The 72,089-nt window shown below is 36.7% G+C and overlaps 3 protein-coding genes across 3 annotated transcripts in view; all 3 read left to right on the forward strand.

Annotated features, from left to right (window-relative positions):
- The window catches only part of LOC140877110 (phosphoinositide phosphatase SAC2-like), a 10,053-nt gene extending 4,521 nt beyond the window's left edge, over positions 1 to 5,532 (forward strand). Inside the window, exons 6-16 of the mRNA XM_073280633.1 lie at positions 4 to 191; positions 271 to 368; positions 486 to 619; positions 708 to 803; positions 1,293 to 1,671; positions 2,569 to 2,690; positions 2,894 to 3,007; positions 3,659 to 3,850; positions 4,062 to 4,238; positions 4,623 to 4,716; positions 5,081 to 5,532. Of these exons, the coding sequence (XP_073136734.1) occupies positions 4 to 191; positions 271 to 368; positions 486 to 619; positions 708 to 803; positions 1,293 to 1,671; positions 2,569 to 2,690; positions 2,894 to 3,007; positions 3,659 to 3,850; positions 4,062 to 4,238; positions 4,623 to 4,716; positions 5,081 to 5,182 (1,696 nt within the window). The 3' untranslated portion in view covers positions 5,183 to 5,532. The remainder of the gene's footprint in view (positions 1 to 3; positions 192 to 270; positions 369 to 485; positions 620 to 707; positions 804 to 1,292; positions 1,672 to 2,568; positions 2,691 to 2,893; positions 3,008 to 3,658; positions 3,851 to 4,061; positions 4,239 to 4,622; positions 4,717 to 5,080) is intronic.
- Positions 5,533 to 39,740: 34,208 nt separating this feature from the next.
- Positions 39,741 to 43,634, forward strand: LOC140881511 (uncharacterized). The gene is made up of 6 exons (XM_073286883.1): positions 39,741 to 40,102; positions 40,463 to 40,556; positions 41,733 to 41,806; positions 42,150 to 42,209; positions 42,823 to 43,071; positions 43,251 to 43,634. Exons 1-6 carry the CDS (start codon positions 39,998 to 40,000, stop codon positions 43,371 to 43,373), a joined length of 705 nt encoding a protein of 234 aa, XP_073142984.1. The 5' UTR covers positions 39,741 to 39,997; the 3' UTR covers positions 43,374 to 43,634.
- Positions 43,635 to 50,623: 6,989 nt separating this feature from the next.
- On the forward strand, positions 50,624 to 51,412 carry LOC140878722 (uncharacterized). The gene is made up of 3 exons (XM_073282335.1): positions 50,624 to 50,906; positions 51,045 to 51,193; positions 51,323 to 51,412. Exons 1-3 carry the CDS (start codon positions 50,624 to 50,626, stop codon positions 51,410 to 51,412), a joined length of 522 nt encoding a protein of 173 aa, XP_073138436.1.
- The last annotated feature ends 20,677 nt before the right edge of the window (positions 51,413 to 72,089 follow it).

The raw sequence follows: 72,089 nt of genomic DNA on the forward strand, positions 1-72,089 counted from the left end.
CAGATATTTGAAACGGGGGGTTAATGAGAAGGGACGCGTGGCAAATGACGTTGAGACCGAACAAATTGTGCTCGAGGAGGCTCTTCAAGGAAGTCCCCTACAGATGTCTTCTATTGTACAGAACCGGGGATCAATACCCCTTTTTTGGTCACAAGAGACATCACGGTTAAATATCAAACCAGATATTATACGTATGGCTCATAAAACTTAAAGGCTGTTTCAAATCGTTTCTTTTTGTCATTCTAATGGTGATTCCACATCTTCTTCCAGTATCAAGAAAGGACCCCATGTTTGAAGCCACTAAACTTCACTTTGAGAATCTTGTCAAGAGATATGGGAATCCTATCATTGTATTAAATCTAATTAAGGTAATTTTGGTGTGGACTGGTGTTCCAAACATCTCTATGCTTTCTAAGCATTCAGTTCCCTGACTTTATTTTTGGTTCATGTCTGATTTTCCATTTCCTTTAATTCTTGATTTTCAGACTCGTGAGAAGAAGCCTAGAGAATCTATTCTCCGTGCAGAGTTTGCTTATGCTATTGAGGTTATTAATAAAGATCTTACACCTGAAAATCGCTTAAAGTTCCTTCACTGGGATTTGAATAAATACTCGAGAAGGTATGGTTGCGCTTGATTTCTTTTGGCTCCAATGCATTTTGTGAGTTACAAGTGATTGACTCAATTGTTTTTTTGTCTATTTTTTCAGCAAAGGAACGAGTGTGTTGGCATATTTAGTCCAAGTAGCTGTTAATGCATTGGAGTTGACCGGATTCTTCTGCTGTCGGGTATACCCATCTTCATGGTAAGAGAAGTTTATTAGTGGATCGAGTTTGACTTGAGTAATTCCAATACTAGAAACACATTTTTTCGTTCTTATTCCACTTAGTATTTCTTGGGAAATTGTCAGTGCGAGACGTGAGGTTGATTTAGGCTTGAATTATGTTACTTTGGTGGTGCAATCGCCTGCTACAAGTTCTAGTTCTTCAGAAAATCGATGTGCCATTGGACAGTTTGTCAAAGTTACTCACAATGACTTGTAATAGAGGCACAAACTCTTATAATTTCAGATGTGTTGCTTATCTTGGCGTTACTGGATTTGTGCTCCTTTGGCTCATCTGATAACCCCCACATATGTTTTTTTGTCATTCTCAATAGAATATGCAATTATCCTCCCAAAGATGATGTATTTCATGTCTGGGGATATTGGTGCAGTCACAGATTATTGAGCTCCTGGGAGCGAAATATTTCTGTGTGTTTCTCCATATCTGACCATCTGTGGAAACTTTTTCAGTGAACTTCAATGCAGTAATAACTGTAATGTTAATTGCGCCAATGAGGATCTATGCGATTTGATAAAGGATTCCAACAGCTTGGATGAAGAGGACGAAATTATGGAAAATGGTTCCGTGGATGGAAGTCATTTCGTCAAACCTCCTGCATTTCAAAAAGGAGTTTTAAGGACAAATTGCATTGACTGTCTGGATCGCACAAATGTTGCTCAGTATGTGTATGGGCTGGTTGCTCTTGGTCGTCAGCTGCATGCTTTTGGGTACACTGATGTTCCCATCATCAACCTAGACTCCCCCTTGGCAAATGATTTAATGAAGATTTATGAGGCTATGGGTGACACCCTTGCTCTACAATATGGTGGATCTGCAGCACACAATAAGGTAAATGATGTGGCTCAGAAGTTATGTGGTTATGATTGCACTAGAACGAGTCGGTGGAAAATTTCACTTAACCACTTTATATATATGTGTTCCCAAAGCTGGGGAAATTTAAAATAATATATTTTCAAAGGCTGAAAATATATGAGTCGTTTATGGATGAAATTTCTGCTTAATGAATGTAAGGTGACGCAAATGACATATGTCAACATTTAACCTTCGCTTAGAATATTTACGACTACTCGTGACTGTCAGGATGAGCCACAATGGAGTTGATTAATGTGAGATCCATATTTTTCACCTTTACGAGAGCAATGGGGATCTTTTTCATCTGACTAGATGATTACATATTTTAAACTAAGAAACTTCTGTATGCTACTTCAAAATTATTTTACTTTTTGTTATTTAACAATAGTTAAAACTTAGTCTGCTCGCCTTGATCAAATATAGGAACCAGTAGCTTGGTTATGTTTGATCATTATCTTCCTGCTGAAGAGCCAAAAGTGGATTCTTCTGTTTGCATAAAGGCATTGTCTCATCAAAATTGGGTATTTCAAGTTTTAGATTATTGAGTGCTGACAACGTGATATTTAGTCTATTTGCACTACCTGGGAGATAGGTCATTTTATCAGTTCGATGATATCAACAATTATCAAGCATTGTCGCAGTTATGATGCTTTGAATTAACTCTATTCATTGCATGAGTGTGTCAACCATGCCTCTGAGGAAAAGCTGTAATCTGTGATAAGATGTAGATCTGTGTAGTCCTTCCCTTCATTTATCTTCTGCTTGATTATTCAATTGAAGCCTATGGTTTTCTTATCTATACCAGTGCATTAAATGTTATTGCCTCAGAATCATGACACAGGATAAGCACTCCACATTTGCTATGTTAAACAGATATTTTCGGAAAGAAGAGGTCAATGGAAAGCGGCAACTCAATCCCAGGAGTTTTTGAGAACTCTTCAACGCTATTACAGTAATACTTACATGGATGCGGAGAAACAAGATGCTATTAATGTGTAAGCCAATTGGTTCTCCCAAATTTTTAATGAAAGATATTAGAGTTAACTTGGTTCATTTTCTAATTTATCTATCTCGTCAAATAAGTTCTCAGGCACATTTTGGGTGTAGTCCATTTATATTTTATAGTATCACAACTATCAAGATTACCACATTTCCAGCTTAATGTGTAGTGCTTACTTCTGCTTCTTACCATGTGCAGGTTTTTGGGATATTTTCAGCCACAACAGGGTAAAGCAGCTCTGTGGGAACTTGATTCTGATCAGCATTACGATGTTGGAAGGCGTGGTTCTGATTTCACTGAAGAAAATGCCAGGTGATTTTTAAAATTTAAGTGTTTGTGTACTTGAAGAGAGCTTATTGTTAGTCTAATGTTCGATAATCAGACGTTCCTATGTCTTGTTTAGTTCCATTTCCTAACAGTATTCATCTCTAAAGTACTTCACTTAAGCCAAAGCGAAAAGATATTTGTAGATTTTTGCCTTTTCAATCTTCATCTAAAACACCCAATTAATACAAGATGGCAGTTAAAAATAGGGTAGGCATTGTAATTTTATTTGTACTGTTTTAGAATATTGTAATCTAACTCATACTCAAAATCCTACTTCATGAAGTTTCATTTTCTTAGTATTGTGGGTATCTTCATTTGCATTTTCTCCGATTTCCTTGATGTGAAATTAGAATCTTACATATCACTCATTCCCTTCTTTGGCAGCAATATCCTTGTTGCCCAACTGGAAGAACCTGACAGGAAATATATTGACATAAGCATCTGATAAATGCTTTAACTCTTTATTTGTATTTCAACTGATAATTATTTCTGGAAATAGAATTCATTTGGACAAAATTGTTGGGCATCCCCTGGTTGAAGTATTTGTGAAGAGGCTATACATCTTCAAGGCTTATTTGCGGTCGAACAAGTAGGGTCCTTGAAAATTCCTTGATTCTCGTTTATTTGAGTGTATAGGTCAATTATCAAAAGGTCACTCTCCGATGGAAACATTCTGTGCGATACCAACTCACCTATTGATGATGCAAATGCTGAAAATGTGGATAATTCTAACAAACCACTATCTGGAAAGACTCAAAGCTGTGACATTGGTCTTTCTGAGTCAACTCCAGAAATCTCAACTTGCGGAAGTGAAGTATCTTTTTCCAGGCGAGTTTTCTTAATGATATATCTTATATCTGGTAATTTTTGGAGTATGAATGGATGATCAGATTTTTGGACAACTAAATAGGAAATTATAGTTTAGCTGTTCACTTTGTAAAAAATAATTAGTTTATCTTTTTGACATGACGTTAGCAGTTGCTGTTTGGCTGTACTGTTTATGTTGTTCACTCTTTCTAATGAAGACTGTGTCATGCAGGTATACCCCCTCAATGTCCCGCAGACAGCTTTTTCCAGATATGCAACCAGATCTGTATCTCGAAACTGAGGACATGTACTTATATAAACGTGGAGATTCATTCAATTGCTCAAATTTTTTTGACATTGATTGGCTTTCTTCATCTGGAAATTCATGTGAAGAGGAAACATATGAAAGGTAATAATTGTTTAGATAAGAACTCTCCATTTTGCTCTCATGTTCTATTCAATTTAAGAGAATATGAGGGAGGGTGGAGTTTAGTGAAGGAAGAGATTTTTGGGGAAAATTTCTAGTACATTTCGTTGCTGGAATGTGGTCCAGCGAAAGCAAAATACAATCTTTTTGTTTATGTTTAATCCCAGCCACGAAGCTGCTAACTATGATTCCAGGCCTTAAATTCTGACCATTAATTAATTACTAACTTGAATTATTATCATTACTAATTCTACTTACGTAATTGATACTAATATCTTTGATACTACTTTCCCTTCATTTGTTCAACTATGTATTTTCTGGAGTTATATCAGTTTGACAGACAATTCAATGTCTTGACATTTTCAGATCTACACTAATTGGCTCGTTGTCTACTGGTTTGTCTTCGGGTGAAGTTAAACCGGAGAGCAGCTCCGCCAATGGGTCTGGGTCCCTCTTGGAGGTTAGTTCACTTGCATCTAATTTATTGTTTGGCTGGATGATTAACGTCTCACATCTATCTCACCATACATGATACAAATAATCCGTCCGTCTCCCGCATATTCTTGTTAAGACCCACAATACAAATCTTTAGCTTGACTTGGTGTTGCATGCTCTGTCCAAACGAGCGAGTGATTTGATGGATATCCAGTCCGCATACATGTCGACAATACTGAACCAAATGTTGACTGTAGCTAAAAAAATGAAAGAGACTATGGGGATACAAGCTATAATGTACAACATTAAAGGACTTTATTAAGTTTTCATCTTGTTGATCGAGTGTTTCTGGAGTTTTCATTTTGTTGATTGAGTGTCTCATCATGCAGGGTAAGGAACCCGCTGCAGAAGATGTGGGCTCTGGTACATTGACTGGATTCTCTCAAAGATTCGTACATTGGGTTATGCATGGAGATCTACTTTTTCCTTGAAATTCAACATTTTTTAATCTGGAATTGAATCCATCCGAAGGATGTGCATCAGTTACTGGAAATAAATATGGCAAAAAATGATACTAGAGAAATGGACAGGTCAAGAATTTTGGTACAGAAGATGGAAGATTTCACCGAAAATAACTACAAATTGTAAATTTGCAGGCATTAATTTGCGTTGAGAGTATCATTTAACCCCAAAGCAGAGTACAATTAGACCCTTTTAGATCCTTATATTCGGTCCTTCTAAATTCCTATAAATTTTTCTGTCTTGTAAATATTAGTAAGGAGTTATTTTTTTAGGATTTTACATCTATTATATTATATTGCTGAAATAATTTTTCTCTGTCCATTACATTTTGTTCCCCTGCTATCTTGTTCATCGTTTTCTCTAATTATTATTATTATATTATTATTATTATTATTATTATTATGGTGGAAAAATAATCATGTGATATAAATATATGAGCCTCCTCAGTGATGTTAATGTTGAGGTGTTATAACACCCATATATTTTTTTTATGACGTGAGAACCTGCAGCTGCTATTTTTCGGTGCGCACTGGGTAAATCCTCGGATTAACACAATAGTTTGTAAATTACATTAGCCAGGTAAATAATATTTGACAAGCTCTGTGTGATAGGCTAGTTCAAGAAGATGTTGGTAGGAAAAATTGATTTCCTGACCTTTGGATAAGAGTTTAGCTATTTCATCAACTTTGACACACCCCTAGCAAGTTATAACACTCATATTAATTACAACCAATGTGGAAGTATGATATAGCACACAAGCTACTATTCCATGTACTTATTTGAACGCCATTCAAAGTTTTTTTTTGTTTTTTTTTTAAAAATTTTTATTGTGTTGAAAAACACTTACTCACGTGTGCATGCATCAGACTCAAACATATAGACGCGAGCTTGCATGCACCATGGGAAATTGTTGGAGTGGCTGGTCGACATTCACATGGGGCTCCCCACTAATTTTCAGCTTTCCTTTCTTATTTTAATTTATTTTAATTTAAAATAAATTTATTTTAAATAAAAAATTCATAAATCGGATTGTAAGTTAGAAAAATATTTAAAATTAATACTATCATTTATTTTTATAGCTGACGTGGGTGACAAAGGATTGCCTGAATTAGCAGAATTCGGGTGGTCCACTAAATCAGGAGTCCAGAACTCCAACAATCTTCTGCTCCAATGAATCAACTAACAGAGTCGAGATCCAATGTTTGATCTCTTCGTGGCTGTCACCTGCTTCACGAACATTAGAAACGTAAGAAAAACCCTCAAACGCTCAAGTCAGAACACGAGGTAATAAGGTTTGACTGAAAAGTAATAACACAAAAGTTGTTTCTAGATTTTCGGAGACTGAAACTTCTACATCACCACTTCTTCCACTTGAAAGGTTTATACCAGAAGATTTTGAGAAATACAACACCTTGTACAACCCAAATTCAGCAATGACTTAACACTGTCTTAAGCTAAAACTCCTAGATTCAATACAATCTTCGATTGATATTACAAAAGTGTGTGAAACAATTAAATGTTCTAGCACAAATATGATCCTCAATGATTAGATATCTAACTTGAATACGTGTGATTTTGAATTGTGTAGACTATGAAACTTTGAAAATTCGACTGAAATTTTGATCACAGTAATAGCTTTTTGAGTGCAAAGTGTTCGAGCGCTTCCCTCAACTGATCTCTATCCCTATTTATAAGCACGATTTGCAACAGTCAAAATTACATACAAATTTATCCGTTCTTCATATTAATTTCTCGTTGCTTGAGCTGTAAGTCTTAGAGACAATTTTTGAGGAATAATACAACCCACGCACCGACGCTGTTGCAGAGTCTGTTATGGTTTTGTCTCTTTCCCAAAATGATAGCAATTCAAATTTAACCTGACTTTGAAAAACTTGGGAATGTCGTATTGACTGCAACTGATTTTTGAAAAAACTAGGGAATGTCGTATTGGTTGCAACTGATTTTTTTGATTATTCTTCGATACTTATCAATTGCCTAGTCTTCAGTTGAGTACTCTTGACTGACTTGAGATAATCATCCAGTCGTGGTTCAATCAAGGTATTAAGTTCAGTCATCGTCATCAAAAATATTCTTCTCTCGTTTATTTGGAAATCTTTAGATTAGTTGTATAAAAATATACAATGAGCTCAGGATAGAACCAATTGTAACCTCATTAAGTTGTCTGTCTGTCTGTCTAGTTGAGTTTCTCTTATCAGTGATCTATTTTACCTTTATTTGTTAAACACAAAAAATCTTAGATTTATTCTCCAACAACCTCCTCAAAGAAAAAAAAAGCAGAGAGCTTTTTATAATCCAAACGTCACTTACCAAGAAGAGTTCATGATATTTGTAGGCAAAGTAAAATGGATCTAAACTGCAAATATATCTTTCTCCTTAGGTTTAACTATTAATATCTAATCCTATTAGAGGATCAATTTTACAAATTGATTTGCCTTTTTCTTTTATATATTTTACCTTTATTAGGATCACGATCTATTTCCATTTAATTAGAATTATAATAGAATAATCAAAATACCTTATACCCATCAATAATATTATTTATTTTAAATAATAATTAAATATTATAAATAAAACTGAAAGATACTTGTTTAATATTAAAAAGAATAAAGATAATGAGTGGACATTGAAACTCATAAATCACGGAAGTCAATGTTAAAATGAATGTTAGTGAAAAAGAGTCAATATAATGAGTGATGTCACCTGGAAAAATTGGGTATGCTAGGGTAAGAAATCTCTCGGGTAGAATATGTGTCTTTCCTGGCTGAATTCCAGAACTGGTACAATAAGCCCTGACCAGGTGGTATTTGTACACACTCGAACAAGAAAGTTAGTGGGGCGCTGGAAAGATTTTTGCCGTGGCCACTCCAATGCTCAAGTAAGTGAATTATTCACACAAGAAAAAGAAAATACTTACAAGAATAAGTATATAAAGTGTTTAGAGAATTTAAAATGAACTCCCTGATTTTACCTTTACTGGGGTTATTTAGAGGGTATTTAGATCGGTGACCATTTTCGAGATTTTCAGGTAATGACCACGATGTAGGGATGTTGGCCACGTCCAGGTCTGGCGACGACTCATAGACATGGGAGAGAATGTGTCTCTTGATTATTGGTGGATGTGATCCATGATAGATTGACTTGGTTCCCCTGTTTTGCCTGGCCAGGGAAGACTCCAATGTGTTGTAAGTGTCTGAAATGCCAAGGCCTCCCTGTTTGGCCAGACACCCTTTCCAGCCAGGCCAATCTTCCACTCGGGTGTCCTGGGCTCTTCCTTCCCGGCTAGGGTCCAAGGATGGTCAGGAAATTTTTCGGGATATCACCACTCCTTTCTCAAATAGCCGGGTTAGGTTCACACTTGCTATCCCGAGTAATCAGACTTGGACCTGGGTGAGAAATCGAGTTCTGAATTTTTAAGTGGTCTAGGGCTGACGATAGAATGAGGTAAGCCCTAGAAGTTGAGACGACATGTGTCTATCAGACGTTGCTTCATGTTCTCGCATCGTCATTTTACCTTCTTGAGTGACCCGGTACAACTTCCAAGGCACATCCTACCCGTTCATTCAACTCGAGAGCAACTGTTCAGATTGCTTTGAATTATTTTATAAATGCTGATCCTCCACATTCATTCCACACTTTTCTCCTCCCAGCTTCTCCGCTTCTCCGTGCCGTGTACTTTCGATGAGACTCTCTGTAACCTTGCTCATTTTCATGCTCTTCTATTTAATTTCCTTGTGTCTTTTTATTTCTTTACATATGTCACACTCCACTTTTTCTAATCCCGGGGTGAATTCTCATGGCTCATCGGAGTACGAGTCTATGGGACGGAGCTCCGATAATACCCCTTGCCCCAATCCTATTCTAATGTCTATTTCTTCATCTACGAATCCTACTGCCCTTGCCCCCTTCCGTATTCGGGAACCAACTCCTAAGACTAACCATAAGCCTAAATTATCCAACCCGATTGCCGAGTCATCTAGTACCCAGGAGAAGGGAAAGGGAAAACTGACCCTTCATCCCAAGAAAAAAAAATCCCAAACTTCTCATTCTAGCCTTCTTGAGGGGACTGAGTCCCAGTGTCCCATGGTTCTCCACCATGGACTGCACCCTTCCTATCGGGGCTGCGTCCATCCCTTCCAGCTACTCTGTCTTCCTTTAGCTAGGTCCCTCAGACCAACCGACCATCCCCTCGAGGGCCACTATACTTTTTTGCGAGATCAAGTCCACAGTGTTCTTCGGTTCCCAATCCCTTCTTTTTATACTGAGGTATCTCGTTTCATCGGGATCTCGGTAAACCAATTCAAACTCAACTCCTCCCGAATAATGATTTCCAATTACATCCTATTAAAAACGAACAATTTTCTCATCAATCCCTTTATCCTCCAATATTACTTTGCTTGTCGTTTCAACTACGGGGCATTCTCTTTAACTTCCCAGTTTAACAGCCAGTTCTTGGAAGAAATCCATCCTCCTTGAAAGGGTGGAAGGAAAAATACTTTTTTCATTCAAACCCCTTCCCCTCTAGGGTGCTTGATTGGATTTTTTCCCAATCTACCCCCAACCTGAACTTGCTGGAGAGTTCAGGACTCGGGAGCCCTATGTCCGGAGCCAAGAGCTTGTGGAGAGCCAATAATTTTCCTCTTCTACTATGATATCCGAGGAGAACCTAGTAGCTTATGGGCTGAGTTTCCGAGTGGAGGACCTGCGGGATTGGGTAATTTATGAGTACGACATCTTGGGCTCTCAACCTGATAAGTTTCTCTCAAGATTTTTACCTTACTTTTCTCATTCCTAGTTGGTCATACTTGACCATTTTCCTTGAATTTTTTTAGGTCACTCAAAAATGACAAAACAAGCATTTGCCCAGCAATGGGCCGAGGAGATGAGAAAGGCCACCGAGAAGATCTAGGACGAGAAGAAAGCTGCAAGAGAACGGTTTGCTTTATAGACTAGGATCAAGACAGAGACTACTGGGAAAAAGACCCCTACCGCTCTGGCTGCTGAGACGAAAAGGTCCCTTGTTACTTTCAAATACCCTGGGCTCGAGGTGTTGAGTCAGGGCTCCCGACCTTCCCCATGATGTCGAGGACTCAGTGGATTATATGCCCATCCTCCAGCAGTAACGAAAAGCCACCTCTGTTCCGGAGTCCATACTGCTCAGTGACATTGAGGATGCCGGTACCTCTTCCTCCCCTATTTGAGCAATGGATCCTAGCTATCCCAAGAAAAAAATCCCCAACCGTTTGAGTCCAGCCCTCAAGATATCAAGGTAAAACTTTTCTTGGACGGGGTTTCCTCCATGGGTGTAAGACTATTGAAAATCCTAACCTCCCCTACCGAGTTGTCCCATCTATCTGGATATGTCCACGGTTTTATGGTATGAGAACCACCTCCTAATGCGACAGCCCGGCATGCTACATATCATGGCGCCATTGACTGAGAAGTGTTCATTATAGGTTCCCAGTACCTTTCACTTGCATATGCACATAGAACTTGTATACTCATGATTTCGTATTGAGATTTTTATGCTCACGTCCTCGGTTTTTGTTCTAGACACCCCATTACACGGGGCATGACTCAGGTTGGACGGACCCGGTAGTAGCGGTCGTTGAGCTACAGCAGGGTGGATTTGTACTGTACCAGGTTTTCGTTGTAATTAGGATTTTAGATTTACCTTCGATGGGGTTGTATAACATTATTGGTTGTTATAGTATTCGTTTGGACCGGTTGTATACCGCCAGTAGGTTTTAATTGTTTTAATTACGTTTTGCTAAATTTTCAAATATCGTTTTTAAGTTGATTTGCATGCTTTAAGCTTTGGTTAATCAGTGATTCTGGGTTGGGTCGCTTACACATGTATTTGATGAGTCTTCTGTATGTACAACACCAGAAAATATAAACATGAACAATCTTAAGTCACAGACTGAAAAACACTATGATAGATGTGTGTGAAGATGAAGACTGCTCAAATCAATTATATAAAGATATTATTATTCCAACAGTTGAAGTTGAAACAGTCGAAGAAATACCACAAAAACATATTGTTGAACCAGTTACTGTTGAAGAAGAAGAAGTAGTTTAAACTGTGGAACCTGTTGTAAATAATCCCATTGAACCAAATATTCGGTGGAATAGATATCATCCACCTGAGTTGGTTATAGGTGACCCTACTGCTCCTATTAGAACAAGAAGACAAAATTTTAATGAATTTTTGCATGCAGCTTTCATTTCTCAAATAGAACCTAATAAGGTTGATGAAGCTCTAGCTGATGCAAGTTGGATTGATGCAATGCAAGAAGAGCTCAACCAGTTTGAACGTAGTAAAGTATGACATTTAGTTCCTAGACCTGCAAAGCAAAATGTCATAGGTACTAGATGGGTTTTTAGAAAGAAACTGGATGAAAATGGAATGGTGGTTAGGAACGAAGCTCGAATTTTTTCCCAAGGTTATAGGCAGGAAAAAGGCATCGACTTTGATGAATCATTCGCACAAGTTGCAAAACTAGAAGCCTTAAGAATATTTCTTGTCTATGCTGCCTTGAAGGACTTCAAAGTTTATCAAATGAAAGTCAAGTCAGCATTCCTGAATGGTCTTCTTCAAGAAGAAGTATATGTTGAACAACCATCAGGTTTTATCAATCCAACTTATCCTCATTTTGTTTTTCAACTAGATAAAACCTTATATGGTCTCAAACAAGCTCCTAGAGCTTGGCATGACACCCTCCTTCAATTTATTCTTGATCATAACTTTGTGATTGGTACCGTTGTTAAGACACTTTTTAAATATACTAAAGGAGATCACACTTTGCTTGTTCAAATATACTTTTACGACATCATATTTGGGTCAATTAACCCCAAACTATGTGAAAGGTTTTCCAAACTCATGAAAGATAAATTTGAGATGAGTATGATGAGAGAATTAATATTTTTTTAGGACTGCAAGTAAAACAACTCGACAAAGAAATATCCATCAACCAGTCTAAATACTCCAAAGAGCTTATCAAACGTTTTGGCATGGAAAACTAGTCACCTGCTACTACTCCCATGAGTGTATTTATTAAATTAGATAAAGATGAAGGGGGAACACCAGTTGATGTCACAATGTATCAAGGAATCATAGGCTCATTACTGTATCTAACTGCCAGTCGTACAAACATTATGTTTGCAGTTTGCCTATGTGCTCATTTTCAAGCTGCTCCAAAATAGTCCCATTAAATTGAAGCTAAGTGTATCCTAAGATACTTAAAAGGAACAATTAATGTGGGTCTTTGATATCCCAAAGGCTCAAGTTTTAATTTAATTGGTTATACTGATGCAGATTATTCAGGTTATAGAATTGATCGAAAAAGCACAAGTGTCTTTTGTCAATTTCTCGAAGATAGAATAATTTCTTGGTTTAGCAAGAAGCAAACTTCTATCGCAACATCAACTGCTGAAGCCGAATATGTAGCAACTGGCAGTTTTTGTGCTCAAATTCTATGGATTCAACAGCAGTTGAGAAACTATGGAATCTAGTCTGAAGAAGCTCCAATCTTGTGTGACAACACTAGTGCCATTGTTATCACATACAATCCAGTGTTACACTCAAGAACCAAGCATATTGATATCAGACATCATTTCATTCGAGATCATGTCATGAAAAGGAGATCAAACTAGAACACATATCCACAGAGCTTCAGACCGCTGATATCTTCAAAAAACCTCTACCAGACGCTAAGTTTTCTTTCTTTAGAAATGATCTTGAATTAATTGATTTATCTTAATATGCATAAACTTTGGGGCAATATCTTTATTCATGATTTGAATCTTGATTAATTCATATTAAGTTTTAGGTTCTTTAAAGATATTTGTTTTCCTTGCACAAAACAAATAACACAAATAGTAAACCTTAAAGGAAATTTTATTATTTAAATAGAAATTCTAGAGATCTCTCTCTCCACATTTCATTTTCACATGTTCATCTAGACTGGAAGACCATCGAGCAACCTGGGCATTTTCATTAGAGGTTCATATCTTATTGAGCTCCCTGTGCTCTCATAAGAGCATCAGGAGCAAAACACCAGTTGGCTGGTAGATGTCTTCAGCATTGGTGGTCTTCAACAGTCTCTTGAACCTCCTCTCTCTTGCCACCAGTTTTCTGGTGACAGTTTGGGACAACAGAGGAAGAGACATCTCTCTGAATCTTTGAAGCCTCTAAATTTGACATCATGTTCGCATCGTCTTCCTAAAGACGATTGCTTCATATCTAGCCTTCCGACTCTCCAAAACAACATGGTTAAAGGAAGCAACCAGATCACCTGATGAAGAACTTGCACCATTCATCCTTAAGAGTTTATGTGTTTATAAGAGTTTTGTGGTTTTAAAACTAAGGTAGTTGCTTCTCTTTTATACACCAAAATTCTGGAATTTGAACAGTTTTCCGACTGTCTATTCCCCATTGTCCCAATTCATAGACAGCAAAATTCTATGTTTCTTGAAAAATGATATGCCGAGCAACATTTCTTAAAATCTTGTTCTCAACCAATTATTAAAGGACACTTGTGATTTTCTCGATAAAACAAAAATTGTGTCATCAAGTACATTGATTTACTTCAACGGAAAATCTTAGGAAAAGTTATGATTTTATCAAAATGGAAAATCATAAAATCTTATCATTATTAAAATTAAGGGATTTATTTTGGGCATTTGTTTTATAAACAATTTTTTTTACAGTCCAAAATTTTGTTTAGCTCCTTTTTGTCTTTTGAAATTTTGGAATTTTTAATGACACTACAGTTGTCAAAACGAGTCGGGCCCGTCGCGCCATTAAAAATTGACGGGTTGGGTTGGGTTTTTATTGGCCCGTTTGGATTCGGGCCTAAAAGGGCCAACCCAAACGGGCCACGGGTTGAAGCGGGGCAGGGGGCAGGCCGGCCCACCTGTTTTTTTTTATAAAATAAAAATTTTAAATTTTTTTGAATTATGGGTATAAAAATACTTATTTTTAAATAATGTGATTTTAAAATTTTAAACTAGTATTTGATATATTTTTAATATCTTACATTATTATTTTTTATGGTTACATATTTATTTATATTATTCATACTATTTGAAAATGTGACTTTTTATTCAAAATATAATAGTTAACATCAAAATTTTATATAATTTGTTTAATTGTGATATTTATTATTTGTTATTATTTAACATTGTTGATATATATTTTTCAATCTCAAATACTAATTTTGTTTTTTTAATTTTTAATATTTTTTAAAAATTTTGGCGGGTTGGCCCGCCTAACCCGCAACCCACGGCGGAGCGGGTTTGGATTTTTATGGCCCATTGGAGACGGGCCTAAACGGGCCGCGGGTTATGGCGGGGTGGCTCGGCCCGTCTGACAGCTCTAGACACAAGCACACATCATTGAGTGGCCCATCCAATCCTATATATCAAAAACAAACATTCACTTCTCATTTACGTTGACTTATTTTCCTTGCAATCTTATTTTCAGATATTACATATTATCAAATACTTTTGTGTGCATTTCTTCATATCTCTTTGCAGGACTTTAACTATGGATTTTAATTCAAATGATATATCTTTTGATTTGAAAGCATCCGGACTATCAGAATGACAACATCAATAATATTTATGAGATTCTTAAAGCCTCTGGACTACGAAAATTTTTGACTTGTGAATCCAACTATTCCACTGACGTGGTTATTGAGTTCTTCACAAATGATTAAGTGAAGCATGGATAAGTGTGTAGCACTGTATTGGGAACAAATTACTCCATCTCTCAAAAATTCTTTGGAGATTCTCTTGAATTAACCACCGTCGGAGCACAGAAATTCTCTGATGTGCTCGATGAAAATATGGATATCTGGTCACGACAATTTTATCTTACAGGTGCTCCTTTCAGCTCCAGGTTACAAAATGGACTTCAAAATAGAATACAGATGGATAGCTAACATTGTAGCTACAGTTTGTTGGCAAAAGCTGGAACTTTCGAGAAAATTACGTTGGAAAAACTTTTAGCTATGGTATTAATTGCCTCCAAGATCCAAGTCAATTGGTCAAAAATTTTGTTTCACATCTTCAACGAAATGGTGCGAGGTAAGAACCAATATCAAGGTTTTGCTATTTATATTTGTTATATGTTGAAATTTTTGGGTGCAAATGTGGTTATGAATGAACCATGGGCTCATGCCAAAACAATGAATGATGCATTCACTGCCAGCTTTATCAAGAAAAATACTTTGAGCACTAAAGAACTGCTTCAAGTTAAAATCGAAGAAGGAAAAAATAGACTGCACAGTCCAAGGTTCTAACTGGACAATCAAAAATCACCAAAAAGCAGAAAGGACCAGTCAAAAGAAAACTTGCCTTAATTGTATCAGATGAAGAAGAAAATTCAGAGGACACTCCTCTCATCAATGTTTTCTCCAAGAAAAAGACACCTAAAAAGATTGTTGCAACTACTGATGTGATTACCAAGGCTGCAAGTGTTGATTCTCAAAAGCCAACTGGTGCCAAACCAGTCCACAAGAAAAAAGAGAAAGTTGAAGCTAATCCAATCAAAACCTCAACAGTTCAAAGAGTTATTGATCTTAGTATCTCTTTAAATATAGGTCTGTTGGAAAGATAATGACTCTATTTGATGCATGGATAGATAACAGAAATAACACTCTCTACTCAACCATTTTAGAAGAAAAGTTACTAGGACGTCTAAGTAAGCTGGAAGACCTGATACTCAAATGGGCCGAAACTCAGAAAGTAACAAAGGCTGTACTACAACGAGATTTCATTTATCAAGAACTCCGAGAAAGTCTTCTTCGAATGGTGATTCAAAGAGAAAGAGAAAATTTTGTACCTACAGCTCGAACAATCGCAGATGATGCTGCTGTAATTTCTCAACTTGAAATGGATAGCCGTCATATATCCAAAGTTATCCAGATGATGAGAAATGATCTTAAACTACCAAAAATTAAGCTTAGCGAACATCTTGAAGTTGTGAATGATGAAGGCGAATAATTGATAAAAGAGATTGAGGAAGGAATCTCTGATTCCGATGAAACTGAATCAGAAGAAGATGAACAAAAAAGACTGGTGATATTCTTAAGTCACCATCTCCATCCCAGTCTTCTCAAATTGTTCCACCATCTTCTGATGCTCAAGTACACATTTTACTTGAAATTCCTGTTGTCTTACCTACAAGGGAAAGCTCTTCAACAAGTGAAATTCCAAATATTGCTATTTCATTTGCCTGTACATCCATCATACCAGTTGGAATACCAATTCGAGAAGTATCCATGACTTTTGTGGTTTTTCTATATTTGACTGAATTAGAGATTCTTGAGAAACAGGCTGATCAAATGGACATAGATAAAGGGCCAGAATTTCTCATCTCTACTGAAAAACAAACAGAAACTTCTCCATCTAGTCCAACCAAGTTGATAAATGACTCGATGATCATTCAGTTAGCAATAATCGAACCAGAAAGAGATCCTTCTCCAGAAAATGAATTGACAAGGGATCTGATAAGTATGTTATTAAGCGTTATTTTGTGCTATTTTCGAGTTTAGTTTGCATGCATTCATTGTGTTTTGTTTGTTTTTGTTTTATTTATTTATTATTTCATGCACGCAGTCTACATTTCACTTTCTCGGGTTTATTTGCAGGAACAATGAAAAAGCAACAAATTTCGGGCAGAGCACATCGTGCTCGAGTGGGATTTTTTGACCGCTCGAGCGCGCCAGGGGATTGTTAAATTTCAAGGAATAAACATCGCGCTTGAGCGAGATCTTTTTACCGCTCGAACGCATCCGTGAGGAAATTAAATGTGCAGGCAGAATAGCGTGTGCTCGAGCGGGTACTTTATACCGCTCGAGCGTGATCTTCGGAAATAGAAATCCTATTTTTGGCGGACTCTCGGTTTGAAAGGAAAATATCTCTTGTACTCGGGGTATAAATAGAAAACTCTTCATCAGATTAAGGGTTCCAGAACGTGATTGAAGGATGGCGACTAGCTTGGAGAGATTTGAAGAACACTATACTTCTTCTCCTTTTATTTTCTTTTGATTTTTTTGTTGAATGATTAAACTTTTGATTTGAATAATGTTTATAATTATGGAGTAGACTTTTATTATCGATTGAGGCCGCGAGATTGGGCCGAGAAAAGTTTATGTTGAACACGTGGATGGTTATTTAGGATTTTTGATTTATGTGTCAAATTATTGACTGTTGGATTTATCTTTTTCTTCTTGTGAATGATTTGGCCAGTTATTTACTTGATTGTTGATTGATTCTGAGTCGAAAGATTAAGGATTGATTGTGTTCACTCCAATAATTGACACAAGATTTAATCGACTAGAAATAGTAATCGATTCATTGTGCGGTTTTTAGGTAAAAACTGAATTCTCATAGATTTTAATGCGTTTGAGTTTGATTAGAATTAATTAGAAATAATTAATCCGTCCAACTTGAATAAGTTTGGAAAATTCTAGAAATAGACTGTTGAACAGAATAGGAGAATTCACCGTGATTTATATTAAATTTGAATCCAAAATTTTGCCACGTTTTTGCATGATCTGCTCGGTACCTTCATGTGTCTTGATCAATTTATTTTTAATTGAATTCATAAACCAAGTTCTAGTTGCAAGTTTGTTTCAATTTTTAATTTATTTGTTAGTTTAAAATTTACTTGAATTCACTCAATCACTTTTATTTCTTAGTCTAAATTAAGTACATTAAATATATTTTGGTAATTGTCATTCAGTCCCTGTGAGATCGATATCTGGACTCTTTGTCCGTATACTACTACTTGACCTAGTGCGCTTGCAATATTTATTAAACACCGAATTTTATGGTCAAGTTTTTGGCGCCGTTGCTGGGGAATGATAGTGATATCAAGATTTTTTATTCACTTGAGATTAGACATTTATTTTGCGTATTTATTTGCTGAATTCTGAACCTTTCTCTTTGTTTCTGAATTTCAGGTACAATCTTTTCTTGTATGCACCGCACTCGACTCTCCAAAGATCTTGTACCACTTGATTTGGAAATCGAAGAAAGCTCAGAAGAACATAAACTTAGTGATTGAATCCGAATCGGAGAAAGAGATGGCAAACAACGGGAATGAAAATCGTACGGTGCTGGATCTCATTAGACCTCCAGTCGAAGGATATGAATCCAGTATTGTTCGCCCCGCTGTTGAGGAAAACAATTTTGAGCTTAAACCAGCCATCATTCAAATGATAAAACTTCAAGCTCGATTTTTAGGAACTGCAATTGAAGACCCTTACGCTCATCTGGAGCGATTTCTAGCTATCTGCGACACATTTAAGTTTAATGGAGTCACAGCTGATGCACTGAGACTGCGTTTATTCCCATTCTCTTTGCAAGGAGACGCAACTGAATGACTTACAGAGTTGCCTTCTGGATCTATTACGACATGGACAGGACTTGTTCAAGCCTTTTTGAACAAGTATTTTCTACCTAACAAGATGGCACAACTATTCTCTGACATTATATCATTCAGACAGAATGATGGAGAGTCTCTTAATTTAGCCTGGACCCGATTTAAGAAGATGTTTAGGATGTGTCCTCAGCATAATTTGACTCAAAGCCAGTAGACCCAAACATTCTATAATGGTGCCGACCCTTCAGTGCGATCTATGCTGGATGCAGCAGCAAATGGAAGTTTATTCCGGAAAATGCCAACAGATGCATGGGAAATAATTGGGAATATGACAGAAAGTAATGTTGGTGTCCAGATCTGAAGAAGGAAATAAAGCAGGAGTCTTGGAGGTTGATGTTTTAACAGCACAGACTGCAAAGATTGACTCTATTACTCATCAAATGTCGCAGATGCAGTCAGCCCCTATTAATCAAGTGCAGACAAATATGCCAGAGGAACCGCAGGTGTTTGAAGTTGATGCAGCAAATTTTGCTGGAAACCAAGGGAGGTAGCAGTATAAACACTACAACAATACATATAATCCGGGATGGAAAAATCATTCTAATTTTTCATGGAAGCCCTCATAAATTACTTGTAACACTTCCAAACCAGAGGAGAAAAAGCCAAGTTTCGAGGAGATTATGATGAAATATGTTGCTGGAACCGAAAAAAGGCTGCAAAATCAAGAAGCAATGTTGCAAAAATTGGAAATACGGATGAGCTAGATAGCCACCCAACTTTCAACCAGAGCACCGGGAACGTTGCCTAGCAACATTGAAAAGAACCCGAGAGATATGAATGCTATCATGGTGGTTACAAGATCACAAGATGAAGGACTTGAAAAGAGTTTTGAGGGAGAGGAGACCATGAGGCCTAGCACCGATGAGAAAAAGGAGAACAAGAAAATTTCTACAGATTCGTCTCCTATAGATAAGAGAGGTAAGTCTACTAATTCTGATGTTAATGTGAATATAGATTTAAGTAATCTTCCTTTTCCCCAACGAGTAAAACAACTGCAATTGGATAATCAATTTTTGAAATTCTTGGAAATTTTCAAAAAGCTTCATATGAATATTCCGTTTGCAGATGCTTTGTCTCAAATGCCCAGTTATGCTAAGTTTTTAAAATAAATTTGGTCAAATAAGAGAAAACTTGTTGAGTTTGAGACAGTTAAGTTGTTGGAGGAATGTTAAGCTATTTTACAAATACACTCATCCGAATCTTAAAGATCCAAGTTGTTTTTAAATTCCTTGCACTATACGAAATTCTTTCTTTAGTAAGGCGTTATGTGATCTTGGAGCTAGTATAAATCTGATGTCTTATTCATGTTTTAAAAAACTTGGGATTGGTGAATTTAGACCAACCACAATTTTCCTACAGCTGGCTGATAGATCTATTAAATATTCTAGGGGAGTTGTAGAAGATGTATTGGTGAAAGTTGACAAGTTTATTTTTCCAATAGACTTTGTTGCACTTGATATGGAAGAGGATTGTGAGATACCTCTTATTTTAGAGAGACCATTTTTAGCCACTGGAAAATCTCTTATTGATGTGCATAAAGGAAAATTGATTTGCGAATGAATGATAAGAGTGTGGTTTTTAATGTATTTCATAGTATTAAATATCTTGTGGACAATTTTGATTGTTTCAGAATTGATGTTACAGAAGAGTTGGTTGAGTGTACTTTTCAGGAACAGTTGTCTAGAGACCTACTCGAGATTTGCATGACAAGAGCAGCACATGATGAGATTGAATGTGAAGAAGTGGAAGAGTGTGCGCGATACTTGGATGGAACTAAGCCACTTGTTAGATCGGTAAGTTCAAAAATAAGGGAACTTGGGCACATCCCAAAGCCATTGAAGTCATCTACTGAAGAACCCCCTATTCTCGAACTCAAAACTCTTCCTTCGATCATTTGAAATATTTATATCTGCTTAATAATGATAAGCTTTGAATAATTTGTTCATCTTCTCTGATAGGAAGCAGAGGAAGAGAAATTACGGAGAGTAATTAGAGAGCACGTTCGAGCAATAGGATGGAGCATTGCCGACATCAAGGGAATCAGCACATCCATGTGTATGCACAAGATCCTGATGGAAACGAAGCACAAGACCTTAACTCAGCCACAGAGATGCCTCAATCCAGCAATGCACGAGGTGGTGAAGAAAGAGGTGATTAAACTACTAGATGCAGGTATTATCTACACTATCTCTGATAGTGAATGGGTAAGTCCAATACATGTAGTACCAAAAAATGGAGGGATAACCGTGGTTAAAAATGAAAAAAAATAAACTAATACCTACAAAGACTGTTACTGGGTGGCGCGTTTGGATTGATTATAGAAAACTTAATGACGCCACCCGTAATGACCATTTCCCCCTCCCCTTTATTGATCAAATGGTTTAGAGGTTGTCCGGGCATGCTTTTTTATTATTTTTTAGATGGTTATTCCGGTTATATGCAAATACCCATAGCAACAGAGGACCATCACAAAACTACTTTTACATGTCCTTATGGTACATTTTCATATAAACAAATGCCATTTGAGTTATGTAATACGCCGACAACTTTTTGAAGATGCATGTTAGTTATATTCCATGATATGGTAGAAAAATTCATTGAAGTGTGCATGGATGATTTTTTTGTGGTGGGTTCTTCATTTGATGATTGCTTATGTAATTTATCAAAAGTGTTGAAAAGATGTGAAGAGTGTAATCTTGTGCTAAACTGGGAGATATGTAACTTTATGGTGAGAGAGAGGATCGGTTTAGGACATAAGGTGTCTGAGAGAAAAGTGGAGGTGGATCGAGCGAAAATTGAAGTTTTTGAAAAACTTCCACCTCCAACGAACTTAAAAGAAATAAGAATCTTTTTTGGGCATGCTGGTTTTTTATAGGCGTTTTATTAAAGATTTTTTTTCAATTCCTAAGCCCCTAACCAATTTGTTGATGAAGGTGATGCCCTTTAATTTTTCTGATGATTGTTTGTTGGCATTCCAAATACTAACGCAAAAGCTAGTCACTGCACCTATCATTGTGGCCCCAGATTGGAAATTACCCTTTGAGTTAATGTGCGATGCTAATGACACGACGTTGGGAGCCGTCCTGGGGAAAAAGAGAGATAAAGTCCTGCATATGATTTACTACGTCAGTATCACACTGTCTGTCGCTCAGCTGAACTAAGCCACCACAGAAAAAGATTTATTTGCAGTCGTGCTTGTGGTGGACAAGTTTAGATCGTATTTGGTGGTGAGCAAGGTCATAGTACATACTCACCATTTGACATTGAAGTAATTGATGAGAAAGAAGGATGCAAAGCCAAGGTTGATTCGTTGGGTGCTGTTGCTGCAAGAATTTGACATGGAAATCGTTGACAAAAAATGGATTGTAAACAAAGTGGCAGATCATTTATCACATCTAGAGAATCAAGGAATCGAGAATCAGGTAATTCATGATGAATTCCCAGATGAGAAATTGTTTGAGGTAACCGCTTTACCATGGTATGCGGACATTGTGAACTATCTATCAAGTAAGTTTCTTTCCCCTCACTTGAATTATCAACAGAAAAAGAATTTTTTCTCGGATTTGAATATTTTTTTATGGGAGGATCCTTTACTCTTTAAGATTTGTGCAGATGGTGCTATACATAGATGTATACAAGTAGAGAAGGTAAGTTCTATACTCACACACTGTCACACAGTACCGATTGGAGGCCACTTTGGAGCGGGTAGAACTGCCACTAAGTTCTCCAATTGGGGTTCTATTGGTGTTTGCTATTTAAGGATGCTTATGTGGTTGCATGTGATGAATGTCAGCGAGTAGAAAATATTTCTAGGAAACATGAGATGCCCCTGAATAATATTCTTGTATGTAAAATTTTTGATGTATGGGATATTGATTTTATGTGACCATTTCCTATTTCTGATGGGCACAATTATATTCTGGTAGCGGTTGATTACGTGTCTAAGTAGGTTGAAGCACTTGCTTGTAAAACTAATGACTCTAGGGTGGTTGTAAAATTTCTGAAGAAATATGTGTTTTCAAGATATGGTACACCTAGGACCATAATTAGTGATGGAGGGACTCACTTTTGTAATCACCAATTTGACACTTTGTTGAGTAAATATGGGGTTACTCATAAGATGGCAACACCTTATCACCCCCAAACCAGTGAACATGTCGAAGTTTCAAACATGGAAATTAAAAGAATTTTTAAAAAAACAGTGAGCTCAAATCGAAAAGAGTGGTCTAGCAAATTAGATGACGCTTTATGGGCCTATCGCACTGCATTTAAAACACCTATAGGAATGTCTTATTTTAGGTTGTTATATGGAAAAACATGTCATCTGCCTGTTGAACTTGAACATAAAGCTTTATGGGCCACTAAATTTCTAAATTTTGATGTCCATGAAACAGGCGAGGAGCTGATTCTGCAGTTGAATGAACTAGATGAGCTCAAATTGAATGCTTATGAGAATGCAAGATTATATAAGGAGAATACAAAAAGACGGCATGATCAGAAAATTGTCACCCGTGACTTCGAACCGAGCCAACATGTATTATTATTTAAATCAAGTTTGAAACTCATGTCAGGTAAACTGCGCTCGAGATGGTCAGGGCCTTACACAATCATGCAAGTTCTACCATATGGCACTGTGGAGATCACTAGTCCTACCACGGGAGAATTCAAAGTCAATGGCCAAAGGCAAAAAATCTATATTGGTGGAAGCGTGGATAAAACTCAGACCACAATGGATCTGCAAGACCCGGGAAAATAAAAGGGAAGTACAATCGGGCTATAGACTATAAATTTAGCGCTGATTGGGAGGCAACGCAGTGCTTTTTTCCCTTTCTTCCTTTATTATTTGTTTATTTTTCGCTATTTTTGAAAAAAAATTTAAATCGCAAAAACATTTTTTGCGCTCGAGCGGGATGTTTCTACCGCTCGAGCGCACGATCCTCTGATTTGAACAAATTTTTTTAAGTCCTCGTGCTCGAGCGGTTACTTTATACCGCTTGAGCGTGTGATTTTCTATCTCCAAGAAACTTTTTTTGAAGTAATCATGCTCGAGCGGGATATTTTGACCGCTCGAGCGCGATTTCCTCTTCGTCAATATTAGACAGAGATTTCTTCTCCCCCACTTTCATTCTATTCTCTCCTATTTCGAAACCTTATCTCCTTTCTCCTTCAAATCGGTGCCTCTCACCCATATATCTTCTCAAATTTTCAGGTTAAATCTTGTTCACACGCCGGCCGCCTGATCTCACGCCTCTTTCCTGCCGCCGCGACCCTCTCCTTCACTCTGTCGGCCTGCCTTTCGTGCACCGCAGCGAGCCACCACTGCACCACCATCCTTTATCAACAGCCACCGTGCCGTCTGTTTTGTGTTACTCGCTGCACCTATGGCACCAAAGAGAGCCCGCACTTCCAGCCAAGCCGCTTCCACTTCTTCTTATTCATCGTCCGCACTCGCTGGAAAATTCATCTCGTTGGAGGCGAAGAAAAGGTATGATCATTCTAAACTTCATCGTAACCCGATTCCTGAGCGTGGAATAGATTTGAATGCGAGGGCAAGTGATATTTGGGAGGATGTCCAACACCGGGATTGGATTACTTATTGCACCCAACCGAAAGCCGCAATCATATTCGTGGTTAGGGATTTTTATGCAAACGCACTTGAGCGAGATGATACTAAAGCGTTTGTGCGAGGGAGACTTGTACCCTATGATGTGGATACTTTGAATCGTCTTTTAGAGACACCGCCGATGGACGACTCTCAATACCAACAATTTAAGGCCAACCCAGATTTTAATCTTATTATCGAGCATCTTTGTTATCCGGGGGCTGCATGGTAGGATTTTGTGAAGTTTTTACACTTTCTAGAAAAATTTTTTGAAGATGGGGCCGACAATGTGGTATGCCTTTGTAGCCAAGAGGATGATGCTCGTGTCTCATACTAGCGACGTTTACTCGGATCGCTCTATTATGTTGTATGATCTAGAGATGGACTGGCCGATCAATGTTGGGTGAGTTATTTTCTCAGAACTTTGCTACTCCATCCACACTACACATGTCGGGTTGTTATTTCCATCGATTGTATCTGAGTTATGTATTCAAACTGGTGTTGTGCCTCGTAAAGATGAAGAGTGGCTGCAGTCAGGAAAGCCATTAGATGACGCCACCTGGGCCGTCAAAGAAAAGAGTCGTTGTATAGTTTCCCCACCTGCGAGGGGAGAGAGTTCCGCCGGACCAAGCCATTTGCCACCACCACCGCCCCATCGTCGTTCTGTCATAGACACCATTCAGGAATTATCTGCATTTGCTCATTATCATAATGATTACCTGAACACGACTACTGCTCACCTTCATAATGTGGAGACCATGATCTGATGGTTGACCACTCAATTGGGTTTAGACCCATTCAATTATCCAACAACGCCACAGTATCTGATCCCATTCCAGTTCCAGTTTGCTGCACCACCTCGCGCCGCTCCCGCTAGTGTTCCACCCCCTGAGCTTGAATAAGACGAGGGGGAGAATGTCGATTGACCCGAGGGGAGTTTCGTTTTTCTTTCTTTTTCTTGTTTCTCTTTTCGTTGTTAATTGCATCTTGTTTATTTTTATTTTTTATGCATTGTGTGTTGTGGCCACATTTGGGACAATGTTGGATTTAAATATTGGTGGGGTGGGGGAGGGGGGGGGTTTGCATGTTGTTGGGAGCATTTAGATTGTTCGCATCTTAGTTGCATTTCATATTGATACTTGTGCTTTGCATATGCATGTGTTTCATTTTAATTGTGTTTGTGTCGAGTTAGGATACTAAATAGGAGCCGATGATGATTGTGAAGTTAGAAAATTGATTTTTGTTGAAAATGCTTGCCCTTGACTTGACATGAGAAGCCTTAGATTGTACCGTGAATATTTTTATGCACAATTGTTAAACCAGTGAATTGTAGCGAAAGAATTGATGAAGTTTTTTCTGATTGACCATTTCACGGTACTAGGTGTTTAGCGATCTCAAATGTGTATTGTGAATTTTGGTGATCCTCTAATATTGCACTTATCATCTCGTTTGCACACCATTTTTTTTACAAATTTGGAAAATAATAAAAATCTTTATTTTTGAAAAAAAAAAAATAACAACAACTCCATCCGAGTCATGGACAAGGGATTGAAATCCTAATCACCTAGTCCAAGGCTAAGTATGCGGATAAAATGGGGTTGATGCTCCATCCGGGCTATAGACGAGGGGATTGAAATTTGAATCCTATGAAAGTGTTAGCTAAGTTTGCGGGTAATTTATGGGGCCAAAAAAAAAGTCAAGTGAAAAATCCGACTGTTCGTATATATAAAAAAGACAAGAGAAATCGAGAGAGGTGTGATTGTAAGAGGTATCTGAAATGAATGTATGCATGAGAGTGATACTTGCACTGATGTGTTATTAGGTCGGTAAGCATTCGTATAAACGGATTCTATATAAGTTGTATGTAACTGGAATAACATCGTACACACGCACCTTCACGCAAAATTGAAGGTGTATTGTGAAGAGTTGAGAGTATTTTTGAACTTGGAATGTACTTAGACTTCACTGAGTGATTACTTTCCCATGAAAATATCCTAATTTCATTTTGGGTCATTGTGTTTGTTTTTGTCACTTGTCTTGCTCGAGGGCGAGCAAGAGTCAAGTATGGGGGAGTTGATAAGTACGTTATTGTGCGTTATTTTGTGCTATTTTCGAGTTTAGTTTGCATGCATTCATTGTGTCTTTTGTTTGTTTTTGTTTTATTTATTTATTATTTCATGCATGCGATCTACATTTCACTTTTCCGGGTTTATTTGCAGGAAAAATGAAAAAGCAAAAAAATTTCGGGCAGAGCACATCGCGCTCGAGTAAGATCTTTTGACCGCTCGAGTGCACCAGGGGATTGTTAAATTTCAAGGAATAAACATCGCGCTCGAGCAGGATCTTTTGACCACTCGAACGTGTCCGCGAGGAAATTAAATGTGCAAGCAGAACAGCGTGCGCTCGAGCGGGTACTTTATATCGCTCGAGCGCGATCGCGGGGAAAAGAAATCCTATTTTTGGTGGACTCTGGGCTTGAAAGGAAAAGATCTCTTGGACTTGGGGTATAAATAAAAAACTCTTCATCAGATTAAGGGTTCCAGAACGTGATTGAAGGACGTCAGCTAGCTTGGAGAGATTTGAAGAACACTCTACTTCTTCTCTTTCTATTTTCTTTTGATTTATCGTTGAATGATTAAAATTTTGATTTGAATCATGTTATTTATTATGGAGTAGACTTTTATTATCGATTGAGACCGCGAGATTGGGCCGAGACAAGTTTATGTTGAAAACGTGGATGGTTATTTAGGATTTTTTATTTATGTCAAATTATTGACTGTTGGATTTATCTTTTTCTTCTTGTGAATGATTTGGCCAGTTATTTACTTGATTGTTGATTGATTCTGAGTCGAAAGATTAGGGATTTATTGTGTTCACTCCAAAAATAGACACAAGGTTAAATCGACTAAAAATAGTAATCGATTTCATTGTGCGGTTTTTAGGTGAAAACTGAACTCTCATAGATTTTAATGTGTTTGAGATTGATTATAATTAATTAAAAATGATTAATCCGTCCAACTTGAATAGGTTTGAAAAATTCTAGAAATAGACTGTTGAACAGAATAGGAGAATTCGCTGTGATTTAGATTAAATTTGAATCCAAAATTTTGCCACGTGTTTGCATGATTTGATCGGTACCTTCGTGTTTCTTGATCGATTTATTTTTAATTGAATTCATAAACAAAGTTCTAGTTGCAAGTTTGTTTCAATTTTTAATTTGTTTGTTAGTTTAAAATTTACTTGAATTCACTCAATCACTTTTATTGTTTAGTACAAATTAAGTAGATTAAATATATTTGGTAATCGTCCATCATACCCTGTGGGATCGATATTTGGACTCTTTGTCTGTATACTACTACTCGACCTAGTGCGCTTGCTAGATTTATTAAACACCAAATTTTACGGTCAGGATCCTTATCCAATTCTATATTTTCCTCCTAAAACTCAACATCCAGAAAGTCCAGGGCCGTCAGAGAAATAGGGTAAGGTGCTTCAGTTAAAGGATAAGAGTCACTAGTTGATCTCTCACAATCTTTTCACAGAAACTGGTTCTAAATCTCCACTCGATGATCATCCAATCTCAAGTGCTACTGTGTATTCTCAATTGGAAGCAATCGGGGTCCTAGTTAAGGATACAAAAACTAGGAATGCCTCTGATTCTTATGCTATGGACAATTTTCGACGCACAATTATGAGAGATTGACCAAACTAGTAATTGAGAGTAAAGATAAGCTTGAAACAGTTACCCATCAAATGGCTATAAATGCTACTGATCTATCTGCACAAATTCACCAATCAAAGAAAAGGACTGAGGCCAAAATAAATCAAATGGAAGATAAGTTTGGCGCCCAGTTGCATGAAATCATATTACATTTGCAAAAAGGTGATGTCAAAAAGGGGGAATAAGAATCAAGGAAAAAGGCTGAAGAAGAGGACGAAAAAAGAAAAGATAAGAAAAATGAAGGAGATAAAAAGAACCCCAAAACAGAAAGTAGCTCTGGAGGCAGTGGAGCATCATGGTTTCGAAAATAGTTAATTATTTACACCTTGTTTAGTAGGTGTAATTATATTACAAATTGCTTGATGTTAGATAACTGCTTTCTTATGTTATTATTTTGAATTTTTGAACTGTTATTTATCTCTTAATTTTTAGAATGAGTTCATAGGTTTTGTCATCACCAAAAAGGAGAAAATTATTGGACCCTTAGTTTTGGTTATTACAAACTGAACTGCCAAACATTGTAAAACAGGTAGAAGATTTCTGACTACTCTGCAAAATTCTCAGAACTTCTCAAAAAACTCAAGAGAAACTTTGGACTACTTGAGGATCTTCAACGGCTCTACATAGAAGAAACTTCGAACTACGTGAAGATCTCCAAAAAGATTCCAGGACAAACTCTTTATGGCTATTAAATCGAGACTGATCTGAAGAAATAAGCTCAAAGAACAATGAAAAAAAAGCCGTCAAATGCATTAAAGAGCCACAAGAATTAATCTTATTCATTTTGGGAAAAGATCTTGTCTCACATTTATGAAGACATTTCTTGGAAGACTAACAGATAGTTTGAAGAACACTTATTAAGTCATCAAAGATGAATGTTACAAAAATATGGCTATATATAGAGAGATATGAAGCTTTCAAAGAAAAAATAGAATATAACAAGATACAACAATGAAAAATCTCGAAAGCTATCAGAATACGCTTTCAGCACTTTGCATATACTCATCCCAACTGCTCACTAAGCCCACATATACAATCTACATATCAGATCATTCTAAGGATCAACAAGGGAGAAGAGTCAACTCCCAACTACTCATTCCAAAATTGTTGAAGAGGAGTTGCTCATCAGTTTGAATCTAAGGATTCATTCAAGCTAAGATTATTTCACTTGTTGCTATTGAGACTATTTGTCTTAACTTGTGCATGTTAAGAACTAGGAGTTTAGATCTAGGCAAAAGATGAGTTCTACGATTGAAGTGAGTTGTATATAAAGGAGTGTATAAACCAAAATTTTTTAGTGAATTCCTTCCTTCGTGGAAGAAGGGGAGACGTAGAAGCAGTTTTCTTCGAAATTTCATATATCCTGCCTTATTTACTTCAACTGCTCATTTATTTTATTATCTATACTTACTTAAATATATAAAGATATCACAAAGACATTTGGACTATTTATCCGCACTACTTTAGTAGTTCGAACTGATTTTGAGAATAAAGAAAATAGTCTTAATAATTAACTCTATTAAGACTGCTCGCAAAAAGTTTGAAAAATATTGTGAAATATTATAAAAGTGTATTCACCCCCCCCCCCCCCTTTTTACACACATATTTGATCCTAACAGGCAGCTTGGGCAAGGAAATATCGAGGTGGACATAAAAAAGAACCTTCAAACATACTACAAGCGGTTGCATCAAAAGATTTATGGATTTGACATGCATATTTCGGCGTATCAAGATGAAACATCGACATCAACGTACAAGAGATGTCCAACTTGTTCTTAAATCTTGCAAAGGGAGAAGCCCCTCTAGTGCAATTTGAGGTGAACGGGAATGAGTACAACACGGGATACTGTCTCGCCAATGGTATTTATCTATCTTGGGTTTTCTTTGTCAAAACTATCCCTCGACCCCTCTCGCAAAAACATAGGATTTTTGCACGATATCAAGAGGGGGTGAGAAAAGATGTTGAACGAGCCTTTGGTGTACTCCAAGCACGCTGACATATAGTGAGAGGTTCATCTCACTTGTGGTATCCAATTGATTTAGATTATATAGTGAAAACATGTATCATTCTATATAACATGATTGTGGAGGGCGACAGAGAGGATAAACTCAAAGATCATGATTTCCCAGCTAGAGACGATGAATATGTGCCACCAAACGTTGTCCCTTCGAGAGATCATACTTTAGAGTTCAACGCCTTTCTAGAACGACGTGTCGGCATTCGAAACCGAGAATTGCACAACAGGTTTCAAAAGGACCTGATCGAATATATTAGGAATTTACATGGGGATGAATAGTGGAACTCATCCACTTTCATTTACTTGTGTCAATTTTAATTCGTGTATATTTTTTTTTCATGTGTGTTTTTAATTTTGAAATATTATGTAATGTTTTTAAAATTATGTGTATTTTTATTATGTTTTTAAAAAATTATTTTTAATTTTTTATATTTATGTGGATTTTTATTTTGTAATTTTTAAATTTAATTATGTTTATTTTAAATTTTTTATATTTATGTCCATTTTTATTATGTTTAAAAAAAATTATTTAATGGAATAAAAAAATATTATTTCAATATCACCAAACCACTGTAGGAACATACAATGAACTTATCAACGCTAACATCATCATGCAATCAAGTTATCAACTTTAAATTGATAAGTGTGTTTTTATTCATTATTTTGTGTTAGTTTTTGAGTCCATTTTGCATGTATTCGTGTTGTGTTAGTGTCATTTAAGTTTAATTTTATTCTTATTCATGCATGCTGTCTACATTTCACTTTCCCCGGTTTGAATGAAGATATAATGAATAAATCAAGATTTTGGAGCAAAAGAAGAGCCATAAGAAGGAATTACGATGCAGTAATTGTCCAAAAATTATTTATGATACTAGAGAGATTCACATCTGATCTCCACCATTCAAAATTTAGTACAAGATGTTTTGAAGCTGCTGTCCAAATTTCGGCTCAATCCGATGGCTAGAACTCAGGATATGAATTTTTCAAATGTTTTGTGCTGGACCAAAAATTGGGCGCTCGAGCGGGGCTTTTATGCGCTCGAGCGCGAAACGAATAATTTTTAAGAGTCGGGCAGAAATTTTGTTGCTCGAGCGGAGATTTTATGCGCTCGACGTGATCGCAGAAAGAGAAAAATTCAATTTCCGAAATTTTAAAGTTTTGACTTGCCGGGCTTTGTTTGATGGTCTTTCTAAAACGTATATAAGGAATTTTCAGACGCAACAGAAAGGGGATTCAGATTTTTACAAGGAGGAAGGCGGCTAGGGCTGAGGATTGAAGACATGTAAGAACGCTCCAATCTAGTTTCTTCTCTGTTCTTCTTATTTTGATTTTAATTAAGTTCTTCATTATTGAGTAGTTTCTTTTCAACCAAGACCACGAGATTGGGTCGAAATTAATTTATATTTGATACGTGGTTGCATGTTTGGTTATATGTTGGATATTTTCAATTATTGATTGATGTTGGTTTAATATTTCTTGTGAATAGTTTGCGCACCTAGTCACATGTTTGTTGATTAATCACGAATCGAAAGAGGATTGATTAAAGATAGCTTCAAAAATATCAATCAACATATGGTTAAATCGACTAGAAATAGTAATCGGTTTCAGTCTGCGGTTTTAGGTGAAAACTAAATTTTCATAAATATTGAATGCGTTTGAGTTTGATTAGAATTGATTACAAATAATTGATCCGTCCAACTTGAATAGGTTTAGCAAGTCCAGAAATAGATTATTGAATAAGATAGGAAAATTTACCGTGATTGGAATAAACATGATTTTCAGTATGTGTCACTTTTATGCATAAATTAGTTCGATACCTTCGTGTATCTTGGTTGTCTCGATTTAATTGAATTTATAATCCAAGTTATAGTTCTGTTCGTTTTCTATTTATTTATTGTCAATTTATTTTGTTAATTAAATTTTCTTTGAACAAAACAAATCCCTCTTTATTATTTTTGTCTAGATTAAGTAAAATAATTAAATCTTGAGAACTGACTACAGTCTCTGTGGGATTGATACTAGGACTCGTTGTTCATTTACTATAACTTGACCTAGTCCCATGCTAGATTTATTAATCACCGAATTTTACGGTCAAGTTTCTGGCGCCTCTGCCGGGGACTGTTTAGTTAATATTAGGATAGATTATTTACTTGAGACTCGACATTTATTTATTTTTATTATTGTTATTTGCCTTTCCTTTGTTTAATTTATTTTATTTTTCTTGTGAAGTGCTTCTAGATGGATCATCGACAAGTATTCACGAGGTTTGCCCAATAGTACTCTGAACCATTCTATGTCACATGGGGGACATTCAATTATTTGGTTAACAAATTTCGATAACACAAATTTTCAAATTGGTGCTTACTCGATTTTTTCTATAGTGGATTGGATGAGACATCAAGAAGTTAGGTGGATTATGGAGCTTTGGCAATTGGCAGTCACTTGTTTCACATAGATTACGATAGTGCGATGCACTTGTTGTAGCATCTAAAATTTAATTTACTAAATCGCATACATTAGATTTAATAAAAATAAGTATAAGAATTATTATTTTTAAGTTTAATTGATTTAAATTCTTTATTTAAATTATGTGCTAATAAAATATTAATTATTAATTCAAATGATTTTATTTTACTAACTATTTAATTAATGCTTTTAATTGTTTAAGTTTATTTGTCAAAATTTTTTTTATTTTTTAAAATGATTTTTATTGTGCAACTTAATTATTCTAAACATTTTAAAAGTTAAGCTTGCTTAATTAAATGATGTTAATTATTTAGTTTATTCATTTAAATGATCTTAACTGTTCCATTTACTTATTTAAAATTACTTGAGCTTATTTGATAGCTATTTAAATAATTTTTAATTGCTCAACCTATTTATTCTAAATAATTTAAGTTTAGGGGTTAATTATTTTAAATTATTTAAATTCTAGCTTATTTATTTAAATTTTTTTAACTGTCCAAGTCGTTTTGAAGGTTTATATTCCGTTTGTGTATTTATTTAAATTACTTTTAAACGTCCATCTAGTTTGTTTAAATTATTTTAATCGCTCTGTTTATTATTTAAAAATATTATTTATCTCTGCAACATCAAAATATTTAAAGTTTTGATTTTAATTCCTAAGTTAGTGCTTAAATTCCTTCAGATGTTATTTGTTTAATTATTAAGTTAATTATGCTCGAGATTCTTGAGTTCGGTGACTTCCAGTTCCGGCATACGGCAATGGTGGATTTCGGCGATAAATTCCTAGATTTTATTTCAAGAATTTTAAGTTGGGAGAAATGAGGAAAATAGATGAAAGTTTATTTTTAGAATTTTTCGGGTTTGAAAAATCATTTTTATTGCATTCTTGAGCTTATTCTTTAAATTTTTCAAAAGTTAGAATTTTCTTAAACCCGGACAGTAAAATCCAATTTAATAATTTAATTTGGGATTTTTAAACTTAGCTATATTATAGGTGCAAGTTAGTGAGGCAAAAGTTGTAGCATATTGAGTAGTACTTTTAAATCACACAACACACCTTCCTTTGCATACTTACACCTATACATACACACACATGTACACCTAACACTTAATTTATAACACAAAATAAAACTCAAAACCCTAACACAACACACACATTTGAGCCGCCTCTTCTCTTTTCTTTTTCCCCCCCATTTCTCTCCAAGGATCGGCCGCCCCATTTCCTTGCTCCTCTGGCTGCCGCCGTCCTCCTCCCACCGCTGCCGTCGCCGAAAGTCCGACATGGAAGGTCACCTCTAGCTGCTGGACGAGTTCAACCTTTGTTCCATCTCATTTCATTAGGTTTTTGGTGTAGCAAGGCAAGTATAGGCTTCTTTTGGCCCCAAGCTAGCTATTTAATCTCTTGTGCTATTGTTCTTGTTAAATTTCGAAATGTTCATGATTTTTGCAAGCTATGTTCCGTTTTTGACAAATTTTCAGCAAGGTTTAAGTTTAAATTTCGAAAGTTGCATGTGGTTTGAAGTTTAATGGGTTGTATGATGAAATGTGACATGAGACATAAGGAGTTCTTAATGCATTCGAATTTTCAGAAGTGATTTATGCTTAAATTCGAGAATTTCATTGTGTTTTGATGGAATTTGAAGTTTTTTTATGAGGATTTTATTGAATGTCATTGATCTCTTTGATTGTCCAAGTGTTTGATGCATTTTGGTGTATGATTCTTGCCATTTTTGAAAAATTGGATTGTGGTGTGGTTGAGGGCTGCCAAGTGTTTTTTATAAGTCCTAAAGGATGGTATTAGAATAGTGTTATAGGCTGAAAAGGGTTAGAGTTAAGGCAAAAGGGGCATGAAGTTGGAATTGGAAGTGTAGGTGAAATTGATTGGTCAAACGGTTGTGCAAGGGCTTCTGGTTTTATATGCAGGGCAGTAGACTCGTCAAGTCTGGTCGGGGTGTGGCTTAGGCCTAGATCTAGTTTAAGATTTCTTGGTCGTGTCAGTTCAAATTGGGCTCGATTCGGTTAAGTTTTGGAAAGGATAAGAGCCATTTAAGTCAAAGGGTTGAAGCAGAATTTTTAGAGCAATGTGTGAGTGGTTGGATTATTTGCTTAAACTCAAGGGTTGGGCAACTTTGGATAGGCGAGGCTGGTCCTAAGTCAATTTTAGGATGTTGTGGTCATGTCGGTTCGATTTGGGAGCGAATCGAGTTAGTTTTGGTCAATTTAGGAATTTCTCAAGTCGGGGTGACTAGTGCAGAATTTTGACAAGTTTGAGGGCTGCTCGGAAATTCGTTTTGATCGGGTTGCTTGAGTGGTCTTTGGAGGTCATGATCTAGTCCTTGGGTTAGTTTGTAGTGTGAAGAGTGTCGGTTCAAGCGGGATCAAAATTTGGTTAAGGTAAGATCGAGTTAAGGGCTTTTCGGTTTGATGGCTCGGGTTAAGACATGTTTGAGGAGAAATAGAGTCTAAGTTGGGTAACCAACCTAGGGGAAGCCACTCACTCACCTAGAATTCTTATTTTGAGTTGGATTTTCATTTCCTAAAGTTGCATATTCGTGTGTGTGAGTTCTCGTCTTCGAGTTGAGTAAAGTTTAAGCAAGTTGAAACATTTCTTTTGCATCTCAAGTAAAGTTAAAGTTCAAAGTCTAGGAAAGTAAAAAATTTTGAATGAAGTGAGTTGATTTGTTACATAGACGGGTTTGGACGAGTTGGGAGAAATCCCGGCTTCCTTTACCAACAGACGGGTTTGGACGGGCTGGGAGAAATCTTGGCTTTCCTTACCAACAGACGGGTTTGGACGGGCTGGAAGAAATTTTGGCTTCCCTTACCAACAGAGGGGCAATGTGGGGTCAGGAGAAATCTTGACTTCCTTGCCAGCATAGTATACTGCAGCCATGATCGATCAAAAAACATAAGAGATGGTCACAATCAATGATCTAAATTCATAGAAAAGAAAAGTTAAGTTAAGAAAGTTTCAAGCAAGTTCAAGTAAAGTTTCAAGTAAAGTCTAAGAAAGTTCAAGTTTTGAAGTGTGAGTTTGTGTGAGTTCATTGCATACAGTTAGACTCATTCTCTTTTATCATATAACTTTTCAGTGCAAGTTTCAAAGTATTATATGTACAGTACTTTAAGTATTCCTGCAGGTATTTTAACCCTTGTTATTACACAGTTTATACTTGTTGAGTCTTTAGACTCACTACGCTTTTTTGATGCAGGTTAGATTATTGTTGAGATCAAGGGGAAAGACTATCGATTGGACTGCGATGCGGGCACGACACATCCCTCCGACCTATGCTAGACGTCCGCAAAAGTTTACTTTAATGCTTTAAAGTCTTTTATTTTTGTTGATTGGATAAATGTAAGCTTAAGAATTTATAAAATTGTTTGTGGGCATATAAAAGTCAGAATGTTGAACTTTTGGATGTTGTATTTTTTGGAAGATTGTGATTATCGTATTTGCTTTCCTTTTTAGCGTCTATTCTATTTTTGAACCACTGAGTTGAGATAGGTGGGATTTTGTATTTTCAAACAGGTCATGGCAAAATTTTTAAAAATCCGTATTTTCTTTATTAATTAATTTAAAGTAGAGGTTAGAGTCGTTTCACTTGTTAAATGATATGATAGATTTCGACTACCATTGACATTGTGATCCTTCATTTCATGGTAGGAGTCACCAATATCCTTCAGAATTCAACTCCACCAATTTTGCGAACCAACAACTTGAGTATCAAGAAGAGTGTATCACGCGTTGTGAGGATAATGTGGCTCAGTTGGAGAACATTGTGAAAAAACAGACAGAGATAAATAAAAAATTCTTAAAAAGACACATCAACTATTTGAGTCTTTTGGATGAATAGATTGAGCTTCTTATAGTACCATTTTCTGATATTTGCCAAGAGAATGAAGTAATCCATGAAGATAAATTTGTGATCAATCATGTGTGGCTGGATGATGACAACTCAAAAAACCATGGTTTGGAGAGTGATTCAACTCATGTTGAAACTTCATGGGAATGTGATCCTGCAACAGTAATTGAGCCAGATCAAAAGGAAATATTATTTGAGGAATTTGCATGCGAAGATGAGCCAAAGGTGACATTGGAGGATGAAGAGATCATTTCATATACACCATTAGCAGATCCATTCTTTCCATTGACTCCAACTCCACAATATTACATCCTCTATGAGCTTCAGCCTAGATTCGGAGTCTCCTCCCAAAATAATCAGTTCATGCCGAGTGTTGTTGGAGCGACGAGCTTACAATGTCAATATCATGCTAAGCTTGAGGGCGTACATGCAAAATCAAGACTCATACGTAGAGTTGTATGATTCTTACTGTGGGCAACAACCGCCCTTTGATGGTTGCTTTGGGAAAGTCGGGCTATAGACTATAAATTTAGCGCTGATTGGGAGGCAACACAGTGTTTTCTTTCCCTTACTTAATTTCGTTCCTTTTGTTTCTATATTATTTTGTTAATCCACCGCCTTACCTGTCGCTTTCCATGTTCATTAGGTTGCCCCATTCATTGAAGTTGATGTTGGTTCTCCACACCCAAAGAAGGATGAAGAAGCCAAACCAGGTGAGTGTTACTTTTATTTTATTTTCTTGCATTTTGTGTCATTCATTTTTTCTATGTGTCTTTCTGTGTTTGAAACATTGGGGGCAATGCTTTGAATAACTATGGGGGTAGTTTATTGCATGTTCATTTCGTTTTGCATGTTTGTGTGAGTTAGGATAATTAATGGGATCCGATGATGATTGTGGAGTAAAAAAATTGAATTTTATTGAAAATACTTACCCTTGACTTGGAATGGGAAACCTTAGATTGAACCGTGAATATTTTTATGCACTACTGTTAGTCCAGTGAATTGTAGCGAAAAATTGATGAATTTTTTGACTGCTTGACCATTGCACAACACTAGGTGTTTAGTGATCTCAATTTTGTCTTGTGAATTTTGGTGATACTCTAATAGTGCACTTATGATCTCGTATGCGCACCATTTTTGTTTAAAAAAAATTGAAGAAAAAAAAGAGATAACAACTCCATTCGGGTCATGGACAATGGATTGAAATTCTAATTACCTAGTCCAAGGCTAAGTATGCGGATGAAATGAGGTTGATGCTCCATCTGGACTATAAACGAGGGGATTGAAATCGTAATCTTATCAAAGTTGTAGCTAAGTTTTCGGGTAATTATTGGGGCTAATATAAGCCGATGCAAAATATAGCGGTGCGTAATAAAAAAAAATACAATCTTGAGAGAGGTGTGATTGTTAGAGGTATCTGGAAGGAATGGATGCATGAGAGGGATACTTGCACTGATGTGTTATTAGGTCGCTGAGAAGTCGTGTAAACAGATTCTATTTGAGTTGCGTGTAACTGGAATAACATCACACACACACGTTCATGCTAAATCGATGGTGTATTGTGAAGAGTTGAGGTTATTTTTGAACTTGGAGCGTATTTAGACTTCACTGAGGCGATTACTTTCCAATGAAATTATCCTAATTTCTTTGTGTGTATTGCATTTGCATTTTTTATTTATTCTTGCTCGAGGACGAGCAAGAATTAAGTATGACGGAATTGATAAGTGTGTTTTTATTCATTATTTTGTGTTAGTTTTTGAGTTCATTTTGCATGTATTCGTGTTATGTTAGTATCATTTAAGTTTAATTTTATTCTTATTCATACATGTGGTGTGCATTTCACTTTTTTCGGTTTGAATGAAGGTACAATGAAAAATCAAGATTTTGGAGCAAAAGAAGAGCCACAAGAAGGAATTACGAAGCAGCAATTGTCCAAAAATTATTTATGATGATAGAAAGATCTAAATCCGATCTTCACCGTTCAAAATGTAGTACAAGATGTTTTGAAGCTGCTATCCAAATTTTGGTTCGATCCCATGGATAGAACTTTGGATATGAATTTTTCAAAAATACTGCGCGGTGGGCCAGAAATTGGGCGCTCGAGCGGGACTTTTATGTGCTCAAGCGCGATCGCGGAAAGGGAAAAATTCAATTTCCGAAATTTTAAAGTTTCTACTTTCCGAGATTTGTTTGATGGGGTTTTTAAAACGTATATAATGACTTTTCAGATGCAGTAGAAAGGGGATTCAGATTTTTACAAGGAGGAAGGCGGCTAGGGCTGAGGATTGAAGACGTGGAAGAACGCTCCAATCTAGTTTCTTCTCTGTTCTTCTTATTTTGATTTGAATTAAGTTCTCGATTATTGAGTAGTTTTTTTTTCAACCAAGACCATGAGATTAGGTCAAAATTAATTTATTTTTGAGACGTGGTTGCATGTTTGATTATATTTTGGATATTTTTAATTATTGATGTTGGTTTAATATTTCTTGTGAATAATTTGCGCACCTAGTCACATGTTTGTTCATTAATCATGAATCGAAAGAGAATTGATTAAAGATAGCTTCAAAAATATCAATCAACATATGGTTAAACCGACTAGAAATAGTAATCGATTTCAGTATGCGGTTTTAGGTAAAAATTGAATTTTCATAAATATTGAATGCATTTGAGTTTGATTATAATGTATTAGAAATAATTTATCTGTCCAACTTGAATAGGCTTAACAAGTCTAGAAATAGATTGCTGAATAAGATATAAAAATTTACCGTGATTGGAATAAACATGATTTTCAGTCTGTGCCACGTTGATGCATAAATTAGTTTGATATTTTCTTGTGTCTTGATTGTCTCGTTTTAATTAATTTATAATCCAAGATCTAGTTGTGTTATTTTTTTATTTATTTATTGTCAATTTATTTTTTTAATTAAATTTTCTTTGAACAAAACAAATCACTCTTTATTATTTTTGTCTAGATTAAGTAAAATAATTAAATTTTAAAAATTAATTATAATCTCTGTGGAATCAAGTAATACTTGAACTCATTGTCTATTTACTATAACTTTAGTCTATTTGCTAGATTTATTAATCACCAAATTTTACCATTATCACACCAACTTTCTCATATTGTTGAACATACTCTCAATAACAAAGAAGTTTCTGAGACAATTGACAGTGAAAAATATCCGGTGGATACAATCTTGGCCCTTCATCTTTAACCCCCAATCTCTATCGAGAACCAACAATTTTCTTTTTTAATTAATACTACAATTTGGCGTTTTATATTATATTTAGTAAAAGAAAGTTGGGACCTTTTTGTGTGGGTCCGAATTTATGTACCATATAATAATAATAATGATAATAATAAATAAAAGGGAGTTGAGGATTTGTATCTAGAGACTTCTGTAGAGAGAGCCTCCCTCCTCTAAAATGCGAAGGTTCCGTGTACTGTTTTACAAAGATGTAGCGCCCTTTTGGACTCTCTTGATGCTTTTTCATGATTAGCCGTAGATTAGTGTATTTTTGGCGTGTGCATGTGTGATTTGGGCTGCGTCTTCGAAAGGGTTTGCTCGGGGTGGGATCATAATCGCTGTAATTTGTCGACAAAAAGATTCTTCTGTTACATAATATCTTGAGGTGTACGATGGCAGATGCGGATGAAAAAAGTACCGATCTTTATGGGGTTTTGGAGTTGAAGAAGGAGTGCACAACGGCGGAGCTGAGGAATGCGTACAAGAAGCTTGCACTGGTCGGATTTGAAGATTGATTTGTTTCTGGTTTTTTTTTTTAAGTATTACAGTGATTATACCTGTTTGTTAATGATTCCCATGTGAAAAATTTGGAGAAAATGCCTCTGTTTTTCTTGATTTTTGATGTCTTGTGATGTTCTCTCGTATGTGTCACTCGCTTTGTGTTTCACATTGATTGTTTTGGGGAAATGTGCTGTCGTGAACATAAAGATCAGATTTTGGGTGTTATTATTTTTTTTAAAAAAAATATATTTGAGAATTTGTTCAGCATATTATTAAACTGTATTCTATTTCCATTTTGAATCTTTTATCAGATATTTTCTGAGACTTCTTTGATTGCGGTATTTCAATAATTGTAGAAGTGGCACCCAGATCGCTGCTCTGCGCTGGGGAATTCAGAGCATGTGGAACAGGCAAAAAAGAAATTTCAGGCCATTCAGGAAGCTTATTCTGGTGATTCCAGGATCTCTATCTTCAATTTATTCGATAAAGCCAGTTGATGCATGTCATGAACAAGTCAAATTTCTGCAAAACCTCTCTTTTTGTGTGTGTATGTGTTTGTTTGATAGCAAAACTTTACATCCCCTCAACCATCTCTCTAATCAAGAACATCTGTTTTGTGAAATTATTGCTCGAGAATTAAAACAAAAAAAACTGTTCTTTTGGTCTAATTCTTTGATTCAGATTGACATTCACAGCACCCCAAAGCCTCTTTTTTAAAAAAATCAGTTAGATAGACTAGGGAGAGGAGTCTTCTTCTTCCCCACCCCCCGAATCACTCAAAGAGAAGCATTAGAAGTTTTCAAAAGCAAGAGATTCTAGTTTATCATTTCTGTATTCTGGTTTATCATTTCTGTATTCTGGCTTTTTAAGGTATTTTTTTGAAAAATCCCATCCAAGCACCTTTTTATTTTAGCAAAAAAAAGGCCAAAAGCTCACCAAACAAACTCTTTAGAGATGTAAATGAGACGAACAGTTCGCGAACTGTTCGGGTCTCGGCTCGCTAAAAGCTCGTTCGAGCTCGTTTAATGAGGCTCGTTAAGGCAAACGAACCAAGCTCGAGCTTTACAATATTCGGCTCGTTAGCTCGTGAACATACTCGTTAACAGGCTCGTTAACAAGCTCGTAAGTCATCTCTTAGACGAAAACATAATAGTATTGATATTTAATTTATAAATTTACACTTTACTTATGAAAAATATTGAAAAATCTGTAAAAATTAATTTATTAGAATAAAATTACAAATTTTAATAATAAAATTACAAATTTTAATAATAATATTATATTTTTTTCAAATATATAATTTAGTTTTTTAATCAATTTCATGAATATTTAAATTTATAGTTTAAATATATTAAGCTTGTTTAGGCTCGATAAAAGCTCGAATAAGCTCGTGAGACATGAATATATTCGTTAAATAAGCTCGGGCTCGGCTCTTTTATAAATGAACCGAGCTTGAACATTCAAAAGCTCGGCTCGGCTCGTTTACATCCCTATCTTTAGTTGTTTGTGGGAGTCTTCTTTTTGTTTATGATATTTTTGTTATTTTGGAGTCTTTTTATAATTAATTTCGTGAGCTATCATCCATTGTAATTGAACTCAGAAAAGTTATTGTTTGAATTGGAACAGTGCTTTCAGACTCCAACCGAAGGTTTTTGTACGACTTAGGAATCCATGATTTTGATGACCATGATGATGAAAATGTAAGCTCATGATGTGTATTATATACGGATAAGATCAACCATTCATTTTATGTGATCCCTTTGAATGTGTTGTATTCAAATGAGTGGTCTTGGATTCAATAATTTTCTGCATTTATGATACCTCTTAGTAATTGCAACTTGTTTGGCTTATCCAATTTTTTGTGGGGTCATTTTCCGTCTAATGTGATGGTGACCTTTTTTTAAAAAATAAACATTTTTAATTATGGTTATTTTGTGTGTTTTCTGGAAATGCGCATATTTGGAGAATGAGACGCATGTTTGGTTTCGCTTTTGAATATTCACATGCTTCGATTAGTTATTGTTTCTATGCGACTCGACGCAGGAGGGTATGGTAAATTTCTTGAATGAAATGGCATCAATGATGAGCAGCCATGACGCCAATGTAAGTGTCCACTTCCTCTGCTTTATCTTCCAATAGTTTTTTTTTTTTTTTTTTTTTTGGAGAAATACGTCATTTTAGCATTCTAATTTCTAGCCCCGTCTCAATTTGGTTTTCCTTTTTTTTTTTTTTTGGGTAAATTAATATAGTTTTACGTATAATATGTACAGAACAAAATGATTTTGCGCATTTTAAAATATTTTTTAATCTTTGTTAAGTTCTGTCCCTTTTCTCCAAAACTTATGGCTCTGCCGCTGGCCTGCTACACTTTGCCTCCCTTATCTTATCCAAGTGTGGTCCTGCTTGGAAGGGTATAGAAGTTGTTGGAAATGATCCCTCTTTGTTGGAAAGATTCTTGGTGTCTAGTCATTTTCGACGTAACTTTGTTCAAGGATTCGATTCTTGGACATGGTACAACTTGTTATCAACCATCCTCTAGCTTAACTTAATAGTTTAGTTAAATTTATGAATATTTTATTCCTTTTCAGGGAAATACTGATTATCAAGTGACCTGAAATTTTGGATATGTTTTGGTTACCAGTGTGGCTGTTTTATTTTATCGATCAAGTAGCTGAATCATGGCATAATGTTCATTCGTAGTTCCATGGTTTGACAGGATAATGGAAACACGAGTTTCGAAGAATTGCAAGAGCTTTTCAATGATATTTTCGAGAGTGACATTGAGTCCCCCGCGTCTTCTTCTTCGTTTTCCTCTGCTGCTGCTGCTGCTGCCCCTCCCACATCTTCTTCCTCACCCCAGACCATGCACAGCGACACCTATTGTTCCAACAAAAGGGACTGCTCTCAAATGAGCTCGAGCAATCTGAAAGCCCAAGCTACTAAATTTGGAATGTTCTGCCATGGGGTATATAGTTTCTCCATCTTTCTTGCACAGGCTTCCCTGAATATATTGTGTTGTTTTCAATTGTCGGAGTCAGAGGAGCAAATAGGGTTATGCGCCATACATTGAAAAATATATTTCATGTTTCGAGTTTTAGTTTCTTCCTGCATATAAGAGAAAGTGGGGATGTTTTTGTTCGACAGATGGACAGTCGAGAAGAAAGAGTAGCAGCAGGAAGTGACGAGGACAGGAGGAATGGCAGGATGCAGAAGACTTCACCGGGCCAAGACGTCTCATCGGGCAATCACTCCACACTATCAACCTAGAAACAAGCTGCCTACTACTGGCATATCTTGCTCGAATATTGGTAATCCTCGTACAATTCCTTGGAATGTATGGAGGTCTGGATTTGTACTGCCACTGGATCATTTGGCTCAGTGGCCGTCGTGAGAGGCTTGTAGGGACAGTTGCTTACCTCCTCTGTCTACTGTCGTGAATTTGTTTATAGATTTTTCATTATCCAATATACATAAACAAAAAAACATGATTTCGCCACTTTTGAATGATTAATTCTTGGGTTGCTACCATTTTTTTTCAGTGTCTCGACTGTTGAAGCCTTCTTGATGTGATCCATTGGTACATTGTTCCATTTTTTCAATCGTTTTGAGGATGAATTTTGGTAGTTTGAATCATCTACTTTTATCATTGCACTGTTTGACTTGTGGCTTGGTGTTTTATGATCTGTATACTGTAGCTAATCGAAATTTTGTTCATCACTCGATTTATGGTTTATTAGATTCATGGAATGCCATGTTATCTTCATATAGTGGTTGTGGTGCTATTGTTGCGGTAGTTATTCGTTTTCCTTTTTATTTTTATTTTTTTTATTATCTATTTTACAATTTTATTAGTGTTACTTTTGCTGCATTTCGATGTTAATTATAAATATAATTTATCTATTATTATTATTATTATTATTATTATATAAATATGTGATTTTATTTGTAAATTTACGTGACTTCTTTTTTTCATTAATATTACATAATTAATGTGTTTTTTTTAATTATTTATTTATGTGACTCTTCAATTAAGTAATCTATTTTAAAAAGTATATCATGCATGTTTTCAAATAAAAAATTAAAATTTTGTGCATCTACTATTTATTATTTGGGTTTTCTCTTATTTGATATGTATTTTTTCAAATAAAAAATTATAATTTTGTGCATCTGCTATTTATTATTTGGTTTTTTTCTTATTTGATTTAATTTGTTTATTATATATATCTAATATAATACTCCATTCTATACTATTATTTTATTAAATATAAATATATGAGTTTAATTTGAGCTTATAATTTTACTCTCTTATTTATTTGTCATTTTTTTTCAGTTAATAGGTCATTAATAATTACAAAGAAAGCAATTCTAGTTACCTTCTAAGCACCAAGCAGTTTTACCCGCCGCGTAAGTGCAGGGTTACTACCAAATTACCGGGGAAAAAAATAAGCAAACCAAAAAATCATGTTTTCAGAGAATTATTAAGAATCCTAAACTCAAACACACGATGACACGAATATAATATATGTTATTCTTAACTCCATCAAATTTCATGGTAATTTGGATCCGTGTGTTTGCATTTAATTATTTCGGTAAATGTGTGTTAATTATTATGACACACTATCTACTTTTTTTAAAAAAAAAATTAATGTATTTTTTTGTCTTTTCATCATCTTAAATATAAATAAATTTTTATTTCATCTTTGTTATGATATCAAATATCTAAGTTTTAGTGTTTGACAAAAAGTATTTCAGACATCAACTTGATATATAAACAATTGAAAGCAGAAGAGCAAAAGCAGAAGCAGAAGAGCAGATCAGAAGAAGTAAACAGAAGAGCAAAAACATAAGTAGAAGAGCAGATCAGCAGATGTTTTCCATGAACCAGTTTAAGCTATTAACCAAAGGTTTCTAGTACACTGATTAGACTCAGATCTACGCAGTCAAAGGGTACCTTCTTACAAAGAACTAAAAGACAAAAAAACGGCTAGTTACCAACGGATGCATTTGAATCAAAGATGACTGTTATCTTGCACTTATAAATAGATATCATAGCCAAACAGAAGAACTATCCGGCTCCCAAGAACTCACAATCACTTACAGCTTACCAAAGAACTACTGAACACTTTCAATTGTTCATATCCACAAAAGAAGAGTTCAAACGCTTACGTAGAAGATCATATAGAAGCCGAAGAACACCAGCACACACATCAAGTCTATCAGATCTTTTAGGATCATATTATGCTAAGTGTTAAACTGTACAAACATTGTATTTATAACAGTTGAGGTACTGCAAACCTCTATAACTTGATTTCAGCAAAGGGCTGAAACCAGTAGAGTAAATAAGAGTCTCAGTAGTAGGCAGTGGGGTAAGTCCTGGCTGAGGTGGGTCGTTGTGTCAAAGTTTTCTAGTGATGCCTTCTGGAAACAGAAAAATGGGTGACGTAGGAGCAGTTGAGTCTCCGAACATCCAGAAATAAATTGTTGTGTTGATTACTTTCCGCTGAACACACACACACAACCAGTAGAGTCAGCTGATGCAAGTTCAATCTCCTAGTTGACCTTTTTCCGCACAACCATATAGTTGTTGGTTGACTCTCGGAGATCTAAGAGAAAAGAGAGTTCAACGTCTAACACCACTGAACTCACTAGCAGCAGTAAGTTACTGCTTCATGCAACAATTTTTAGAACAGTAGCAACTCACTACTCTTTCTACCTCAGTAGCAGTAGCTCATCGATCCTGACAAGTGGTATCAGAGAGGGTTCTTTTCTCACTTCTGAACAATACAAAAGAACACCTTGTTCAGCACCTTGGTCAATTGAATTTTCAAGAAAACTAGAAGACCACAGATTGCTCCACTGTTCAAGGGACTCTACAGAAAAGCCATTTAATGCTGAGAGAAACAGATGCCAACTGGTCAATTTACTATTGAACCTTGTTGCTCAGACTCTTTGGATGCCTCAATAATGACAAAACAACCTTGTGCTTTACACTGCATGATGATTAAGCTCATACAAGCACTTATGGGAAGCAGAAGCCGACAATCAGCATACCAAAATATATTTTGGAAGGAAATTAGAGTGAAGGGAGGGGAATGTCAGCTCACAAACTCTGCTAAGGACAACACAAATCGGCAAACACTCATTTCGACTCATAACTAAGCTTTCTTATCTTTTATCTTTTAATTTCGGCATTAATTTTTCAGTTTGCTTCATTACTGCTCTATTATTTGTTTTTATGCAGCATATAACATTGGTATTGATCACTAGAAAAATACTTGCATAAAAATAGGAACAACTCAGTCAAATAAAGACAGTTATTATTCTTAGATGATTCTTTATTTACAATTTCTATCTCCCACTCTACGGACTTTATCTGTTAGTTCATCCAGGTGCCCATTTCACCTGAATGAAACTCAACATAATGTGAGAACACATTAAATATCTGAAGCTCCTTCATGAGAATTAGAAGATGAACACCCTCAGCACTGTAGACATCTTCAACTTTAGTCGTCTCCGGTCGATTTTTTTACTTCTCCAGCCTTTTCTTCTCCTTTGGCAAGAGAAGTGCAACATTACGAGATTGAAGCACTGATATCTTGGCCCGAAGAGATTCTGTCCTCTGAGAGACAAAATCCTCATATTCCTTCTTCCTTGCTTCAATCGGGGTAGACATTCTTCAATTTTCTGTTATTATTATCTTTTGTAGATTCGTAGTTAATTCTAAGCAAAGTTCCCTTTTATAGATACATTCACAGTATACGAAGAGTCATACATAAATGCTCAATCTTTCCAATGATGCGACACGCATGATTGAGAATGTAATGAGACTCTCTAACATTGGAAGCTGTATTCTGTATTTTCGTCTGACACGAAAATCTAACAAATTCTAAGTAATAGACTAGTAATGAATTTCAAGGGGATAACAAAATTTTAAGCAGAACAGATACTGAAATTCAGTAGAACAGACTCAGCTACTGAAAAACAGCAATCACTCACTACTATTCAGACTAAGCCCTCTTATTTCTTATCTATTCATATCAATGTCACTTGGTCATGTGTTAAATGTTTGTAGTTAATCAGTTTTGATTAAATGTAGTAAACAAAATAGGAGCAACACTAAAAAAAACAGAGCTTATTTATATTTGTCTCCTAGTGTTACAAAATTTTCTCTGAATTGCCATCTTCCACAACTTTACAAAGATACCCAATTCTCCAGCTAAAGCCCTCTGATATCTTGGATGTGCGGAAATTTTATTTAGAAACTGTAGTTTCTTTATAAGAGAAAGGAGGTAGATGCCATCAAAGCTAAAAACGTCCTCAGGCTTGGTTGTGCCAAGTCTCTGTATATATTTCTTCAGTCTCACACTTGCTAAACGAGGAGAATTTACTAGAACTCGTTTAAGAAACTCTATCTTGGACTTCAGTAACTCTATCTTTGTTGCAACCTCATCTTCAGAAATACGCCTGAGTATCTCCATATTTTAATTTTATGATCATTATTCTTTTTATAGATGAAAATGAGTATATGAATGATTAATTGCATACTCACACTTTCCAATGACGTAGGAACAGACTGTCAGAAAATATGAAGGGACGTTCACTTTTCGAAGAAGTCAAAGCGTTTAGACATGTCAAATCAACAATAGCAAAAGATGACTGTAGCAGAATAGAAGCCTATTCACAGCAAATCAGAAGCAGTAAACAGAACATACAAGTTTTTTTTAGGCTCGTAAGCCATATGCGAGATGACTAAACCTCATTAGAAAAGTATTAATTCAGGGGGAATAAAAATTGAAAAGCAGCAGAAGCCTATCCGCAGAAGCCGACAAAACTACTCTACTGAAGGAATTACAAGTATATCTGATAAGTCTTTTGTGAGATGACTGGACTTTAGCAAAAGCAGTAACTAAGGGGGAATGACAGCAACCACAGTAGCTTGGCGAAAGGATTTTAGTAATCTACTCCTCATAACTCTTAGCTCTCACTACTAAACCAGTGAGACATCTCATTAAAGCTATTGAACTTTAGCAGAAGAGCAGACCAGCAGTCTCTGACAAGTGATACTATTAGAAGCACACCAGTAACACAGTTAGCAGTATACCAACCTTCAAGTAAGTTTGAATAATCGTTGGAGTATCATGAGACATCAGAGCAGAACTGAAGATCAGATGATTTATCGAGCACTGAAACTTCAAGATGAAACAGTTCCAGCATAAGTTGATGTGTCCGTCACAAAGAAAAAATGATAGAATGGATCTATTGCTCAAATTTTGTCAAAATACTAAAAAGGAAGAAATTGTTAGGATATCAAATATCTAAGTTTTAGTGTTTGAGAAAAAATATTTCATACATCAACTTGATATATAAACAATTGGAAGAAGAAGAGCAAAAACGGAAGCAGAAGAGCAGATCAGAAGAAGTAAGCAGAAGAGCAAAAGCAGAAGCAGAAGTGCAGATCAGCAGATGCGCATTTGGGATTTAATTTGCATTATTATTTTCAGAGATGGCCAGAAGAGGCGATGAGAGCCATGGAAGTGTTGGCTCCCACTTGTCTTAATTGATACTGCCGTCACATTCTTTTATTTCTAGCCGTTATTTTAAGAGACATATATTACCCTATGTATCATTAGACATGGATTTAATTGTATCTACTCTGCTGGAGTAGGAGGTAGTAACTAAGTGTCTAGTGATGGGCCTTCTTGAGTTTGAGGGCCATGTATTATCTGCCAATATGATGATTTTAGCTATGGCAGATTTTGATTGTATTTTGGGAATAGACATGCTGACATTGTACCACGCTACTGTGGATTTTTATCAACGCTTGGTACAGTTTCATCCTGATGAGGGTGATAGTTGGTACTTATATGGTGAGGGAGCGCGACCTCGGATGCCACTCGTGTCGGCTCTGAAGGCCTGTTGTGCCTTAGAGTCAGGTGGTGAGACTACCTCATCTATGCAGTTGATATGCCCGTGAGTAGCCAGGGTATTGATGAGTTACCAGTGGTCAGTGAATTCCCTGATGTTTTCCCCGACGAGATTCCTGGTTTTCCTCCACTTAAAGAGGTGGAGTTTGGCATTGATCTAATGCCAGGAACAACGTCTATATCCCGAGCACCCTATCGTCTGGTTCCATCAGAGATGAAGGAATTGAAGCAGAAGTTGCAGGATCTGCTGGATGAGGGATATATTCGCCCGAGTGTTTTTCCGTGGGGAGCACATGTATTGTTTGTCAAGAAAAAAGATGGATCAATGCGATTGTGTATTGATTACAGGCAGCTGAACCATGTCACCATTTAGAATAAGTACCCGTTTCCACGAATTGATGATCTGTTTGATCAGTTGCAGGGTACTTTTGTTTATTCGAAGATTGATCTGAGATTAGGATACCACCAGATGTGGGTAAGAGACTAGGATATTTCTAAGACTGCTTTTCGAACTAGGTACAGACATTATGAATTCTTGGTGATGCCATTTGCATTGATGAATGCACCTGCAGTCTTTATGGACTTGATTAATAGAGTATTTCGAGATTATCTGGATAAATTTGTCATCGTATTCATCGATGATATTCTGGTTTATTCTCATGATAGAGAAGAGCATGCACAACATCATAGAATTGTATTGCAGACGCTATGGGAAAAGCATTTGTATGCTAAGTTGAGCAAATGTGAGTTCAGGATTGGCCGAGTCGTGTTTCTTGGTCATGTTATATCCAGGGAAAGAATATATGTGGATCCGAGTAAGGTTGAGGTAGTGCTGAACTGGTCTCGTCTGACGACGGTGGCTGAGATCCATAGTTTCCTAGTTCTAGTTGGTTATTACCGTCGGTTCATCGAGAATTTTGCACAGATAGCCAGGTCTTTGACACAGCTTACCCGAAAGGATATTTCTTTTATGTGGTCCTGATTTAGTGAGAAATCCTTTTGAGAGCTGCGTAGAAGTCTTACTACTGCACCTGTGCTAGCTCTATCATCTGGATCGGAAGGTTATGTTGTGTACACAGATGCCTCTGATTAGGGGTTGGGATGTGTACTAACACATCATGGACATGTGATAGCTTATGCCTCTCAACAGCTGAAGATGCGTGAGATGAATTATCCAGTACATGATCTCGAGTTGGCTGCCATTATATTTGCTCTCAAGATTTGGAGGCATTATCTGTATGGAGAGAAGTTTGAGATATTCACGGATCACAAGAGTCTGAAATATTTGTTCACTCGGGCGGATTTGAATATGAGACAGAGACGCTGGATGGACTTATTGAAGGACTATGACTGCAAGATTGAGTATCATCTAGGTTCTGCCAATCTTACTGCTGATGCCCTGAGTCGGCAGGTAAGACTCTCTGCACTTCATACTAGTGATTTATCTCATATGATTCAGGAATATTGTTCTCTTGTTTCACGCTCAAGCATAAGAAAGGAAGGAATGGAATTCGTTTGTATACAATTCTATCTGAGCCAGCATTGTACTCTATAATCAGAGATGCTCAAATATCTGATGTTAAGACCCAGCGAATGGATCGTCTAGCCAATGGGGTTAATACATCTGGATTCCATTACCAATATGTTGGTTTATTGTGCTTATCTAATCGAGTGATTGTGCCAGATGATGCGGAGTTAAGGAATGATATTCTATCTCAAGCTCACAGGAGTCAACTGACAGTTCATCGTAGAAGCATGAAGATGTATAAAGACTTGCGATCTAGATTCTGGTGGAAGAGGATGAAGCGGAGTGTATACCAGTTCGTTTCTAAATGTCTTGTCTGTCAGCAGGTCAAGGCTGAGCATCAAAAACCAGGTGTTTTATTACAGAGTCTAGAGATTCCCGAATGGAAGTGAGAACATGTGACTATGGATTTTATCACCCACTTGCCTATGACCTCTAGATAGTGTGATGCTATTTGGGTCATTGTGGATCGTTTGATGAAATCTGCAGACTTTATTCCTTACAGCCGAGATTATTCATTTGATCGCATGACATACTTATATATCCAAGAGATAGTGCAATTACATGGCATTCCATTGAGCATAGACAGTGACAGGGATCCACGTTTTATCTCATGGTTCTGGGATAGTTTTCAGCAGGCATTGGGCACCACTTTGAGTTTGAGTACAGCGTATCATCCGGAGACTGATGGACAGTCTGAGCGGATGATACAGATACTCGAGGATATGCTGAGAGCATTTGTTATGGATTTTGGCTTGTCATGGCAGGATCAGTTACCTCTGATTGAATTTCCCTACAATAACAGTTATCACCGCAGCATTGACATAGCACCTTTTGAGGCATTGTATGGACGTTGATGTCGTACTCCATTATTCTAGGATGTGGTGGGAGAACGGTAGGTCGAGAGACCAGAGTTAATACATCAGGTTGCAGAAAGAATCAGAGCTGCCCAAGACAGACAGGCTAGTTATGCTAATGTTCACCACAGGCCATTACATTTCGAGCCTGGTGAACATGTATTTCTTCCAGTATCACCTTTTAGGAAGGTAATGAGGTTTGGCTTGAAAGTTAAGTTATCGCCTAGATACATTGGGCCATTCCAGATTTTGGAGAAGATCGGAGATGCCGCTTATCATCTGGTGTTACAGCCATATCTCTCCAGTATTCACAACGTATTCCACGTGTCATTTCTTCGACAATATGTAGCTGATGATTCACATATTATCCAACCTACTGACGTTCAGCTAGAACCAGATATGTCATACGTGGAAAGACCACTTCGGATCCTTGACAGGAAAGATAAGGTACTTCAGAACAAGACTATACCATTGGTTATGGTCCAATGGCAGTGTAGAGGCATAGAGGAATCGACTTGGGAGCTCGAGATTCGTATGCGAGTGGAACATCCTGAGTTGTTTGTCGTATATTCTGTTAATACGTACGAAATGTATAGTGTATTTTGAACATATGTATGATATGTACAGTACTTGCTAATGAATAAACATGAACATTTGGTTCCCTGATTGTTACCTAGACTTAAATTTCGAGGACAAAATTTCTTATGTTGGTTAGAATGCAGTAACCCGTACCCTGTTTAAGTTAATTTAATGTTAATCATGATTAAGGGTTACTAAATACATGATCAAGAAATTAAATGAGATTAAAATAATTGAATTGTGTGTTAAAAATATGTATTAGTAAATATCGGGTTATAGACGGTATTAAAATGCATATTTGATTTTTATAGAACACATGAGTTGAAATAACTCAAATCGGGTCAAGTTTTAACCCCGAATGAATAAAAATAGTACATACATTTAAACACATGTACACAGATTATATTGTAATAAGATATACATATATATCACATTTATCTCTCTACACATCACATCATCTTCTCTCGTCTTCTCTCTCCTCTCACACCATCACTGCCTAATTTCTCTCTTCCTACCACCGTCAACTTCTTGCCGCCGTAACTCTGCCATCAGTCGTCAAAACTCAAAACCAAATATACGGTTGGAATCCTCGCAACGAGAGCTATCTATTGATACCCACTTTCCTAGTTTTTAGCGTGACTCCGACGAACCCATTTTCCGGCAGCCGTTCTTTGCCACTGCGTTTTGCCACCGTACATTGCCTGTAACTTGAAATTGATTAATCGGCTTTGTTCCTTATTTCATAAGCTTCGTTTTGATATAAATATTGTGCAGAAAACCCACAACTTCGACAACCCTTGTTTCCAGCCACTGCCGCTGCCTCTTGCCATCGTCGGCCACCATTTATTGATCTCGTTAGTTGTTGGGACTTGTTTCGAAGTTTTGGGATATAATTTTGAAACTATGGTTTTGACATCAACGGGCTAACGACGGACGAAGGTATGGTCCGAGAATTCTATTAATAAATAGGAGTATCTGCTAGCTTAGTTAAGGCTTGCAGATAATGTTAGTGATACAGTAAATATTTGGTTGTAGGCTTGGAATCTAGGTCCTGACGTAGACTCGAACTATTACGTAGAAGGTACGTAAATATTGACAAAAATAGCCAGCAAGTATGCATGTTTATATGTTGTATTTTACGTGGCATGATTATGTGGCATGAGATATTTTTTACTATTTTTATATTCATATGTCATATACACATACACGTTGAGCCTATTTCCTTTGACATAGCCATTATATTAGGGCCGCTCCGCTCTACACCGGTATATGATCTAGAACTGGTAGTACCGCTACGGCGGGGATAGATACGTCTGGCTACTACGGTATTTTAGACGAGTGTGGCTGTATCCAGAGGTTGATCTGTGTGATTACGACACTCATTAGGTGCCTATTCTGAGCATGATTTGATGGATGACCCGATACACATTCATCACGTTTGCATGCATCATATTTATATGTTTACTCATGTTTACGTACTGGACGTTAATCGCTCACGTCCTTGGTATTATATTGGACACCCCATTCAACTGGGCAAATCTCAGGTTGGGCAGAGCAGGAGGTTCGAGGCAGGACTAGAGAGCAGGAGCTACCAGAGGGTATATTATACAGAAGGATTTGATATAGCTGTATAATAATACATTTCAGTTTTATTGTCTATATTTCGATATGGTTGTATCACTACTGTTTTGAGTTTTAGTACCGGTTATATTTTGTCGGTTTATGTATATTATGGGATATGTTTCCGCAAGTTTTACTCTGTTAATTAAGTATTTTAATTATGCTGGTTGCATGCTTAAGATTGTTATTTAGTAGGTCGTCTGGATGGGTCACTACACGAGCTGTGGAATCTTTCTTTTTTCATGCTTGGTAAGCTTCTTGATATCTCCCCTGCTGAGAATTTTTATCCACACCTGGATCCTGCATGATTCGGTTTATATATATTCTAAGGCATCTTGCTCAAGCATATACCAAATTGTATGACGCCAAGTATCATAATTTTCACATGTCCAATTTTTACCATTCTCTAAACCAACTAGTGAAGAGTTATTAACCCCCGTAGGCATAACAACACCAATGATTTAGTTTGTCACCTTTGTTAAGGTTAACACTGATATATTTTTATGTCACAGTCTATATATTTTTAGAGGTGATAACAAATGTTAATTCTCATTAAATGTACACACTACTTACTTGTAATTGACATCTATGATAATTCAGCATAAGGCTTAGACTCAAAAGTTCATCAAGTTTTCAATCATCATCTACAATCCTAATATTGCACCATCATAAATTTAATTTTAAAGTAGCGCAAAAATATCAATTGAATTTTTTTAGGAGATAATCACTCAAATTCTTTCAATCTAAAACTCCCACTCAACTTGTAATGTTTCGGTAAATTTCATATACACATATGTAGAGAATTATGTATTGAGAGAGGAAAACACTAATATTCAAAGTTTACCATGCATATTTCTATTAAAGAATATATAGAAACATGAACTACATTGCATATGTCACATAACATTTTCATATAAAAACATAAAAATAAAACATACATAGATGGCAATCCATATTTCTAAAGAACATCCAAGTTCTTATCATTGTACATGCAAGATATCATTTTTTTCATTTCTTCTGAGAGTCGATCTATGGAACAAACTTCAAGAGATGAGCACCAGAATTTATCTTTCAAGATAATAATGTCTTCATCTCGAGCTCAATATCTACCTCCACCCCATAATCATTGATGAATTTAACAAATCAAGGAAGATATATAACTGATCTCTTTTGGTCCTCTGGTTAAGTATTTCATTGATTATGCTTTTCCAACGTCCAAGTATATAATCTCTTACCAATGGAACTATATCAACATGTTCAAAATGATGACCCAAATTCACAAACTATAAACGTTTGATATCCCAAACTTTAATATGTTGAGGTAGGATATGCATTTAATCGATTTTATAATACAAATATGTGAGACTTTTCCAATATATCATTCCGAAGCTCTTCTTACTTTAGCATCTCCCCGAATGATTCTAAGAATGTGTCTAATTCTTAACATAGATATCTATTAGGATGAGAGCAAATATTATATTGGGCATAAAGCCAACTTTATATTTAATATTCAAGATTAAAAAATTTTAATTATCACACAAATCTCGCTTAATTTTATGTGTTGAGTCCGAAAATGCAATCAATCTTGATTTTGATGATAAAAAAATCTTGTTACTATGTTTTTAATATAATTACTTAAGTGTGTAGTTCATACATCACATTTTAGAAGTGATAAGCTCGTGAAACAAAATTCCAGCACACTTTAGTTTCTCGTGAGCTGAATTGTTTTGATAATATCTCATAGCTCAATAATCCAAATGATCAGCAGTTAAAACTAATGAATAGCCAACTAAAAAAGCTTCAAGTTATATCTCAGACTAGTTGGACAAAATCGGATGTTATCTGGATCAAACTGCTCTCTAAAGACGCTAATAAAACTGAACCAGATGAGCTTAAAAAAGAAACCAGTAACCGCTGAGCAGTTTTGGTATTTAGGTCATATCTTGCATCTCGGGTATCCAAATGGAACGATTCAGTATGAGTTAAAAATATAAGACAATGATTTACAAATCATATTCAAAAGTCAAAGTTTGAATCGGAGCATAAGAGCTGATAAACCGCATTGAAGAATCTAGTTCTGCAATGAAATTCTGCAAGCAGAATTTCTGACACATCTTAGTTGTTTGAGCATATCTCTCTCAAACGAACTCCGAATTGAGTGATTCTTGATTCCATGAAAATAAAAGAGAAGGGTTACAATTTTCATGTTCATCACTGATAGTCGTGTTTTGTTTTCATATTTAATGTCATTTTGTTAATTTTTTGGATACATTCATATGTTTTTGTTCATGTTTTATCATAGTTTTGTTTTATGCATGCATTTAGCTACATAATATACTCCCGGGTTTAATGTGTAGGAATTATCAAGTTTTAAGAAGAAATCAGATTTTGCTCATGCGCTCGATCGGACATACTCATAGGATCGAGCGCGACCCAAGAAAAAGTAAGGCAGAAGGTTCAGCAAGTTTCATGCGCTCGATCCAAGCAACTCATAGGATCGAGCACGACATCTGAAGATTCAAGGCAGTGGACTCGAGAAGAAAAGCGCGCTCGATCTTGCAAACTCATAGGATCGAGTGCGGCCGAGGAATTTTTAAGGCAGTGTGTTCGCAACTTTTCATGCGCTTGATCGGACGTACTTGTAGGATCGAGCACGACAGTCTATTCGGGAAAGAATTTTTATTTTTAGAAACTCTTTTATTTTGGACTCTAGTTTTTATTAGGCTTTTATTTCATTTTTGGGAGATAATTATCAGACTTTTAGAATCTCTTTGGAGGCTAGGTTTTGTATTACAACTCTCTCTCAAGTTTTCTCCTTTTCTTTTGAATTTTTCTTGGGTTTTTGATTAATCGTTGTAGCTAAACTTTTATACTTGGTTGAGGAGACGAAACCTTGATATAATTTATTCATGAGATTCGATTTTTAGTGTTTAATTCTTATCGAGTATCAAAAGTTGTTTTGTTTTATTTAATTCTTGTGTGCAAGATTTTAAGATTGACCATCTTAGGATTTTGCTATACAAACTACAGCTAAATTAGAATTCAAATTCGTAATTGTTTGAATCATCTGATTTGTAAAGAAACTATGATTAATATTTTCTGCTGTTGAATTTTTTAATTCGTAAGAACAACTTTTGACTAGATTAAATACAACCGCTGGTGTTTGTATTTTCTAGCTTCATCAATTTCACTCATTTGAATGCTACCTTAGATTTAAATATAGATCGCTGGAATCTGGGTTAATTTATTGGTAAGGGTTAATCTAGAACGTTTGTGTCTAATTAACTAAGATTAAGGTGAAACAAGAACTAGATTTTCAATGACGAATATTTGATAGGATTAATTATTTTTAGGGAATCGATGATTGAATGAATGAATATCAAGGCTTGCGGGCCGATTCGTCAACCAAACGGCTCGGGATAGGTATGATCATGCTAAACAACATCGCTTCCCTATTACTGAGAGGGGTTTTGATCTTGAAGTTAACGAAAGCGATGTGGCTGTCCAAATATTGAACCGTGGGTGGGGCACATTCTGCAAGCAGCCACCTCCGGCCATTGTCCCTATTGTTAGGGAATTTTATGCTAATGCTGCGGAACGGGTGGATGGCAAGGCCTTCGTCCGAGGCACTTTGGTTTCTTCTACACCCCAGGAGTTGAATAGTCTGCTGGAGATGTCGGATGTCGATGATAGCCTATACCAAAGCATCGCCCTCGCCCCGGATTTACACGAGGTTCTTCAGCAATTGTGCTTTGTCGGGGCTGCCTGGCTGGACCCTGTTACTTTCAAATGCTTTAAGGAGAAATACCTACTTTTGAGTCCGGCCACTTGGTATTCCTTTGTCGCCCACCGTATGATGCCCATCTCCCACACGAGTGAATTCCACGTTTTGCGTGTCGTGCTACTCTACGCTCTTGATCTTAATTTGCCGGTCAATGTGGGATGAGTGATTCACGATCAGATGCGGCATTCAATCAATTCCAGGATAGTGGGTGTTTTCTTCCCGATGATCATCACGCAGCTGTGCCTGCGCGCCGGTGTGCAACCTCGACCCAACGAGGAATGGTTGCAACCAAAACGCCCCATTGACAAAGCGGCTATCGATGCCAAACGAGCATATCGGAGAATCCAATTCATGGTGGACAATCACTTTGTGCCGGTTCACGATCCCATACGCCCTGTGCCGCCTCCCCTCCAAACTACTACTGTCACTGTTATGGAGTTGGCCAACTATGCCCAGCACCAAAATTCATTCAATGCAACTACAACTTCGAATCTTCAGGCCTTGGACTACATTTGTTGAGGAATCTCCGAGAGGCTAGGGATCGACCCCACCATGCTTCCACCGGTTGTACCATTCCCACCACCTTTCGAGTTTCCACTCGCCAATCCTGTCCTTCCTCCCGAGGATGAATAGGAGAACGACGCCAACCGCTAAACCAGGGGAGTCTTGTTTAATTTTCTTTGCTTTGCATTTCTTTTACATTTTGTTCTTTGGTTTGTTGGTTTTTTTTGTTAGTTTCGTTCTCGAGCATTGAGGACAATGCTTAGTTTAAGTGTGGGGGGGGGGGGGGGGGTGTTTAATGCATTTCGTGTGCATTCATGCATTTCATTTATTTTTGTTCCGTTGTTGCATTTAGTTCATGTTAGTGTCATATTATTGTGTTGCATTAGTATTGAGTTAAGAAAGAAATGGGTAGTCTGGCCAATGATGAAGAGTTTTTTTTGTTGTTCAGTAACTGAATCACATGACTATCTAACCAAATTTTTGCAATGATGGAACCAAATAGACGAGTGAACTCCTATATACTCTGTGATTTGTGCTTGAATCTAAATTTTGAAACATACAAACATGGATAGGATTGAGGCATTGTTTGGATTATTTGGGCCGAATTTTTTCTTGAATTATCCTTAGATGCCATGTTGAGCTTTCACGTTATATATGAGCACATGAGGTGTGTAATTCTGAATTTTGTGCAAAAATCATCGTTTACTGTTGATGATTTTTCTTTTCTGCACTGGTTCAAATTTGTATGAATTAACGGTGAATTGAGACATGTCTAGAACAAGTTTGGACACCCCTCGAGGTGCAATACGGGTGAACTGTGATTTAGAAATGATGTAGGCAATTTTCTGAATATCGTTTGAGCTTTTCAAGCCACCCACTGAATTATTTATCCCTAGTACCTTGATTGAGCCTGATTGAAAAACGAATTGCATGCGTGTAAACGTGTGGTAAACCCTCATTCGACATTGTTTCAAGGTCCTACAACTACTACATATAGCCTAAACACTATTTCCTACCTTTAAGGGAGTAAGTTGCATGTCAAAATTATTTTATGCTCCTACTTTGTATTGTGAATATGAAATGGTGTGGTGATAGAAATTTGAAAACAAAAGATTGTAGTGAAAAGGGGATAGAAAAAAAAATGAAAAAGAAAGTGGTGAAAGGAAAAAAGAAAAAAAAAACAGTTGGTGAAAAGCAATAGAAAAAAATGGAGATCAATGAAGTGTAAAGAGGTTGAAATCCGAATAAAAAGAAGTGGACTTTAGAAAAGAGCATAATTTACTCCCTCTTTGAATTCTTTTCCTTCATTTGTAGTCATAAGCCAAGCCTGACATTATAAGCCGATTAAGACTTATTGACCGAATCACAGGCGCCCAATATGTTAGTGGAGAGGGGTTGCGAGAATTTTGCCTATGGACTGTCGATTGACACTTTCGATGAATATGAATTTTTTATCGAAACACGCACACACTTGAATTTTTTGCATTTACCCGATGGTGAGTGTGTTGATTTGAATGTCCATTCATTTTGATCCTATGAAACCTTAAAAGTCATCATGATCTATGAATATGTGAATTAAAGAGTGTTTTGAGTTGCGGAGTTTATAGTTTGTGTGGTGAAATCGGTTTGTGCTTTAAAAAAAATTTCAAAGAAAAGTTAGTGGGTTTGGATGGATGAAAAAAATTTGGAATTTCTGAGGCTAGTGCTCCGTAGTATTTCTTGATTCTTGTTTTCATTCTGTTGTCTTTTGCATGACTTGCTCGAGGGCGAGCAAGGATTAAGTGTGGGGGTATTTGATAGTCGTGTTTTGTTTGCATATTTTAATGTCATTTTGTTAATGTTTTGCACACATTCATATGTTTTTGTTCATGTTTTATCATAGTTTTGTTTTATGCATGCATTTAGCGGCATAATATACTCCCGAGTTTAATGTGTAGGAATTATCAAGTTTTAAGAAGAAACCGGATTTTGCTCATGTGCTCGATCGGACGTACTCATAGGATCGAGCGCGACCCAAGAAGAAGTAAGGCAGAAGGTTCAGAAAGTTTCATGCGCTCAATCCAAGCAACTCATAGGATCAAGCGCGACATCTGAAGATTCAAGGCAGTGGACTCGAGAAGAAAGGCGCGCTCGATCCTGCAAACTCATAGGATCGAGCGCGCCGAGGAATTTTTAAGGCAGTGTGTTCGCAACTTTTCGTGCGCTCGATCGGACGTACTCGTAGGATCGAGCGCGACATTCTGTTCGGGAAAGAATTTTTATTTTTAAAAACTCTTTTATTTTGGACTCTAGTTTTTATTAGGCTTTTATTCCGTTTTTGGGAGATAATTATCAGACTTTTAGAATCTCTTTGGAGGCTAGGTTTTGTATTACAACTCTCTCTCAAGTTTTCTTCTTTTCTTTTGAATTTTTCTTGGGTTTTTGATGAATCGTTGTAGCTAAACTTTTATACTTGGTTGAGGGAGATGAAACCTTGATATAATTTATTCATGAGATTCGATTTTTAGTGTTTAATTCTTATCGAGTATCAAAAGTTGTTTTGTTTTATTTAATGCTTGTGTGCGAGATTTTAGGATTGGCCATCTTAAGATTTTGCTATACAAACTACAGCTAAATTAGAATTCAAATCCGTAATTGTTTGATTCATCTGATTTGTGAAGTAACTATGATTAATATTTTCTGCTGTTAAATTTGTTAATTCGTAGGAACAACTTTTGACTAGATTAAATACAACCGCTGGTGTTTGTGTTGTCTAGCTTCATCAGTTTCACTCATTTGAATGCTACCTTATATTTAAATCTAGATCGCTGGAATCCGGGTTAATTTATTGGTAAGGGTTAATCTAGAACGCGATGTCTAATTAACTAAGATTAAGGTGAAACAGGAATTCGATTTTCAATGACGAATATTTGATAGGATTAATTATTTTTAGGAAATCGATGATTGAATGAATGAATATCAAGGGTGTAGTCGACCGATACCAAGGCTTGTCTCTTATTGATTTCTCCGGTTTAATTTTTAATCTTGCATGCTAGTGATAATATTTCTATTTAATTGCTTAAATTTTTAGTAGTTATTCCCAAAACTCAAAAAAACCCCTTTAGTTTATTTTAGAACACATTAAATTTACTTTTTCTCGTGGGAACGATCCCTACTCACACTACTGCATTATTTATTTATCTGATTAAGTCGGGTAATTTGGGCGCGACACGACTAAGCGCTACCAATCACTTTGCCTTGAAATAAATGAATCAATAGATATAAGCAAGAAAACATGACTACTGAAAACACCGATGTGGAAATCAAAAATGCAGAAAAGCAGTAAACTCCGAAATGCAGCAGTGTCCAAACCATTAGTTTCTAAATACCAATAACCGCTGAAAACCAGTAGCTGAGGCAACTAGTAGCCGCGAAACCAGTAGACAACCAGTAGCTACTGCACTAGTAAAGCCCAAAATCAGCAGAAGATGAGGAAAGTGGCTATAAGAATGAATATGACTGTTTAAATGACAGAAGTAGTACAAACCATTACTAACGGTCATATTCTTGTATAACGTATATATCTCTCTTGGAAGATATAAATACAACATCATATGAAAATCAAAGAGAGATGAAGGTCATCTAAACAGATTCATCAGCTAGTTGAGAGTTTGCCCTTGGTGTGAAGAACACAATAGATTTCTTGAGCTTTCACAGTCAAGTTCTTCATATCCCAACTCACTCACACACAAAAGAGAGATGTATTTTATAGATTAGTTGAGTGAGAGTCTTAACACAAAGACGTCAAAGTTTGTGTTTGTTGTCTTGGCATAAGAGACGTTAAACATTATGCGGATTGTGAGGTTACGACCTACAATCGAGTGTGCTAGGAGTTCTAAGATAAGCAGTGGGTAAGTCCTAGTCTTGGAGTGGGTTTGTACAAATGAGTTGTATAAATCAAAGTCTTCTAGTGGATCCTTTCACGGGGAAGAAAGGGTGACGTAGGAGCGGTTGAGTCTCCGAACATCCATAAACAAATATATATCTCTTTACTTTATCGCATTTACTTATTCTACTGTTTTTGGATGATTTGTTGAAGCATTTTATATGTTATTTAAAGTACCGAAATGTTGCAAAATACTTAATCGGGTTTTAGAGGATTATGTTGAGTGTCTTCCGCTTGGTTTTGTAACCAAACTCAATATAATCTCTCGATGCTTGATTTATTTTTGAACATTTCAAAAACGAGCTATTGTAACTCAAAATATTTTAAAAGTGTGCATTCAACACCCCCCTCTCTCTTGCATTAAACACATGGAACTTTCAATATAAATGACATTAGCCGTTCTTGATTTAAATAGTCCTATGGTTTAATGTAAAAATTAACTTATGTACATGAAAAGTTATGACACTGGGGGAAAAAACGAAGCATACTAGATGTAACAGAAGAAAACTTGAACCAACTTTCCTCATTTTCGAACATGACAGTACAAAAAGAATATCATGTTTCTGTCATGTCCAAACAAACTGGATTCATGCACTTGCTTCACCTCTACCCTTTTATATTTTATTTATTTGACATGACTGACAAAAAAAAACATAAAGTTACCATAGCATTTATAATTTATTCCATGAGAATTTGTATATACATGAAGAAAACAAACCACTCGGCTGTTACTTCATACTTCCATGTTATATTCTTCATTCAAAAAAAACTTAAATGCAAATGTAGCTTTGAAAACTTTCATAAACAAACAGAACATAAATTTACGTTTGATCAAACTATTGCATTTAAATGCATCGAAATCAAGTTAGAATGTCAATTAATACATGCTCTTTGATGCCAGTTATAGAAAAATAACCCAAATCGCATATAATTATCGAATAAAATTATATTTCGATATTTTTGTAATTAATTTACTAACTTTTCATCCGACGATAATATTTGTTCCATAGTCCAATGGAAATCACGAAAAAAATCGAGTTTACACAATCGAAATGCTTAAAAAATGGGTATAATTTGAACTTTGCTTGTCACATTGTTCCATTTTTCACCATTCTTGTTTGTGAGATTGTTAATTAAGGTTATGTTTGACTTTTTTAAAAAAAATTATATTTTCATCTTTAAAAATAAAAATGATTTTTACTTTTCACAAAATTTGATTATCAAAATTCTAAATATATTTTGGGATTTAAATTTCTGTGTTTACACTACAACACAATATTTTTTAAATATAATTTTATACTATTCATATTATGCTTTTTTTTTTGCTAAATTGAAAAGCAAATATTTATTTCAGTCACATCACATTTTAAAAATATTTATTATATCAAAATATAATACGATTGAGCATTTTTCGTTTTACCAAAGGTTGCAGCTATTGGCAATCATACAACTTCTTTTTTTTTAAACCCTACTTGGAAAGTAATCCTAATGTTGGACAATTATATTACAGTTCCCAAACAATCTCTATCTGTAATTGTATTCATGCATTATTGCTAACGTGACCATGTCTCTAAAATCAATTGTAAAACCGACCATTACCACTCTACTAATAGCTATAACTGATGTTAAAAAAGCAAATCAAATATTTTAAATCATACTCACATCATCCTAAAAATCTACGTTTTGATTTCTGCAAAACAAAAACAATTATTACTCTCAACAAATATGATTCAAGAACACCGAAAATAAAACCAAATATACCATAAAATGATGATCTCTCAACCTTGATTTCTGCGTGAACTCCTTGAAATGAACTGTCATTTCTTGCATACTTAAGGGCTTGCTCGTTTTGTTTCTGGAATTTTATGGAAAAAATTTTCGGGAGAAAATTTAAAAAATAAAAAATACAATATGAATCTCTTGGTTTAACGGTAAAGGTGAAGCATAAATATCGATGAAGACTTGTGTTAAAATCATGTTTGTATGAATTGTTGGAATATATCATAAGTTTTGGTGTTGACAAACTACAGCTCCTGCCGCCTTATCGTACAGATGTCTTCCCTCGCAATGCTTGCAATGTCCCTTCTTCTTCCCAAAACAGAAAACACCACCAAAACCTGAAGAAGAAGTGGACGAAGCAAGATTCTTTAAAGATTGGGGTCTGGGTCCCAAAGTACTAGCTGGCCGAGAAGACTGAAGGGCCCTGTCTCGCTGAAGACTAATCTCTGCCTGTCGACATCGGTTCACTAACCCCTCGTACGATGTCGGATTATTGCAAACAGACACAAAATCTAAAATCTCCTAATAGAGGCCCTAGTGAAAGTGATCATACTTGGCCTCAGAACTAGCATTGATATGTAGGAAAAATGGCAGCAACTCGAAGAACTTCGGTTGATACTCGTCAAAAATCAAGCTACCATGCTTCAGGTTAAGGAGATGAATAGATTTGGCTTGGCGGAGTGCAGGAGGAAAGTACAACTTCATAAATACGGCACGAAATTCTGCCCAAGTAGCTAAACCACGCTCATGCAACATAGTTGCAGACGTGGATTTCCACCATTTGCAATCGCATCCCTCCAATAAAAAGTTGATAGCCTCCATACGCTACTCCTCAATACAGTAGAATACATGAAAACATCCCTCATTCCGCTCTAACCATTTATCTGCATCCTCTGAACAAACTTGTTCATGTCAAAGTGGCGGCATCCATCACGGTGGTGACAGTGTCCTCGATGGTGATCGCGATCATCCTTATACCCAGCATCCTACGCTCCCGCAACTCTCATCGTCATGACTCCCCATCTATGAAAGGTAACAGATATTATCCTCAATAAGGTTTACCTAAATCCCTAAAATATCATGCACATTCTGATATCATAAATGTAGTGACCTGATTTAGGATCACATACTAAACAATCATAATTATGCAGTTAAATCTTATAATATGAATACGAAATAAAACAACGGAAATAATACCTTACAACAAACAAACCGGTAGAATACAACCGGCCCTAAAACCCAAAGTGAAATATAGTTTTACAACTCCATTGAAAAACAGTACTGAAGTACCCTCAACAAAGACTGAAAACAATCATGATCCATAGAACAACTGAAACCTACATGACCGCTCCCTCCAGGTCTGTCCAACCTAAGCTCTGCCCTATGGAATGGGGTGTCCAAGTTAAAAACCGAGGACGTGAGCGATAACGGTGCTTAATATGGAAGTATGAGTATACACTTGCTAGGAGTGTGGATGCAAATGTATGGATACCAGAAACCTATCTGTTACGCCTTAAACGCATATAAATCTCGATTGTGAGATTAATGTTTTTAATGCATTAACAAGAATCTTTTGTCTATGTTTTGATGATTAACAAAACTATGTTAAAATGTTACTAATGTTTACAATGAGCTTATTACAGAGTTAAAATTTTCAAGGCTCAATTGCGTACAAGTTTATTCAAGATAAGAAACAAAATTCAAAAACTTATACTGCTACGAGTTCGGAAGCTCCGATTGGCGTTCGGAACCTCCGATCAGGATCAGAAGGACCTTCGGAAGCTAAGGGACGATCGGACGTTCCGATCAAGGTTCGGAAGCTCCGATATATTTTCAAGGAATTTTATATTATTCGGAAGCAGAACGGAAGCTACGAAGTGACGAGATCGGAAGCACCGATCATAGATCGGAAGCACCGATCATAGATCGGAAGTTTCGATCTGCAACGGCGGCCTGATAATCTTGTCCGGAAAACTTTTGCCCGACAACATATTTAATGCGCCGATTGGAAGCTCCGAAGTGGGATCGGAAGTTCCGATCCTGTACAAACCACGTGACTCAGAATTCAAATTTCGGAAGCTCCGATGTTGGGAACGGAAGTTCCGATCGATGCCGAATTTTCAGCTATAAATAGAGGCATTCCGAGACCATTTCAAGCATCCCAACATCTTCAAGTCTCTCAATCCTCTTAAGCATTATTTGAGCTATTTGTTGAGCAATTTGTAGCCTCTTTGAGCTTTCAAAATATATTCATATATCGAGTTGTATCCGGGGTTTTGAAAATCGTTGGTGTAAATACTTGAGTGTGAAGCCAAGTGTTGTGTGATTGTTGAGGCTATCCTTGGAGCCCTTAAGGCCAAGTGTTGAGTTGTATCGACGCAGTGATCATGTCAAGTTGTAAGGCTATCCTTGGAGCCATCAAAGCCAAGTCGTTCGAAGTGCTAGTGGATCCTTAGTTAATCGATCTTAACCAAGAAAGGGAGACGTAGACGATTTATCATCGAACTTCCATAAACATCTCTTATCCCTTTTATTTATATTACGCATTTATTTACCGCACTTATTATTAATTGTTTTAAGTCTTCCGCTTGCGTACTAGCATAATCGCTTTAAATTGCTAAAGTTGCCAATAGAACCTAAATCCCCCCCCCCCTCCCATTAGGTTCTAACAAGTGGTATCAGAGCCACATTTTTTAAATATTTTCAAAAAGGTTCTTATGGCAAATCTAGCGAGCGACTATGCTCAAGGGCAATCAACAAATCGTCCTCCTCTTTTCAATGGCATAAACTACGGATATTGGAAAAATCGAATGTCCTTATATATCCAATCTGTAGACTATGACCTTTGAAAGGTTACTGTGAAAGGTCCCTACATACCTACTAAAGAGGTTGAGGGAGTCAAAATTCCTAAGGGAATGGATGACTTTTCCAAGGAGGAAATGCGATTAATTTCTCAAAATGCTAAAGCTAGGAATATTCTTCATTGTTCCTTAGATATGAATGAGTACAACCGGATCTCAATGTGCTCATCCGCTAAAGAGATATGGGACAAGTTGGAGATATGCCATGAAGGGACTAATCAAGTCAAAGAAACGAATATCGATCTACTCCAACTCAAATACGAAACATTCGAGATGGAATCAAATGAATATGTAGATACTATGTTCCTAAGGCTTACTCAAATTATCAATGAGCTAGCCCAATTCGGGGAACAATATCCAACCAAACAAGTGTGGAGGAGAGCTCTACGCGCCTTATCCAAGGAGTGGGATGCCAAGAGGACGGCTATCATAGAATCCAACAAAGGCGACACCGCTTCCTATGACCTTGATCAACTTCATGGGACTCTAAAAACCCATGAGTTGGAACTGTCAACAAGGAAGGAAATAAAGAAAGAAGATATCAAGGCAAAGGGGATTGCTCTATCTAGCCAATCCAAAGAAGATGAAGATGATGATATGGCACTCTTTGCAAGAAAATTCAAAAGATTTATGCGAGAAAACAACTTCAAAAAGAAGACGGACAAAGAAGTTACCTGCTACAACTGTCAACAACAAGGCCACTATGCAAATGAGTGTCCTCTCAAGAAGAAAGTTGACAAAGGAAAGAAGAAAGCACTCATAGCCACTTGGAGTGATAGCGACGATGACGAGGAGGAAGCAAACATCTGCCTCATGGCTAAAAGTGATGACATCGTCTCCGACGACGATGACGAGGTACCTTCCTATGACGAACTACCACATGCATATAAAAACATGTTTGATATGGCTAAATCTCTTAGAAAAGAAAATAGAAAGCTCAAACATGAATTAGAGACTAAGGAGCATGAAAACCTAAGATTAAAGGATGACATACCTCACTTAGAAAAGTCTTTTGATAAGTTCAATGTTAGTAGTAATAATTTGAATAATTTACTTAGCATGCAGAAATGTAGTTTTGATAAGGGTGGACTAGGGTATGGTAAGAAATCAATTGACTTTACTAGCCTAATTACTAAGGCAAAAATGAGATTACCCCCTACATGTTCTTATTGTTGTAAAATAGGTCATGTTAGATATAAATGTAGATCTTTAAAATTTTAATATGATCAAAAGAACTATATGAAATGGAGGCCTAAGAGTACTTAACAACTCATTAGTCGGCATTATGAGATCATGATCCAAGGGAGTTCATCATAGACCGGTTTAAACTGCCTTGACTTGCGACTGGTCTTCCTGATGAACGCTGCTCTGTCCAAGGAAATAGGTTTTTAAAGAGGTCATAGCCCTACCTACTACTGGGAGCACTCTTGAAAAGTGGCGATGATGTCGCTATGAGAGACTGAACTCTTAGAAATCTATTTTGTATTTCTCTTTTCTAACTCTGTGGAACCAAAAGAACTAAAGGGTACCAAAATAAATTTTTGCAGGGAAATAGGAAAGTTGTTCTTCCAAGCATATGGTATCTAGACAGTGGATGTTCTATACATATGACCGGGAACAAAGAGCTACTCCAATCCATCAAACCAAAGGAGAAAGGAACTGTCACATTTGGAGACAACAGCAAAGGAGTTATCGAAGGAATCGGCTCAATAGGTATATCTGAATCCTGCTTGATTGATGATGTACTCCTAGTGAAAGGGCTTAAGCATAACTTACTAAGCATAAGTCAATTGTGTGATAGAGGTTATGAAGTCAAGTTCACTCCCCAACACTGCACTATATCACTCACGACTGACAAATTCATAAATTTCAAAGGATATAGAAGTGAAAATGTGTACAAGGTTTCTTTAAAAAATTTATCTTTATCAAATATTCAAAGCCTTGTATCCTTGAATGTTGATGATAACATTCTTTGGCATAAACGACTAGGTCATGCTGGTCCTAGTACCATAGAAAAACTTTTTAAACTTGATTTAGTTGTTGGTATGCCAAAACTCAATTTAAAATTAGATTCTGTTTGTGATGCATGTCAACTTGGCAAACATACAAGAGAATCTTTTAAAAGCAAAAATTTTGTATCTACTTCTATGCCCCTTGAACTTCTTCACCTAGATCTATGTGGTCCCTCGAGGAACGCTAGCCTAGGAGGGAAGCTTTATGCATTTGTCATTGTGAATGATTTCTCACGTTACACGTGGACATTGTTTTTAGCCCAAAAAAATGATGTCTTTGATTATTTTAAAACTTTTTTCAAACATATTGAGAATGAGAAAAATCTTTCAATAATTGTCTTTTTCTTCATATCTCTTAACAATGTTCCATCCATTCAATAAGCAATATAAGACTTTATAAATACATGTATAGCTTCAAAATAACTTCCAATAATTTATTTTTCAATAAATATAATCTGCAAAATCTCACTTTAAATGGTTAGTAACAATTAACCGAGTTTTGTAATCATCAAAACATAATATTATGAGACTTGTTAATGCATTAAAAACATTAATCTCATAACACGAGATTTGTATGCGTTTAAGGCGTAACACTATCGACTTTGGCACGCCGTGCAATCTCACAACCTCTCTGACATACAATTCGGCCATCTGATCGTGACGGTATGTCATACGGTATGGAATGAAACAAGCAGATTTCGTCAACCGGTCAATCACTACCCAAATCGCATCACAACCTCTGACTGAACGCGGTAGCTTTGTGAAAAAATCCATAGAGATGTGATCCCACTTCCATTCCGGAACTGGCAAACTGTGAAAAAGGGAGATGTCACGAGATTTGTGTCCCGTTGTTTGAATTGTCAACAGGTGAAGGCCGAGAGGAAGAAACCAGGTGGCTTGCTTCCACCAAAACTGAGTCTTCAAGTCGTTATACAGCTTTCGGCCTCTAAGATGAACACTGAACCGACTGCAATGCGCCTCTCGAAGAATACACTGTCTCAACTCAGAAACATTGGGCACAACAATACGGTTATTCATGAATAGAACATCATCCCTGACTTGAAACTCTGACCGGTGACCTGATCGGACCATCTTTATCAAAATCTGAATGCTCGGATCTGAACTCTGTGCCTCTCTGATCAACTGAAACAACTCTGGCTCGGCCTGAATTGCAAAAACTCTAATAGATCTCCTATCGGTCTCAAACTCCAAACCAGAAGTACAACAGTCTTCAATCAACTGAGAAACACCAATCGTAGTAAGAGATAAGGAACAAAGCTTCCGACTGAGAGCGTCTGCAGCTGCATTCGACTTTCCAGGATAATACTTGATCTCACAGTCGAAGTCCTTAAGTAAATCCATCCATCGTCTCTGCCTCATGTTCAGCTCGGACTGAGAAAACAAGTATTTCAGGCTCTTGTGGTCAGAAAATATCTCGAATGACTCACCATAAAGGTAATGGCGCCAGGTCTTCAAAGCAAACACAATCGCAGCAAGCTCAAGATCATGGATTGGATAACGAGTCTCGTGTGGCTTCAGCTGCCTCGAAGCATAAGCTATGACATGCTTCCTCTGCATAAGAATGCATCCAAAACCACGATGAGAAGCATCACAGTAAACGGAAAAACCTTCCGTACCTTATGGAATAGACAAGATCGGAGCGCTGGTCAACCTCTTCTTCAGATCAATAAAACTGGCCTCGCACTCCTCGGACCAAACAAACGGTGCATTCTTCTGGGTCAATGGGGTAATCGGCTTTGCAATGGAAGAGAAACCCTCGATAAATCGGCGATAATACCCTGCTAAACCCATGAAGCTTCGGATTTATGGCACTGATGTCGGTCTCGGTCAATTCATAACTGCCTCGATCTTATTGGGGTCAACAGAAATTCCATCTCCTGATACAATGTGGCCTAGAAAAACAACTCGGTCCAACCAAAACTCGAACTTCGATAGCTTAGCATATAACTGTTCGGCTCGCAAAGTCTGTAATACAATCCTCAGATGCTCGGCATGGTCATAACGGTTCTTCAAATAGATCAGAATTTCGTCAATGAAGATGATGACGAACTCATCCAAATACCGCTGAAAGATACGATTCATCAGATCCATAAAAACTGCTAGAGTATTGGTCAAACCAAAAGGCATGACTATGAACTCGAAATGCCCATATCTGGTTCTGAAAGCTGTCTTCGGTACATCCTCGTCGCGAACTCTCAGCTGATTATACCCTGATCTCAGATCTATCTTCGAATACACTGAAGAACCCTACAGTTGATAAAAAAGATCGTCGATCCTAGGTAGAGGATACTTGTTCTTGACCGTCGCTTGATTCAACTGGCGGTAATCGATGCAGAGTCGCATAGAACCGTCTTTCTTCCTCACAAAGAGCACTGGAGCACCCCAAGGCGATACGCTAGGTCGAATGTATCCCTTGGCAATCAAATCTTCTAACTGCTCCTTCAACTCCTTCAATTCTAACGGAGCCATCCGATAAGGTGCTTTTGAAATGGGCTGAGTACCTGGTGCAAGTTCGATGTTGAATTCGATCTCTCGAATCGGCGGCAAACCAGGAATCTCGTCTGGAAAAACATCAGGAAATTCGCTAACCACCGGTATCTCAGTCAACTCACGACTAGTCCTCTGAACATCTATTGCATAAATCAGGAATCCTTCTGCTCCTCTCTGAAGCAAACGAGACATGGACAACGCAGAAATCAAAGGAATCCTGGATCGAGAACCCTTACCAAAAAACTTCCAATCATCTGTCATCTCAGGTCTGAAACGAACCACTTTCTGAAAGCAATCTGCTGTCGCCTTATACTTGGTCAGAGCATCAATCCCGGCAATACAGTCAAAGTCAGATAATCCAAGTACAATGCAGTCAATCTCAATCGAATTTCCTTCGGACTCTAATACACAGTTTCGGACCATTCTCACCGAAATAATTCCTCCATCCAAAGGTGAAGTGATAGAAACGACATCAGATAATGGCTCAGCAAATAAATCATGCATCACGACAAATCTTTCATAAATAAAACAGTGAGAAGCATCCGTATCAATCAAAACAAACGCAGGATAACCAAAGATCGAACAGTTACCTGCTATCACGTCATTCGGGGCTGCATTGGCCTGATCCTCTGTCAGGGCAAACACCCTCGCCTGCTGTCGAGGAGGTTGGTTCTGATTCTGATTACCCCCATGACGAGACTGTTGTTGGGGATGGAAGGAATGGACTGCAGTAGCTGATCTCTCGGGCTGAGCTGGCGGTCGAGAAGAACTGCCGCTCTGAGCTCTATCAGATCCTCGCTGAGGACAGACTCTAGCAAAGTGACCCGCCTGCTGGCAGATATTGCAACTACCAAACACGCCTCGACACTGATCACTTGGGTGGCGTCCTCCACACTTGCTACACGATGCTCCTGAAGACCCTGAATTCTGCCCAGAACTGAACTGTCTAGAGCCACCGGAGCTCGAAGAACTGCTCCCAGACTTCTTGAACTGTTTCTCCTTCGGTCGATACTGATCTCGCCTGTTTCTTCCACTGTTGCCTCCCTCAACCCTCTGAGGCTGATTCGGCTGCTGAGAAGGTTGGTACCGATACTGGGATTGC

The sequence above is a fragment of the Henckelia pumila genome, chromosome 2 (assembly GCF_033568475.1).
Source record: "Henckelia pumila isolate YLH828 chromosome 2, ASM3356847v2, whole genome shotgun sequence".
NCBI lineage: Eukaryota > Viridiplantae > Streptophyta > Magnoliopsida > Lamiales > Gesneriaceae > Henckelia > Henckelia pumila.

Coding starts and splice junctions, on each gene's coding strand:
- LOC140881511 (XM_073286883.1), top strand. CDS start 39,998: ATGGCAGATGCGGATGAAAAAAGTACCGATCTTTATGGGGTTTTGGAG. Junction 40,103..40,462: donor CGTACAAGAAGCTTGCACTG/GTCGGATTTGAA, acceptor CAATAATTGTAG/AAGTGGCACCCAGATCGCTG. Junction 41,807..42,149: donor ATGACCATGATGATGAAAAT/GTAAGCTCATGA, acceptor GACTCGACGCAG/GAGGGTATGGTAAATTTCTT.
- LOC140878722 (XM_073282335.1), top strand. CDS start 50,624: ATGGATCGTCTAGCCAATGGGGTTAATACATCTGGATTCCATTACCAA. Junction 50,907..51,044: donor GGCTGAGCATCAAAAACCAG/GTGTTTTATTAC, acceptor TGAAATCTGCAG/ACTTTATTCCTTACAGCCGA. Junction 51,194..51,322: donor TCTGGGATAGTTTTCAGCAG/GCATTGGGCACC, acceptor TTGTCATGGCAG/GATCAGTTACCTCTGATTGA.